The sequence below is a fragment of the Haemorhous mexicanus genome, chromosome Z, assembly GCF_027477595.1.
Source record: "Haemorhous mexicanus isolate bHaeMex1 chromosome Z, bHaeMex1.pri, whole genome shotgun sequence".
Taxonomy (NCBI): Eukaryota; Metazoa; Chordata; class Aves; order Passeriformes; family Fringillidae; genus Haemorhous; species Haemorhous mexicanus.
The window spans coordinates 42,577,254-42,647,103 of record NC_082381.1 but is presented as its reverse complement, the minus strand read 5'-3'; the positions used below and the strand labels follow the sequence as shown (position 1 = coordinate 42,647,103).

Here is a 69,850-nt window from a genome sequence, read left to right as displayed (position 1 = left end):
AACGCCGTGAAAGCTGCAGCACACACTCCCTCCATGGCTTGAGCAGCGCTGCTCAAGTCTGCACCAGACAACGCCTCTTGGGTGAAAACAGAAATACTCAGAGTCCTGCTGGCAGAGACCTCGTCGACGCGCAGGTTCCGCCTGCAGTGAGCGTGCCACAGAGCTGCTCTGCACACTGAGCCCTTCCGGGCCTCGGCACAGCAACTTTGCCTGACAACGCTGCCATGCGGCCGCTGACATCACAATAGCAGTGCCCTAGGCTGCTTTGTGAGCTCAGGCACAGAACCAGACCTTCTCTACAGCTAATGCCAACAAAAGCCTGCAGAGTTCTCCTCTACTGCAAAGCAACACAAGAAGCCCTCCTAGTCCATAACCTTGTACTCACGGCATCTAAGAGTAAAAGCACACTAAGCCCCCCTGGCCCACACTGAGAAGCTGAGCGCTGAGAAGGATCCAGGATGTGAGGAAGCACATGAGTGCTCTTTGGCCACTATTGCTTCTGAGCAAAAAGCAGAAGGCTTCTTCCAGCTGGATCTTCCTTTGTTTTAGAAAGCAGCAAACAGGGAGAAGCACTACTTCAATTACATGTTGAGCTTTCTCCTAGGTACAGTGTTGAGGTCGGTTTGAATAATGAAGGACACTTCAATTTGAGGCCATGGGAAAACCATTTGTACTTAGGGTGAGCCAGACCTCCCACCCATGGTCCTCTTGTTCAGTTATTCAAATTATTACTAGAAAATTCTGGTTTCTCTGCATTACCACTGGGTAATTGTTGCTGCATTAATTGTAATATTCCAAATCACTCTTTCCTGTTGGATCCATTCTTCAAACCCCACCCGGATGCCTCCCCTTTTGGGAATGTATAAGTATCCTTGGAGACCCTGGACTCCAGGCTTTTTCTGGTTCATTCTTCCTACTGTGCACGCTGTTTAGTTTGTTATTTTGCTATTACATTAAAGTTGCTTTTCCAAACAACTGGATCAAGCAGTCTCTCTCATCAAAGTCAACAGGGCCAGTTCTCCAGGAAGCCACCGGCCAGGTGTCTGAGCTTGGACCAGAGCGCTTCCCCTCTTGTTATGAATATGAACGAGGCCAAACTTCCTCTGGAGAAAGAGGTTCTCCTTTATTAAAATAGCTGCAAGGAATGGCGTACCCAGGATAAGCCCGAGCACCCACACAGCGAGCCAAAAACACAACAGTGCGCTATCCCCAAGTGCACGGGCTTGCCCCCAGTAAACAAGTTTCTAAAAAGAAGTACCTCGAACCAACCAAACTACCCCCATTTATAGCTGCCTTCAAGTCCAGGATTGGTCCATTTTGGATCTGCATGGTCATTGGTCCATTTCCAGGCTTCCCATTGGTCTTTAACGCCATTCATTCTGGACCAATCGTTTCTGCAGGGCTTCGAATGATTGGTCAGATCTTCTATCCAATCCCTCTTTGACCTTGCCGTGCCCCGCCGGACTGCCCTTCCACCAAACCCTGGACCCTTCTCCTAGAACATTCTAATAACCCCACCCCCCTTAACATAATACAATTAATGTAACGTAATTAATACAATATAATTGAACTATACCCTAACTTAACATAACTTAACTTTTACTTATAACGTCTCTCACCCGAACAGGGACCCCTGACATTCAGGGGACCTGCTGAGAACCCACCCTGCCTCCAAGAGGGGGTTGTAAGCTTTTCCCTTCTGGACGGAGTAATGCCTGGCAGAATTTTGCTGGATAAGGAGCAAGGAGGACACTGCGTTACCATCAGCCCTCTGAAGATGGTAGGAGTAGGGCTACATCTGCCCCATTTTCTGATTTCCCCTTTGTTAGTGTTTCTAAAGCTGCTCTAAAATGGGAGCACGGATGTCTGTAGTGGAGAGAGACACTTACAAATCATTCAAGTTGAGACTAGAGAACCGAGGAAAAAAAATTGAAAAAAAGGAGCTTCAAGAATTTGTTTGATGGGTCTTCAAAGATGCCATAGAAATCACTGAATCTAAGTTAAATCCTACTCTCTACTAGGACTCAGTTGGAAAAGGCATTAACAGTTTGGCTGAAAATTGGAATTGCTCAGCACAAAATTAATTCCTATTTTTCAAAAAATGTATGATGTATTCCAGTTGGAGGAAGAGGAGAGAAAGATGAAAATATAATTGCTTGGAGAAGAGAAAAAATTACTAGCGCCTCTCCTGACTGCCAGCATCAATCCATCCCTTCAGTGGGAAGCAGAATCAACCCTAGAGGACTAAACAGCTTACAAACCTGGCAGTCAGATGTAACACAATATCCATCCTTTCCTGGATTCAAATATATACATTTTTCTGTTGATACTTTTTCAGGAGCTCTCTTTGCTACTTCACACACCCTGGGAAAAAGCCCTAGACATTATCAAACACTTTTCACAACTTTTCTCTTTAGAGAGAAAGGAAATCCTCAGAATTCCTATAGGAATTCCTAAAGAATTCTTAAAGGAATTCTGAGGAAAAGATACATCTTTAGGAATTCCTCAGAAAATATATACAAATAATGGCCATGGGTACAATTCACACAAAGTACAACAATTTTTTAACTTATGGGGAGTAAGTTACAGGTATTCTCCATTCCTCCACAGGACAATCAGTAATTGAAAGGACACACATTCTTTGAAAGACCTTTTAGAAAAACAAAAATGGAGGCCTTATCAACAGTAGAAAGGCTGTCTAAGCCATGTATGTTTTTAACCTTCTTAAAAATTAATTTATGGAATCAATACTGCCAGTTTTTTGACATCTTAGCAATTGCACCCAAGCCAAGCTGAAGGAGAGACCACCAGTTCTGATCAAGGACCCTGAGACTTCACCAATCTCTGGCCCCTTTCTGTTAATTCCATGGGGTAGGGGTTATGCTTGTGTATCCACAGGTACAGGACCCAGGGGGATCCCCGCCAAGAACATTAAGCCACATCTACAGCCACCACCAGAAACAGCAACAAACCCCAACAACTGACACCAAGAAAAAGAAGGAGACAAGAGAAAGGGGAGCTCCCACAGCAGGTTGAAAACTTGGATCTCCTTCTTCCTCTGTTGCACCTTCCTTCTTCTTGGTGCTACTTGGATAGTGCCGCAACCAAAACAAAATATTAGCACATGGACATGGCTGTCAGGACTTATAAGGTTTGTGCTGTATGAACTTATCTGACCACAGTGATTCTGTTTAGCCCAGCAGAAGCTTTTTTGCATAAAGGGGTGGATAAACTTCAAATCAAAGAGGGAACCAATTGGATTAACAACCTTTTGAAAGGAAGGCATCTATCATCCAAATTGATCTCTATTATAAAGACTGGGCAAGTAATTTTGCTAGTAGTGATGTTGATAATGCTTATTTCTTCTTGTATTTTCAAGTTAATGTTTAAAACCCTAGAAAAAACAGTTTTCCTTTCTACCTTAGAAAAACAAAAAAAGGGAGATGTTGGGGGTAGTGTGAATAATGAAGGAGACTTCAATTTGAGGCCATGGGAAAACCCTCTTTAATTACGGTGAGCAAGAGCTCCCACCCATGAGCCTCTCCTTCAGTTATTCAAATTATTCCTAGAAAGTCCTGATTTCTCTGCATTACCGTTGGATAATTATTACTACATTACTTCTAAAATTCCTGATACTTCTTTCCTGTTGGATCCATTCCTCAAACCCTGCCGGAACCCCTCCCTTTTTGGGAATCTATAAGTACCCCTGCAGACCCTGGAACCCAGCTTTTTCTGGTTTGTTCTTTCTACTGTGCACGCTGTTTAGTTTGTTGTTTCGCTATTACACTAAAGTTGCTTTTCCGAACAATTGGATCAAGCAGTCTCTCTCCTCAAAGTCGCCAGGGCCATTTCTTGGATAAGCCACTTGCCAACGACCCAGGATAGAATCAGAGGGCTTCAGTACAGAGCCAAGGTCATGGATACACTTTTTATTCAAAACATATTACATCATGGCCATGGGTGTGATTTCAGCAGGGAAATGCCATGGCAGGAAATGAACGGAGGATCCTTCTGTCTGACTCACTCTAACAGAGAGGCCTTGGGAACAAAGCACCACCACCATTTTTTTCCCCCATTTTTGTCCCTCCACAGTAATTTTTAGGACACGGGCCTGAGATGGGTGGCGGGGAAGTGACAGCTCTGACACACAGCTGAAACCATCAGGGCCAGGGTGGCATGTGGCACTGTTTTTCCACACCAGCAGAACAAGGCAACCCAGAATGATGACACTGAAACCCAGTGAGTTCAGCCAAGCCAAAAGGGAGTCCAGCCAAGCCAAGTGCAGCCCAGCAGGGTGGTAGGAAGAGGCAGTGAAGCGGCAGATCCCATTCCCACACACATGCCCAGCGTGGCGGGCTGATGGCAGCGGCAGTGCCAAACAGAGCTCCGCAGGGAGACAGAGACACCCATCGCCATTGCCACTGCCACCATCACTGCCGCACAGAGGGAGGAGAAACTGCCACTGCAGGTCCACAGCTGCTCCAGGCAGCACCAGCAGCCCCCATCTACCATCAGAACCATTCCGTAAGCCCTCGCCATCCTGTCTTTGCTCCGGCGCCCTATGTGACACTCTACCTTTCTTGGCTACGCCATTGCATTCTTCGCACAATTTTCTTCTTATTCTTTCATACTGCTTTATTTTTTACCTTCACTACATTGTAACTCTAACATCTTTAGCTTCTCATAAATTGTTTTTTCCATTGTCCCGCTCCATTGTGGTGGAGAAGGAGAGAGAGGAGAGACTTTACAAGGTTTATATCAAGAAGAGGTCACGGAAAGGAGGGAAGGCCTTAGAAAGGAAAAACACACCTCATGCTGCCTCATTTGGAACAAATAAATGTGTAATTTTCTTAAAATCCAGCCACAAAGACTCTTTGGAATCTTGAGAGCCAAGCAGTACAGGAACCTGGAAACCTTGTTGTGAGATGTCGCAAGTTCGGGCTTGCTAGGGCCCTGTGGATGGAAGAGGCTTTAAATGCCAAGTCACAGTGAAATAGCAAAATAAGCCCCTTCTTCTGCCTTTGGGACCCCAGCTTCTCTCTCTTTAACCCCACAGGTTACTTCTCCTTAACCCCTGCTATTGGACAATTTCTGATCCCCTCTCGCCCTCTTTAGTGGGCTGTTTTAGCCCATTCTAGTTAGCAGAGCCGTGGCTGGAACCCTTCACAGACCCCAATAAAGCCATCGCTGTGGAACTCCAGAGCTGCCTTCTCCTCTCTCCTGTCTGTCTTTCGGTGGGATTGCATGGTTCCTAGGCAAGCCAAAGAGCTGGAAATCATAAAAGAGCTGATATTCACTAAAGACCTCATATCCCTTAAGCTTGCGAAGGTTGCCTGTGGCTAAGAGTGGCTTGGGCACTCGCACAGTCTGTCCCCAAAGGACTAAGCTATCAATCCTGTGCTGCCTGCTCAGGGGCAAACCTGCCCAGCAGGAAGCCGGAAGAGTGGGACAGTAGAGGACATTGCTGGCTCAGAACCTTTCAGGAGCATGTCTGTGGGGAAAGGGGCAGATCAAGCCTTGCCCTGCTGAGGCGATGCCCTACTCTGCACGCCCCACTCCCCCAGGCCTGCATCCCAGCCCAGCAGTGGCCGCTGGTCCCTGGCACACCAGAGGCAATGCTCCACACCTGTGTCTGGAGCCCCTATCCTAGCACCTAAATGGCCAGGCAAGTGGGAGCCCCATGTGGGGGAAGGCCCCAGGAAAGCCAGAGGGTACTTCTCACCTCGGGATATGTGGCCACCACATGTCTTGACCCTGCCTCCTCTTAGAATTTCTACCAGCTGAACACCACTGGAAGCAGGAGTGGTAGAGTTTATTCACAGGGTGAGAACAAAGGGAAGCTTCCAGCACAGTGAAAGTTTTATTTATTCTAGTATTTATTTTGACTATCAGGCTAAACAAACTACAAACTATGAGCCATAAAATAGAAACAACAAACTATGAGCTATATACTAGAAACTTCAAACTACAAACTACAAACTAGAAACTGCAAACTACAAAAACATCAGTGGCCTCTTCCAGGGCTAGTATCTCCTGTCGGCCATAAACTGCTGCGTTGCCACGATCAGAGGCGTCAGGTCGGAGGTCGGCTTGGCTGATGTTACAAATGGATGCTGCCCAAAGAGAAAAAGAAAACATGAACTTCTACTTTCCTCACAGGCTGAAACAGGCTTTCTCTGGCTACCAGAAAGGTACAGAAAGCAGAAGGGGGGGCATTCTGGGCACCTCTGCCTCCACCTCCAGGATCTTACTACAAGAGGCAAACATGGCTCCCAATCCCACAAATCCATTATTCCAGATGTCTTCAGCTTAAGGAGATCTGGTCGAGGTGACCTTGAAAGGCTCCTCCCAAGGCATCCTAGGCCAGGATTCTCCCCTGTTTTCCTTTGAAAAGCCCCCAGACTGGAGATCTTAGCAGCGGGGCCCAGCAGACGCCTTGGAATTGAGCAGGTGAGGAGCCCCTGGCAGCGGGCAGCTGGCGCAGCCTGCAGCCGCTTTGCCTTTTACCTGCAGGAGTTCCTGGGCAGACCAGCGCCTGTCCTCCTCCCTCTCCAGGCAGCAGTGCAGGAAGTCTCGCAACCACGCGGACTGTTGCCTGGGCTTCTGCAGCTTTGGCCTGCCCCCGCTGCTGATCAGCTGTTGAACCTAGAGAAGAAGGAAATGTCACTCTCTGCCTGTCTCCTTCACATCCCAGCTGCTCACACAGACCCCACTGGACAGGCTCCACTCTCCAGTGGCACTTTCCTCCCTGCCAGAGCCAGGGACATACCTTTCCTACTCCTACTGAAAGAACCCAAAGCCAGAGGCAGCCATAGCCAGTCCAATATGCAAAGGCTCTTGCCTTCACCCTGATTTCACTGGCTGATGGAATTAGGAGCAACTCCATCAGCAAAAGCACACTTGGCTTCTCTCAGCACTGACACCAGCTCTACAGGCCATTTGGAAGACGGACTTTCGCCTAACTCTACTGTTTCCAAGGATCACTCCATAAAATGCAGCTCAGCACTGCTCACTGCTCTCTTGAGCAGAGCTCCTACCAAGCAAAATGCATCACGATTTTTTCTGCTGTTCCTGCACTGAAATGACAAGGGGATAATCTGGACAAGGAGCACGAGAGACTGTGCAGCCTGGAACCTATCATTTTCAGGTGTTCGCAAGCTTCCCAGGCAGAAGAATGGGAGCAGATTTTGTTTGAGTGACAGCAGTATCTGAGAGCAGTTGCAGCGCACCGTGCGGGAGGTTTTCATCCGGTAAGGAGGCGCTCCTTCCACCATCTCGATGCCCACAATGCCAAAGGACCAGATGTCCACTTTGGGGCCATAGAGCTTCCTGGTGAAGATTTCTGGCGCCATCCAGTAAGTGGTCCCAACAGCTGATCTCCGTTTGCTCTGCTCAGCGGTGAGCTGAGCAGCGAGGCCAAAATCAGCTGAGGAGCAAAAACAAGCCGGCGTGAATGAGGAAAGCAAACAAAAGAAATCCCCACTGTTCCAATGTCCAAGAAGGCAGCGTGGTACCCAGCTGCCATAAAGGGGCCATGCTGCCATTCCTCGGGCCTGCAGCTGAGGAAATACGGAATTGGCTACTTAGCAAAAGCCTCCAGTTCCAGTCAGTGCCTTTTAGTCCCCTGAAGCTATTAGACTGTAAGCGCCTTGCTTGGGAAGGGACACACACACAACCCAAAGGCACTCCTGAGCCCTTGTTTCCAGCAACACCTCCCTGCCCCTTGAGGCTGTGCTCTGTGCTTGCAGCAGGGCAGCCTGCACTGCCACAGGCAGCACTGCAGGGAACCAGCAGCCACCCAAAGGCAGCCCCACAGCGCAGCCTGCCACGGCTGAGACTGGCCAACAACACCCACCCAACTTGACAGATCCGTCCAGACTCAGGAGAATGTTGTGGCTTTTGATGTCTCGGTGGATCACTTGCTTGGAGTGAAGGAAATCCAGGCCTTGCAGGCACTGAGAGAGGAAAAGGAAACACCAGCCTAAGTGGATTTCATTCCACAAGCAGGGAAGTGACACTTCTGCAGCGCTGCAACATTCCTGGGGGATGCTGAGCCATGGCAGGACAGGCTGCTGGCAAGGGCAAGAGCTTGCTGCTCCAACGCAAGGACAGCAGGGCCTTTCTAAGTGAGGCTGTGTTTGCTTCTGAAAGAGAAAGGGCAATTCTTCCTCTGGCCAGTGCCCTGCAAACCCAGACTGAAGGAGCACTGCTGCAGTGGCTGTGCTCTCTCCAGTCAGACAACAGTGGATGCTTTTGCAAACACCACTTTGAGTGCAAGGCTCTCCTCTTTTGGCTGAACTCTCTGAGAGTCCTGTGAGGATCTCCTTGTCTTTGCCACTTGTTTGACATTGCACCGTGAGCACCTTTGCCCTTCCGGGGAAGGAACGCAGCATACACAGGCTCCAGGCAAGTGTTTAGAGAGGCAAACACAAACACTCTAGAAGAAGGGCAGGCACACTGGCAGGCACTTCAGATACTCTTGCTACTGCCAGTCATTAGAGAAAGGCAGAAAGGAAGCTTGGAAGATGAAATCTTTCCTCTCCTTTTCACCCATGTGGAAGGACCATCCTGGCCAAGGCATGGGAAGCACAAGCACCATCCCTTACCTCCCGAGAGACAGCTGCTATCTCTCCTTCTGCCATACGAGTCTCCCTGATGACATCGTGTAAGGAGCCTCCATCCATGTATTCCATCACGAGCCAGAGTTCCTCGTCCACCAGGTAGCTGAAAGGAGGAAACAACAGCCTGGAGGTGAATGTGCGCACTTACACGACCTGATGGATTCTTGTTTCTGTGTCTCTCTCCGAGGAAGACAGGAGGAAGTGAGGAGTCATTCACTACGCTCTACAGGCCTTGAACTCTGGGCAGTCTAAAAGACTGCTTGCTATCCACACCAACGCAACAGGTCGAGGGAAACATAACCTACAGTGCTTTGTCAGCACTTCAGACCCCTGGGGAAACAATCAAACTCCCAACCAAACATAACTATGGGGAGAGAGGACAGGAACTTTGAGGCTGGTGGCTCAGTAAGATGGGGCCCAGTCTTGTCTTTGAAAGCGCCCTTCAAACTCGGTATGCCAGGAAAGATTAACGCAGCCCCAATGCAATCTCCTCCCAAGATGCCGTAGATCAGCCCAGAAACAGGAATTATCAGCTCCATCCTCTACCAGCGGCCAAAGCAGTGGTTGTTGAACCTCTGGCTTGCAGGATGTGAATGAACTTTCCTGGCAGAACAGCAGAACCACTCACCTGTCTAGATAGTTCACAAGGTTGGCATGCTTATTGCCACGCATCACCTGGATTTCATTCAGGCACAGCTCGCTGCCGCTCTCTTGCGCAAGACTAATTTTCTTTATGGCCACCTAAAACGACACAGAAAACCATGAACCAAAGAAGTCTGTGGCACAGGACCACAAGGGCAACACAGAGACAGTGATTATGGGGTGATAGTGCTGGGCTGGGCCAAGCTGCCTTGGGACTGGACATCAGACCACGTGCTTGGGCACCTCCCAGGACACAGAGCCACACACCCTTTGCCTTGTAAACCTGGGAGAAACACGGTCTAAGCTCTCCACCTCAAAGCTCTAACAACACTCACTGAGCCCTGGGCCAGTCTTCCCCCAGGTCTTCCCCATGGTCTCATTCCCATTTTCATTCACACACCTCTTGCAAGCAGGAACCCATTTGGTGCCAGTAAAAATGAAGCAAAACTGCTGGGAAACCTTTGGCACTTCTAGGGGCTTGATCATTACTCCAGCAACCACTGGCATTCTCCAGTGCACAACTACAAAGCAAACTCTTACAGGCATGGCAGATAAAATGCTGTCCTAAAAACATCCTGAGGGCTCTTCCCCCTAAGAATTACAGCCCTTCATACTTCAAGGAAAAATTGCCGGGACGGTGAAAACATCCTTAGTGACACCTCCAAATAACGCAGCCCTGGAATTTCCTCACTTTCAGGAATTTTCATTTCACTCCACAGAAATACTTTCCTTCACACCACTGACATTTGCAATTACTGCCTGACTTCAAAAAGAAAAAACCCCGGCCTTGATCTTCTAGGGATATACACCGGGCTGTAAACACGGCTTAGGCCCTTGAGAGACTCCTTGCAGACCTCGCTCTCATAGCACAGTTCCAAGGGCAGCACTGCAGGTGGCTACAGAATACCAGCACAATTCCCATGTATCTGCTACCAGCCAGAAATGAGAATTCAGGAAGCCTGCAGCCCCAAAGAGCAGTGCCATGCTCTGAGACACCACCTGGGCACTCAGACCCAGCCAGCGTGTCCTGCTGTGACAGACACCGCCTGGCCTCCCTGCATTCCCCGGGGCAGCTGAGGAGCACAAAATCTGTCCCCACTGTATTTGGCAGGCGGACACTGCTCTGCACTTCATTGGCCTGTGCAGCAAAGCTCTACTGGTGAGCCAAAGCTCAGCCACAGCTCACAGCAGAGGGGAGGCCACTCGACAGCTGCAGAAGCTGCGGCGCTGCTTGACGCTTACCTCTTCTCCTGTGGCAGTCTCCACTGCCATGCACACCGTGCCAAAACCCCTGGAAACAAAACAGCAGCCATGTAACAGCCATTGGAGGAAAGCCTCTGGACACGGATCCCTTCTCCAGATTGCAAGGAAATTAGTGTCTAATCACAGCTGCAGCCACAGCCAGAGCAGGGAAAGGCTTCCATTGCTCCACACACAAATGGAGAAGGCCTCAAAACACAGGATCCTTAGACAGCTGTGTTCTGAGTCCAGAGCCGTTGGCAGCTGCTTCTCTTCAGTGCACCAGACACGGGGAGGACTCTGCTTTTCTGGGGGCTTCTTGTACATTTGGCTTCTCACAGAGAAAATGGTGCAAATCAGTCCCATTTCCAGTCAGCAGAGCCGGCTTTCGAAGGGAACAGCTTGGTGGATTCTTTGCAGGAAAGGCCTAGACCCCACAGGATCCACGAGGGCTCTGCCATCAGGCAGATGATGCCTTTTCCTCTGGAGTGCATTGGCCCCAGGCATTGCCCTGAAGCTTTGCGATTTGCCATCTCAGCTACAAAAGAGAGCTGCTTCTTTCATTTCTGCTCTTGGCTTCTAGACTAGGTGCTGGTCATCCTGACCACTGCACCTTCTTTTCAGCAAAATACTGGAAAGAAATGTTAGCCAGAGCTGCTCCCTGACAGCTGTCAGCTGCTAACTTGACCTTTGAGGCAAGGAAGTTTCACCTCCTTTCATTCCCAAGCATTCTGTATTCTTTTGAGACATGCAGAAACAATTTCTCCTAGGAAAAGCGGCAAACAGGTGCAACACACTCGAGGGACAGGAGAGCAGCCAGGTGCTGCTCTTTGCCGCAGAAAAGACACTGCCAGCATCCAAGCTGTCTTTGCTAAGCTGCTTTCGAACCACAGCTAAAGATGCTGCCCAGTACTGAGAGATCATCAGGTATCATCTTAACGCAGTGTCTGAGCAGCTTTGGAGCTTGCCTGACGTCGTTCTGGGGAGATGTGACACCAGCAAAATGCACAGGCCCTCCCTTGGAAGAAGGAACTGTGGCTGCACTCACCCTTTGCCAATTGTTTCCAGTTCCGTGTATTCAGCCTCAGGATCTCCCTGGCTCACCAGCATCTCTGTGAAAATCCCAAGGAAAGATGCTCACTTCAAAAGAGATCCCACCCTGCAGCAGATCAGAAAGGCAGCCCCACTCTCTGGGACACTGGGCCCTTTCAACTCAGGCACTCGGGAAACAACACCACCACCCAACCAGCACCAAACCTCAAAAACAACAGCAGCAAGACAAGCAGCCCCGCAGCACAGATGGCCTGCACAAAACTAAAAGTCTAAACTAAAATCTAAGCACGTACAGAAACAGTCAGAGGAGACAGGGACCTGAAAACTGGAACCAAGATTCTTGTCTAGCAACGTTAAGGGCAGCAGGAAAAGCAAAACTTTTCTGTTCTTGGCAATGAAAACTGTGACTTTCAAGAAATGACTTAATCTTTGCAAATATCAGAGGCGTCTTGGCTTCTGGAATCAATTGTTATCAACAGCTGCCCTTTCCAGAACAGGAAGAATATTGCAAAGTGCTTCCAGCAGTAGCACAATCTCCAGCTCTCTGCAGGACTTTGCCTAAACAATGCCCTTCTGCCTTTCAGGAGCAGCAGCTCGTGTTCCAACCTACTGTGATGGGCCTTAGGAATGAGGTCCCTCAGCCTTCAGGACAGGCTGAGTTCTGAAGATGACCTTGGCCGTGCCCCACAGGAGCTCCTTGAGGCCTCCTCATTGCCTGGGTCACGGCCTCCTGCTCAGCCAGAAACAAGCTCTGCTTTGCCTTTTGCCTCCAGGGAAGCTCAGGCAAAGTCAAACCAGGCTGAGCTGCTCTCAGAGGCAGAAGCAACAGCCTGCTGAGCCCTCACCACCTCACAGCACAACACCAGGTCCTGTGTGGAGGCCTCAGGACCCGGCACTCAGCTGAGGAGGAACAGGAGGCGGGACAGCTCACACCCACACACGCACACACAGGCACTGCTCCAGCAGACAAGGATCACAGAGGACGTACTCAGCGTGGCCAGGCACTCGTCCTCTGTCCCCTCTCCCAGCCGCTCTCTGCTGCCAGAGGAGCTGGTCGTGCTCCAGATGCACGAGCTGCTCCTGCTTGACTTGCCAGCCTGGGGACTGGAGGCTCCTTCAGAGCCTTCCGCTGCAGCTCGTGCAGGTGCCAGGACACAGGAGGTGGAGCTCTGGGACAAGAAATGAAGGAGGGTCACAAATGTGCCTGGCAGAGATGCCCCTCCCATCCCATTTCAAATGCAAGCCCCTAGCAAGATGCTGCTGGCCACAGCCAGGGCTCTTCACCCCTCAGCTTTTGCAGCCCGCTTCTCCGGCTCAAGGCCCAAAATCCAAAGGCTGCTTTTACACCACGGACAAAATGACACCACAGACACTGCTAACCAAAGCTGGCACTTACTGATGTTGTTTGCTCTGGCCCAGGGCTGACAGCAGGGGCAGCTTCATCAGCACCTTCCTCCTCTTCAGCCTCTTCCTCAGGTACTGCGGCAGCCAGAGCAGGTGCTGACGCTGCCCTTCTGCTCTGTGGACACACAGCAGCATGAGGGACACAAAAGAACCTGTCATTCAGAACCTCACGTATATTCAGCTACAGGCCCTGCTGCATCTCAGCTGTTCCTTTAGCTACTGACAGCTGCTCTCTGCCGAGGGCCAGCTCCCTCCTGGGGACAGTGTCTCCTCATATCCTGCAAGCTTCTGAACTGCACCTTTGCACCGCTCTCTTCACTGGGGATGGGGAGCCTGCACAGCCACTGGGCACCAAGGGCCTCCCTTGTAGCCCAGGAGCATCCAAGGACATCCTAATGCTCCCTCTTGTCTCTTGCTAAGACAAATTCACAGCCCCTTTCACAACAGTAGGAAGGTGATGCCTAAACATCCAGCTTCCAAGTTCCATACTCGTTTTCCAGGCCTAAGGGCCTTGGGCAAGGGCTGGAAAGATTCCAGCCCTCAGCATCTTCAGCCAGGCACAGGAGGTGCTGTCTGATCTGAAACTTGCAGCTATGCTTTGCTCCAGCCACAGGACTTCCCAGAGCTGCCACTTACTGATGCTGGATGCTCAGGCCCTGCAGTGGCAGCAGGTGCAGTTTGGTGGGCATCTTCCTCCCCTTTGGCCTCTTCTCCAGGAAGACACGCAGCCACAGGAGGCTCCGAGGTTGGTTTTGGGCTCTGCAGACAGACGCAGCGTGAGGGACACGTAACCTTCTTTATATTCAGCTCTAGAGCCAGGTGCACTAAGGAGAAATCATCTGCAGAGAAATGGGATTCCAAGGTGCTCAAACTCAAGTAAAATGAGCCAGTGAGACGGGACTGCACTCTCTCGTACAGGAGAGATTCCATCGTGGCTTCAAGTACCCAGCAGCCCCACTTCCAGCTGCTTAAAAGCTCTGGAAAGGAACTGGAGAAAACAGCCCGGGATCCTCCTGCTGCTGCTGCTGTGGCTGCAAAGAGCCCGGACTGTACTTTCATTCATCCAGCCAGGCTGGCACTGGACTGCAACAGGCCACAGCTCACAGCTTGCTCCACAATGGTCTAATGCTACCAACGCCAGAGGCTCCTTTGCCACTCACCCAAAGACCAGATTCTCTCCAGGCACAGGTGATGTGACCTGCAACACACAAGGGAAGAACATCCAGATGCTGTAAGAAAACTGCCTGGGCTGGGCAAGCCCACGAAAATGTCAACCCAAAGACAGAGCATTCTGCTTTCACTACTTCGGCACTCCAGCAGCAACCCATGCTCTGCTGTGCCACACAGCAAGCAAGACAACAGCACAAAATACTGCCTGGTGTCTACCTTCTGTCCTCTCTGTCCACTCAACCCATAGAAACTTGAGACTGCAAGTCCCAGTGGTTCAGTCATTGCTTCTGCCCCAGCCCACCCAGCAGCAGCCACAGCTCCTCTCTTTCCTGTACTTCAGTTTTCTCAAGACATTGCTTGCAGCAATTGCCATGAACTTACTGAAAGCCTTTCCCCAGAGAGGTTTCCCCCAAGTTCCCCTTAGCCATGGTGGCAGTTCTATCGTGAAACAGCACAGGAACAGCTCCTGTGTTCAGGAGCATACAAGATCTCCTCTGAAATGTCTCTCCCAGAGGCCTTTTCCAAGCGGGTTCTGTGATTTCATCACAGAACGAATGGTTCTTGCAGCGCTCAGGAAGTGTCAAGTTCCACAGGCACATGCTGGGATGAGGGAATGCAGACAAGAAGACCTGATCTGAGGCACTTTCCCTCAGTCCTGGAGAGCAGTGCACAGCTTTTACAAGGACTCCTGCCAAGCTCTCCCAGTCTTCCCATCCTGGAAGTTCTCTTGCTTGAGCCAGAAAACCGAGGAGACTCCAGACCCCATTGCCAAAGGCTATGGCACGGCAGGAGTGGAAACCCTGCGGGCTACATTACAAAGGCTGCCCACGCCCCCCTGGCTAGAGACACCCCCTTCTTAGCTGCAGCTGTGGGCAGTGGCTTCACCCAACTAAAGGCCTCTTTGTGGCATTTGGGTTTCCATATGCTGCACTGAACAAAGACATCTACTTACGTGCCAGGTGGGTGAAAAAGTACCCAGAATAAGCCACGGAGAACGCCGTGAAAGCTGCAGCACACACTCCCTCCATGGCTTGAGCAGCGCTGCTCAAGTCTGCACCAGAAAACGCCTCTTGGGTGAAAACAGAAATACTCAGAGTCCTGCTGGCAGAGACCTCGTCGACGCGCAGGTTCCGCCTGCAGTGAGCGTGCCACAGAGCTGCTCTGCACACTGAGCCCTTCCGGGCCTCGGCACAGCAACTTTGCCTGACAACGCTGCCATGCGGCCGCTGACATCACAATAGCAGCGCCCTGGGCTGCTTTGTGAGCTCAGGCACAGAACCAGACCTTCTCTACAGCTAATGCCAACAAAAGCCTGCAGAGTTCTCCTCTACTGCAAAGCAACACAAGAAGCCCTCCTAGTCCATAACCTTGTACTCACGGCATCTAAGAGTAAAAGCACACTAAGCCCCCCTGGCCCACACTGAGAAGCTGAGCGCTGAGAAGGGTCCAGGATGTGAGGAAGCACATGAGTGCTCTTTGGCCACTATTGCTTCTGAGCAAAAAGCAGAAGGCTTCTTCCAGCTGGATCTTCCTTTGTTTTAGAAAGCAGCAAACAGGGAGAAGCACTACTTCAATTACATTTTGAGCTTTCTCCTGGGTACAGTGTTGAGGTCGGTTTGAATAATGAAGGACACTTCAATTTGAGGCCATGGGAAAACCATTTGTACTTAGGGTGAGCCAGACCTCCCACCCATGGTCCTCTTGTTCAGTTATTCAAATTATTACTAGAAAATTCTGGTTTCTCTGCATTACCACTGGGTAATTGTTGCTGCATTAATTGTAATATTCCAAATCACTCTTTCCTGTTGGATCCATTCTTCAAACCCCACCCGGATGCCTCCCCTTTTGGGAATGTATAAGTATCCTTGGAGACCCTGGACTCCAGGCTTTTTCTGGTTCATTCTTCCTACTGTGCACGCTGTTTAGTTTGTTATTTTGCTATTACATTAAAGTTGCTTTTCCAAACAACTGGATCAAGCAGTCTCTCTCATCAAAGTCAACAGGGCCAGTTCTCCAGGAAGCCACCGGCCAGGTGTCTGAGCTTGGACCAGAGCGCTTCCCCTCTTGTTATGAATATGAACGAGGCCAAACTTCCTCTGGAGAAAGAGGTTCTCCTTTATTAAAATAGCTGCAAGGAATGGCGTACCCAGGATAAGCCCGAGCACCCACACAGCGAGCCAAAAACACAACAGTGCGCTATCCCCAAGTGCACGGGCTTGCCCCCAGAAAACAAGTTTCTAAAAAGAAGTACCTCGAACCAACCAAACTACCCCCATTTATAGCTGCCTTCAAGTCCAGGATTGGTCCATTTTGGATCTGCATGGTCATTGGTCCATTTCCAGGCTTCCCATTGGTCTTTAACGCCATTCATTCTGGACCAATCGTTTCTGCAGGGCTTCGAATGATTGGTCAGATCTTCTATCCGATCCCTCTTCGACCTTGCCGTGCCCCGCCGGACTGCCCTTCCACCAAACCCTGGACCCTTCTCCTAGAACATTCTAATAACCCCACCCCCCTTAACATAATACAATTAATGTAACGTAATTAATACAATATAATTGAACTATACCCTAACTTAACATAACTTAACTTTTACTTATAACATCTCTCACCCGAACAGGGACCCCTGACATTCAGGGGACCTGCTGAGAACCCACCCTGCCTCCAAGAGGGGGTTGTAAGCTTTTCCCTTCTGGACGGAGTAATGCCTGGCAGAATTTTGCTGGATAAGGAGCAAGGAGGACACTGCGTTACCATCAGCCCTCTGAAGATGGTAGGAGTAGGGCTACATCTGCCCCATTTTCTGATTTCCCCTTTGTTAGTGTTTCCAAAGCTGCTCTAAAATGGGAGCACGGATGTCTGTAGTGGAGAGAGACACTTACAAATCATTCAAGTTGAGACTAGAGAACCGAGGAAAAAAAATTGAAAAAAAGGAGCTTCAAGAATTTGTTTGATGGGTCTTCAAAGATGCCATAGAAATCACTGAATCTAAGTTAAATCCTACTCTCTACTAGGACTCAGTTGGAAAAGGCATTAACAGTTTGGCTGAAAATTGGAATTGCTCAGCACAAAATTCCTATTTTTCAAAAAATGTATGATGTATTCCAGTTGGAGGAAGAGGAGAGAAAGATGAAAATATAATTGCTTGGAGAAGAGAAAAAATTACTAGCGCCTCTCCTGACTGCCAGCATCAATCCGTCCTTTCAGTGGGAAGCAGAATCAACCCTAGAGGACTAAACAGTTTACAAACCTGGCAGTCAGATGTAACACAATAGCCATCCTTTCCTGGATTCAAATATATACATTTTTCTGTTGATACTTTTTCAGGAGCTGTCTTTGCTACTTCACACACCCTGGGAAAAAGCCCTAGACATTATCAAACACTTTTCACAACTTTTCTCTTTAGAGATAAAGGAAATCCTCAGAATTCCTATAGGAATTCCTAAAGAATTCTTAAAGGAATTCTGAGGAAAATATACATCTTTAGGAATTCCTCAGAAAATATATACAAATAATGGCCATGGGTACAATTCACACAAAGTACAACAATTTTTTAACTTATGGGGAGTAAGTTACAGGTATTCTCCATTCCTCCACAGGACAATCAGTAATTGAAAGGACACACATTCTTTGAAAGACCTTTTAGAAAAACAAAAATGGAGGCCTTATCAACAGTAGAAAGGCTGTCTAAGCCATGTATGTTTTTAACCTTCTTAAAAATTAATTTATGGAATCAATACTGCCAGTTTTTTGACATCTTAGCAATTGCACCCAAGCCAAGCTGAAGGAGAGACCACCAGTTCTGATCAAGGACCCTGAGATTTCACCAATCTCTGGCCCCTTTCTGTTAATTCCATGGGGTAGGGGTTATGCTTGTGTATCCACAGGTACAGGACCCAGGGGGATCCCCGCCAAGAACATTAAGCCACATCTACAGCCACCACCAGAAACAGCAACAAACCCCAACAACTGACACCAAGAAAAAGAAGGAGACAAGAGAAAGGGGAGCTCCCACAGCAGGTTGAAAACTTGGATCTCCTTCTTCCTCTGTTGCACCTTCCTTCTTCTTGGTGCTACTTGGATAGTGCCGCAACCAAAACAAAATATTAGCACATGGACATGGCTGTCAGGACTTATAAGGTTTGTGCTGTATGAACTTATCTGACCACAGTGATTCTGTTTAGCCCAGCAGAAGCTTTTTTGCATAAAGGGGTGGATAAACTTCAAATCAAAGAGGGAACCAATTGGATTAACAACCTTTTGAAAGGAAGGCATCTATCATCCAAATTGATCTCTATTATAAAGACTGGGCAAGTAATTTTGCTAGTAGTGATGTAGATAATACTTATTTCTTCTTGTATTTTCAAGTTAATGTTTAAAACCCTAGAAAAAACAGTTTTCCTTTCTACCTTAGAAAAACAAAAAAAGGGAGATGTTGGGGGTAGTGTGAATAATGAAGGAGACTTCAATTTGAGGCCATGGGAAAACCCTCTTTAATTACGGTGAGCAAGAGCTCCCACCCATGAGCCTCTCCTTCAGTTATTCAAATTATTCCTAGAAAGTCCTGATTTCTCTGCATTACCGTTGGATAATTATTACTACATTACTTCTAAAATTCCTAATACTTCTTTCCTGTTGGATCCATTCCTCAAACCCTGCCGGAACCCCTCCCTTTTTGGGAATCTATAAGTACCCCTGCAGACCCTGGAACCCAGCTTTTTCTGGTTTGTTCTTCCTACTGTGCACGCTGTTTAGTTTGTTGTTTCGCTATTACACCAAAGTTGCTTTTCCGAACAATTGGATCAAGCAGTCTCTCTCCTCAAAGTCGCCAGGGCCATTTCTTGGATAAGCCACTTGCCAACGACCCAGGATAGAATCAGAGCGCTTCAGTACAGAGCCAAGGTCATGGATACACTTTTTATTCAAAACATATTACATCATGGCCATGGGTGTGATTTCAGCAGGGAAATGCCATGACAGGAAATGAAAGGAGGATCCTTCTGTCTGACTCACTCTAACAGAGAGGCCTTGGGAACAAAGCACCACCACCATTTTTTTCCCCCATTTTTGTCCCTCCACAGTAATTTTTAGGACACGGGCCTGAGATGGGTGGCGGGGAAGTGACAGCTCTGACACACAGCTGAAACCATCAGGGCCAGGGTGGCATGTGGCACTGTTTTTCCACACCAGCAGAACAAGGCAACCCAGAATGATGACACTGAAACCAAGTGAGTTCAGCCAAAAGGGAGTCCAGCCAAGCCAAGTGCAGCCCAGCAGGGTGGTAGGAAGAGGCAGTGAAGCGGCAGATCCCATTCCCACACACATGCCCAGCGTGGCGGGCTGATGGCAGCGGCAGTGCCAAACAGAGCTCCGCAGGGAGACAGAGACACCCATCGCCATTGCCACTGCCACCATCACTGCCGCACAGAGGGAGGAGAAACTGCCACTGCAGGTCCACAGCTGCTCCAGGCAGCACCAGCAGCCCCCATCTACCATCAGAACCATTCCGTAAGCCCTCGCCATCCTGTCTTTGCTCCGGCGCCCTATGTGACACTCTACCTTTCTTGGCTACGCCATTGCATTCTTCGCACAATTTTCTTCTTATTCTTTCATACTGCTTTATTTTTTACCTTCACTACATTGTAACTCTAACATCTTTAGCTTCTCATAAATTGTTTTTTCCATTGTCCCGCTCCATTGTGGTGGAGAAGGAGAGAGAGGAGAGACTTTACAAGGTTTATATCAAGAAGAGGACACAAAAAGGAGGGAAGGCCTTAGAAAGGAAAAACACACCTCATGCTGCCTCATTTGGAACAAATAAATGTGTAATTTTCTTAAAATCCAGCCACAAAGACTCTTTGGAATCTTGAGAGCCAAGCAGCACAGGAACCTGGAAACCTTGTTGTGAGATGTCGCAAGTTCGGGCTTGCTAGGGCCCTGTGGATGGAAGAGGCTTTAAATGCCAAGTCACAGTGAAATAGCAAAATAAGCCCCTTCTTCTCCCTTTGGGACCCCAGCTTCTCTCTCTTTAACCCCACAGGTTACTTCTCCTTAACCCCTGCTATTGGACAATTTCTGATCCCCTCTCGCCCTCTTTAGTGGGCTGTTTTAGCCCATTCTAGTTAGCAGAGCCGTGGCTGGAACCCTTCACAGACCCCAATAAAGCCATCGCTGTGGAACTCCAGAGCTGCCTTCTCCTCTCTCCTGTCTGTCTTTCGGTGGGATTGCATGGTTCCTAGGCAAGCCAAAGAGCTGGAAATCATAAAAGAGCTGATATTCACTAAAGACCTCATATCCCTTAAGCTTGCGAAGGTTGCCTGTGGCTAAGAGTGGCTTGGGCACTCGCACAGTCTGTCCCCAAAGGACTAAGCTATCAATCCTGTGCTGCCTGCTCAGGGGCAAACCTGCCCAGCAGGAAGCCGGAAGAGTGGGACAGTAGAGGACATTGCTGGCTCAGAACCTTTCAGGAGCATGTCTGTGGGGAAAGGGGCAGATCAAGCCTTGCCCTGCTGAGGCGATGCCCTACTCTGCACGCCCCACTCCCCCAGGCCTGCATCCCAGCCCAGCAGTGGCTGCTGGTCCCTGGCACACCAGAGGCAATGCTCCACACCTGTGTCTGGAGCCCCTATCCTAGCACCTAAATGGCCAGGCAAGTGGGAGCCCCATGTGGGGGAAGGCCCCAGGAAAGCCAGAGGGTACTTCTCACCTCGGGATATGTGGCCACCACATGTCTTGACCCTGCCTCCTCTTAGAATTTCTACCAGCTGAACACCACTGGAAGCAGGAGTGGTAGAGTTTATTCACAGGGTGAGAACAAAGGGAAGCTTCCAGCACAGTGAAAGTTTTATTTATTCTAGTATTTATTTTGACTATCAGGCTAAACAAACTACAAACTATGAGCCATAAAATAGAAACAACAAACTATGAGCTATATACTAGAAACTTCAAACTACAAACTACAAACTAGAAACTGCAAACTACAAAAACATCAGTGGCCTCTTCCAGGGCTAGTATCTCCTGTCGGCCATAAACTGCTGCGTTGCCACGATCAGAGGCGTCAGGTCGGAGGTCGGCTTGGCTGATGTTACAAATGGATGCTGCCCAAAGAGAAAAAGAAAACATGAACTTCTACTTTCCTCACAGGCTGAAACAGGCTTTCTCTGGCTACCAGAAAGGTACAGAAAGCAGAAGGGAGGGCATTCTGGGCACCTCTGCCTCCACCTCCAGGATCTTACTACAAGAGGCAAACATGGCTCCCAATCCCACAAATCCATTATTCCAGATGTCTTCAGCTTAAGGAGATCTGGTCGAGGTGACCTTGAAAGGCTCCTCCCAAGGCATCCTAGGCCAGGATTCTCCCCTGTTTTCCTTTGAAAAGCCCCCAGACTGGAGATCTTAGCAGCGGGGCCCAGCAGACGCCTTGGAATTGAGCAGGTGAGGAGCCCCTGGCAGCGGGCAGCTGGCGCAGCCTGCAGCCGCTTTGCCTTTTACCTGCAGGAGTTCCTGGGCAGACCAGCGCCTGTCCTCCTCCCTCTCCAGGCAGCAGTGCAGGAAGTCTCGCAACCACGCGGACTGTTGCCTGGGCTTCTGCAGCTTTGGCCTGCCCCCGCTGCTGATCAGCTGTTGAACCTAGAGAAGAAGGAAATGTCACTCTCTGCCTGTCTCCTTCACATCCCAGCTGCTCACACAGACCCCACTGGACAGGCTCCACTCTCCAGTGGCACTTTCCTCCCTGCCAGAGCCAGGGACATACCTTTCCTACTCCTACTGAAAGAACCCAAAGCCAGAGGCAGCCATAGCCAGTCCAATATGCAAAGGCTCTTGCCTTCACCCTGATTTCACTGGCTGATGGAATTAGGAGCAACTCCATCAGCAAAAGCACACTTGGCTTCTCTCAGCACTGACACCAGCTCTACAGGCCATTTGGAAGACGGACTTTCGCCTAACTCTACTGTTTCCAAGGATCACTCCATAAAATGCAGCTCAGCACTGCTCACTGCTCTCTTGAACAGAGCTCCTACCAAGCAAAATGCATCACGATTTTTTCTGCTGTTCCTGCACTGAAATGACAAGGGGATAATCTGGACAAGGAGCACGAGAGACTGTGCAGCCTGGAACCTATCATTTTCAGGTGTTCGCAAGCTTCCCAGGCAGAAGAATGGGAGCAGATTTTGTTTGAGTGACAGCAGTATCTGAGAGCAGTTGCAGCGCACCGTGCGGGAGGTTTTCATCCGGTAAGGAGGCGCTCCTTCCACCATCTCGATGCCCACAATGCCAAAGGACCAGATGTCCACTTTGGGGCCATAGAGCTTCCTGGTGAAGATTTCTGGCGCCATCCAGTAAGTGGTCCCAACAGCTGATCTCCGTTTGCTCTGCTCAGCGGTGAGCTGAGCAGCGAGGCCAAAATCAGCTGAGGAGCAAAAACAAGCCGGCGTGAATGAGGAAAGCAAACAAAAGAAATCCCCACTGTTCCAATGTCCAAGAAGGCAGCGTGGTACCCAGCTGCCATAAAGGGGCCATGCTGCCATTCCTCGGGCCTGCAGCTGAGGAAATACGGAATTGGCTACTTAGCAAAAGCCTCCAGTTCCAGTCAGTGCCTTTTAGTCCCCTGAAGCTATTAGACTGTAAGCACCTTGCTTGGGAAGGGACACACACACAACCCAAAGGCACTCCTGAGCTCTTGTTTCCAGCAACACCTCCCTGCCCCTTGAGGCTGTGCTCTGTGCTTGCAGCAGGGCAGCCTGCACTGCCACAGGCAGCACTGCAGGGAACCAGCAGCCACCCAAAGGCAGCCCCACAGCGCAGCCTGCCACGGCTGAGACTGGCCAACAACACCCACCCAACTTGACAGATCCGTCCAGACTCAGGAGAATGTTGTGGCTTTTGATGTCTCGGTGGATCACTTGCTTGGAGTGAAGGAAATCCAGGCCTTGCAGGCACTGAGAGAGGAAAAGGAAACACCAGCCTAAGTGGATTTCATTCCACAAGCAGGGAAGTGACACTTCTGCAGCGCTGCAACATTCCTGGGGGATGCTGTGCCATGGCAGGACAGGCTGCTGGCAAGGGCAAGAGCTTGCTGCTCCAACACAAGGACAGCAGGGCCTTTCTAAGTGAGGCTGTGTTTGCTTCTGAAAGAGAAAGGGCAATTCTTCCTCTGGCCAGTGCCCTGCAAACCCAGACTGAAGGAGCACTGCTGCAGTGGCTGTGCTCTCTCCAGTCAGACAACAGTGGATGCTTTTGCAAACACCACTTTGAGTGCAAGGCTCTCCTCTTTTGGCTGAACTCTCTGAGAGTCCTGTGAGGATCTCCTTGTCTTTGCCACTTGTTTGACATTGCACCGTGAGCACCTTTGCCCTTCCGGGGAAGGAACGCAGCATACACAGGCTCCAGGCAAGTGTTTAGAGAGGCAAACACAAACACTCTAGAAGAAGGGCAGGCACACTGGCAGGCACTTCAGATACTCTTGCTACTGCCAGTCATTAGAGAAAGGCAGAAAGGAAGCTTGGAAGATGAAATCTTTCCTCTCCTTTTCACCCATGTGGAAGGACCATCCTGGCCAAGGCATGGGAAGCACAAGCACCATCCCTTACCTCCCGAGAGACAGCTGCTATCTCTCCTTCTGCCATACGAGTCTCCCTGATGACATCGTGTAAGGAGCCTCCATCCATGTATTCCATCACGAGCCAGAGTTCCTCGTCCACCAGGTAGCTGAAAGGAGGAAACAACAGCCTGGAGGTGAATGTGCGCACTTACACGACCTGATGGATTCTTGTTTCTGTGTCTCTCTCCGAGGAAGACAGGAGGAAGTGAGGAGTCATTCACTACGCTCTACAGGCCTTGAACTCTGGGCAGTCTAAAAGACTGCTTGCTATCCACACCAACGCAACAGGTCGAGGGAAACATAACCTACAGTGCTTTGTCAGCACTTCAGACCCCTGGGGAAACAATCAAACCCCCAACCCAACATAACTATGGGGAGAGAGGACAGGAACTTTGAGGCTGGTGGCTCAGTAAGATGGGGCCCAGTCTTGTCTTTGAAAGCGCCCTTCAAACTCGGTATGCCAGGAAAGATTAACGCAGCCCCAATGCAATCTCCTCCCAAGATGCCGTAGATCAGCCCAGAAACAGGAATTATCAGCTCCATCCTCTACCAGCGGCCAAAGCAGTGGTTGTTGAACCTCTGGCTTGCAGGATGTGAATGAACTTTCCTGGCAGAACAGCAGAACCACTCACCTGTCTAGATAGTTCACAAGGTTGGCATGCTTATTGCCACGCATCACCTGGATTTCATTCAGGCACAGCTCGCTGCCGCTCTCTTGCGCAAGACTAATTTTCTTTATGGCCACCTAAAACGACACAGAAAACCATGAACCAAAGAAGTCTGTGGCACAGGACCACAAGGGCAACACAGAGACAGTGATTATGGGGTGATAGTGCTGGGCTGGGCCAAGCTGCCTTGGGACTGGACATCAGACCACGTGCTTGGGCACCTCCCAGGACACAGAGCCACACACCCTTTGCCTTGTAAACCTGGGAGAAACACGGTCTAAGCTCTCCACCTCAAAGCTCTAACAACACTCACTGAGCCCTGGGCCAGTCTTCCCCCAGGTCTTCCCCATGGTCTCATTCCCATTTTCATTCACACACCTCTTGCAAGCAGGAACCCATTTGGTGCCAGTAAAAATGAAGCAAAACTGCTGGGAAACCTTTGGCACTTCTAGGGGCTTGATCATTACTCCAGCAACCACTGGCATTCTCCAGTGCACAACTACAAAGCAAACTCTTACAGGCATGGCAGATAAAATGCTGTCCTAAAAACATCCTGAGGGCTCTTCCCCCTAAGAATTACAGCCCTTCATACTTCAAGGAAAAATTGCCGGGACGGTGAAAACATCCTTAGTGACACCTCCAAATAACGCAGCCCTGGAATTTCCTCACTTTCAGGAATTTTCATTTCACTCCACAGAAATACTTTCCTTCACACCACTGACATTTGCAATTACTGCCTGACTTCAAAAAGAAAAAACCCAGGCCTTGATCTTCTAGGGATATACACCAGGCTGTAAACAGGGCTTAGGCCCTTGAGAGACTCCTTGCAGACCTCGCTCTCATAGCACAGTTCCAAGGGCAGCACTGCAGGTGGCTACAGAATACCAGCACAATTCCCATGTATCTGCTACCAGCCAGAAATGAGAATTCAGGAAGCCTGCAGCCCCAAAGAGCAGTGCCATGCTCTGAGACACCACCTGGGCACTCAGACCCAGCCAGCGTGTCCTGCTGTGACAGACACCGCCTGGCCTCCCTGCATTCCCCGGGGCAGCTGAGGAGCACAAAATCTGTCCCCACTGTATTTGGCAGGCGGACACTGCTCTGCACTTCATTGGCCTGTGCAGCAAAGCTCTACTGGCGAGCCAAAGCTCAGCCACAGCTCACAGCAGAGGGGAGGCCACTCGACAGCTGCAGAAGCTGCGGCGCTGCTTGACGCTTACCTCTTCTCCTGTGGCAGTCTCCACTGCCATGCACACCGTGCCAAAACCCCTGGAAACAAAACAGCAGCCATGTAACAGCCATTGGAGGAAAGCCTCTGGACACGGATCCCTTCTCCAGATTGCAAGGAAATTAGTGTCTAATCACAGCTGCAGCCACAGCCAGAGCAGGGAAAGGCTTCCATTGCTCCACACACAAATGGAGAAGGCCTCAAAACACAGGATCCTTAGACAGCTGTGTTCTGAGTCCAGAGCCGTTGGCAGCTGCTTCTCTTCAGTGCACCAGACACGGGGAGGACTCTGCTTTTCTGGGGGCTTCTTGTACATTTGGCTTCTCACAGAGAAAATGGTGCAAATCAGTCCCATTTCCAGTCAGCAGAGCCGGCTTTCGAAGGGAACAGCTTGGTGGATTCTTTGCAGGAAAGGCCTAGACCCCACAGGATCCACGAGGGCTCTGCCATCAGGCAGATGATGCCTTTTCCTCTGGAGTGCATTGGCCCCAGGCATTGCCCTGAAGCTTTGCGATTTGCCATCTCAGCTACAAAAGAGAGCTGCTTCTTTCATTTCTGCTCTTGGCTTCTAGACTAGGTGCTGGTCATCCTGACCACTGCACCTTCTTTTCAGCAAAATACTGGAAAGAAATGTTAGCCAGAGCTGCTCCCTGACAGCTGTCAGCTGCTAACTTGACCTTAGAGGCAAGGAAGTTTCTCCTCCTTTCATTCCCAAGCATTCTGTATTCTTTTGTGACATGCAGAAACTATTTCTCCTAGGAAAAGCGGCAAACAGGTGCAACACACTCGAGGGACAGGAGAGCAGCCAGGTGCTGCTCTTTGCCGCAGAAAAGACACTGCCAGCATCCAAGCTGTCTTTGCCAAGCTGCTTTCGAACCACAGCTAAAGATGCTGCCCAGTACTGAGAGATCACCAGGTATCATCTTAACGCAGTGTCTGAGCAGCTTTGGAGCTTGCCTGACGTCGTTCTGGGGAGATGTGACACCAGCAAAATGCACAGGCCCTCCCTTGGAAGAAGGAACTGTGGCTGCACTCACCCTTTGCCAATTGTTTCCAGTTCCGTGTATTCAGCCTCAGGATCTCCCTGGCTCACCAGCATCTCTGTGAAAATCCCAAGGAAAGATGCTCACTTCAAAAGAGATCCCACCCTGCAGCAGATCAGAAAGGCAGCCCCACTCTCTGGGACACTGGGCCCTTTCAACTCAGGCACTCGGGAAACAACACCACCACCCAACCAGCACCAAACCTCAAAAACAACAGCAGCAAGACAAGCAGCCCCGCAGCACAGATGGCCTGCACAAAACTAAAAGTCTAAACTAAAATCTAAGCACGTACAGAAACAGTCAGAAGAGACAGGGACCTGAAAACTGGAACCAAGATTCTTGTCTAGCAACGTTAAGGGCAGCAGGAAAAGCAAAACTTTTCTGTTCTTGGCAATGAAAACTGTGACTTTCAAGAAATTACTTAATCTTTGCAAATATCAGAGGCGTCTTGGCTTCTGGAATCAATTGTTATCAACAGCTGCCCTTTCCAGAACAGGAAGAATATTGCAAAGTGCTTCCAGCAGTAGCACAATCTCCAGCTCTCTGCAGGACTTTGCCTAAACAATGCCCTTCTGCCTTTCAGGAGCAGCAGCTCGTGTTCCAACCTACTGTGATGGGCCTTAGGAATGAGGTCCCTCAGCCTTCAGGACAGGCTGAGTTCTGAAGATGACCTTGGCCGTGCCCCACAGGAGCTCCTTGAGGCCTCCTCATTGCCTGGGTCACGGCCTCCTGCTCAGCCAGAAACAAGCTCACCTTTGCCTTTTGCCTCCAGGGAAGCTCAGGCAAAGCCAAACCAGGCTGAGCTGCTCTCAGAGGCAGGAGCAACAGCCCGCTGAGCCCTCACCACCTCACAGCACAACACCAGGTCCTGTGTGGAGGCCGCAGGACCCGGCACTCAGCTGAGGAGGAACAGGAGGCGGGACAGCTCACACCCACACACGCACACACAGGCACTGCTCCAGCAGACAAGGATCACAGAGGACGTACTCAGCGTGGCCAGGCACTCGTCCTCTGTCCCCTCTCCCAGCCGCTCTCTGCTGCCAGAGGAGCTGGTCGTGCTCCAGATGCACGAGCTGCTCCTGCTTGACTTGCCAGCCTGGGGACTGGAGGCTCCTTCAGAGCCTTCCGCTGCAGCTCGTGCAGGTGCCAGGACACAGGAGGTGGAGCTCTGGGACAAGAAATGAAGGAGGGTCACAAATGTGCCTGGCAGAGATGCCCCTCCCATCCCATTTCAAATGCAAGCCCCTAGCAAGATGCTGCTGGCCACAGCCAGGGCTCTTCACCCCTCAGCTTTTGCAGCCCGCTTCTCCGGCTCAAGGCCCAAAATCCAAAGGCTGCTTTTACACCACGGACAAAATGACACCACAGACACTGCTAACCAAAGCTGGCACTTACTGATGTTGTTTGCTCTGGCCCAGGGCTGACAGCAGGGGCAGCTTCATCAGCACCTTCCTCCTCTTCAGCCTCTTCCTCAGGTACTGCGGCAGCCAGAGCAGGTGCTGACGCTGCCCTTCTGCTCTGTGGACACACAGCAGCATGAGGGACACAAAAGAACCTGTCATTCAGAACCTCACCTATATTCAGCTACAGGCCCTGCTGCATCTCAGCTGTTCCTTTAGCTACTGACAGCTGCTCTCTGCCGAGGGCCAGCTCCCTCCTGGGGACAGTGTCTCCTCATATCCTGCAAGCTTCTGAACTGCACCTTTGCACCGCTCTCTTCACTGGGGATGGGGAGCCTGCACAGCCACTGGGCACCAAGGGCCTCTCCTGTAGCCCAGGATCATCCAAGGACATCCTAATGCTCCCTCTTGTCTCTTGCTAAGACAAATTCACAGCCCCTTTCACAACAGTAGGAAGGTGATGCCTAAACATCCAACTTCCAAGCTCCACACCGCTTTTCAAGGCTTCACTGCCTTGGGCAAGGGCTGGAAAGATTCCAGCCCTCAGCATTTTCAGCCAGGTACAGGAGGTGCTGTCTGATCTGAAACTTGCAGCTATGCTTTGCTCCAGCCACAGGACTTCCCAGAGCTGCCACTTACTGATGCTGGATGCTCAGGCCCTGCAGTGGCAGCAGGTGCAGTTTGGTGGGCATCTTCCTCCCCTTTGGCCTCTTCTCCAGGAAGACACGCAGCCACAGGAGGCTCCGAGGTTGGTTTTGGGCTCTGCAGACAGACGCGGCGTGAGGGACACGTAACCTTCTTTATATTCAGCTCTAGAGCCAGGTGCACTAAGGAGAAATCATCTGCAGAGAAATGGGATTCCAAGGTGCTCAAACTCAAGTAAAATGGGCCAATGAGACAGAACTGCACTCTCTGGTACAGGAGAAATTCCATCGTGGCTTCAAGCACCCAGCAGCCCCACTTCCAGCTGCTTAAAAGCTCTGGAAAGGAACTGGAGAAAACAGCCCGGGATCCTCCTGCTGCTGCTGCTGTGGCTGCAAAGAGCCCGGATTGTACTTTCATTCATCCAGCCAGGCTGGCACTGGACTGCAACAGGCCACAGCTCACAGCTTGCTCCACAATGGTCTAATGCTACCAACGCCAGAGGCTCCTTTGCCACTCACCCAAAGACCAGATTCTCTCCAGGCACGGGTGATGTGACCTGCAACACACAGGGGAAGAACAACCAGATGCTGTAAGAAAACTGCCTGTGCTGGGCAAGCCCACGAAAATGTCAACCCAAAGACAGAGCATTCTGCTTTCACTACATCGGCACTCCAGCAGCAACCCATGCTCTGCTGTGTCCCACAGCAAGCAAGACAACAGCACAAAATACTGCCTGCTGTCTACCTTCTGTCCTCTCTGTCCACTCAACCCATAGAAACTTGAGACTGAGCAAGTCCCAGTGGTTCAGTCATTGCTTCTGCCCCAGCCCACCCAGCAGCAGCCACAGCTCCTCTCTTTCCTGTACTTCAGTTTTCTCAAGGCATTGCTTGCAGCAATTGCCATGAACTTACTGAAAGCCTTTCCCCAGAGAGGTTTCCCCCAAGTTCCCCTTAGCCATGGTGCCAGTTCTATCGTGACACAGCACAGGAACAGCTCCTGTGTTCAGGAGCATACAAGATCTCCTCTGAAATGTCTCTCCCAGAGGCCTTTTCCAAGCGGGTTCTGTGATTTCATCACAGAACGAATGGTTCTTGCAGCACTCAGAAAGTGTCAAGTTCCACAGGCACATGCTGGGATGAGGGAATGCAGACAAGAAGACCTGATCTGAGGCACTTTCCCTCAGTCCTGGAGAGCAGTGCACAGCTTTTACAAGGACTCCTGCCAAGCTCTCCCAGTCTTCCCATCCTGGAAGTTCTCTTGCTTGAGCCAGCAAACCGAGGAGACTCCAGACCCCATTGCCAAAGGCTATGGCACGGCAGGAGTGGAAACCCTGCGGGCTACATTACAAAGGCTGCCCACGCCCCCCTGGCTAGAGACACCCCCTTCTTAGCTGCAGCTGTGGGCAGTGGCTTCACCCAACTAAAGGCCTCTTTGTGGCATTTGGGTTTCCATATGCTGCACTGAACAAAGACATCTACTTACGTGCCAGGTGGGTGAAAAAGTACCCAGAATAAGCCACGGAGAACGCCGTGAAAGCTGCAGCACACACTCCCTCCATGGCTTGAGCAGCGCTGCTCAAGTCTGTACCAGACAACGCCTCTTGGGTGAAAACAGAAATACTCAGCGTCCTGCTGGCAGAGACCTCGTCGACGCGCAGGTTCCGCCTGCAGTGAGCGTGCCACAGAGCTGCTCTGCACACTGAGCCCTTCCGGGCCTCGGCACAGCAACTTTGCCTGACAACGCTGCCATGCGGCCGCTGACATCACAATAGCAGCGCCCTGGGCTGCTTTGTGAGCTCAGGCACAGAACCAGACCTTCTCTACAGCTAATGCCAACAAAAGCCTGCAGAGTTCTCCTCTACTGCAAAGCAACACAAGAAGCCCTCCTAGTCCATAACCTTGTACTCACGGCATCTAAGAGTAAAAGCACACTAAGCCCCCCTGGCCCACACTGAGAAGCTGAGCGCTGAGAAGGGTCCAGGATGTGAGGAAGCACATGAGTGCTCTTTGGCCACTATTGCTTCTGAGCAAAAAGCAGAAGGCTTCTTCCAGCTGGATCTTCCTTTGTTTTAGAAAGCAGCAAACAGGGAGAAGCACTACTTCAATTACATGTTGAGCTTTCTCCTAGGTACAGTGTTGAGGTCGGTTTGAATAATGAAGGACACTTCAATTTGAGGCCATGGGAAAACCATTTGTACTTAGGGTGAGCCAGACCTCCCACCCATGGTCCTCTTGTTCAGTTATTCAAATTATTACTAGAAAATTCTGGTTTCTCTGCATTACCACTGGGTAATTGTTGCTGCATTAATTGTAATATTCCAAATCACTCTTTCCTGTTGGATCCATTCTTCAAACCCCACCCGGATGCCTCCCCTTTTGGGAATGTATAAGTATCCTTGGAGACCCTGGACTCCAGGCTTTTTCTGGTTCATTCTTCCTACTGTGCACGCTGTTTAGTTTGTTATTTTGCTATTACATTAAAGTTGCTTTTCCAAACAACTGGATCAAGCAGTCTCTCTCATCAAAGTCAACAGGGCCAGTTCTCCAGGAAGCCACCGGCCAGGTGTCTGAGCTTGGACCAGAGCGCTTCCCCTCTTGTTATGAATATGAACGAGGCCAAACTTCCTCTGGAGAAAGAGGTTCTCCTTTATTAAAACAGCTGCAAGGAATGGCGTACCCAGGATAAGCCCGAGCACCCACACAGCGAGCCAAAAACACAACAGTGCGCTATCCCCAAGTGCACCGGCTTGCCCCCAGTAAACAAGTTTCTAAAAAGAAGTACCTCGAACCAACCAAACTACCCCCATTTATAGCTGCCTTCAAGTCCAGGATTGGTCCATTTTGGATCTGCATGGCCATTGTTCCATTTCCAGGCTTCCCATTGGTCTTTAACGCCATTCATTCTGGACCAATCGTTTCTGCAGGGCTTCGAATGATTGGTCAGATCTTCTATCCAATCCCTCTTCGACCTTGCCGTGCCCTGCCAGACTGCCCTTCCACCAAACCCTGGACCCTTGTCCTAGAACATTCTAATAACCCCACCCCCCTTAACATAATACAATTAATGTAACGTAATTAATACAATATAATTGAACTATACCCTAACTTAACATAACTTAACTTTTACTTATAACATCTCTCACCCGAACAGGGACCCCTGACATTCAGGGGTCCTGCTGAGAACCCACCCTGCCTCCAAGAGGGGGTTGTAAGCTTTTCCCTTCTGGACGGAGTAATGCCTGGCAGAATTTTGCTGGATAAGGAGCAAGGAGGACACTGCATTACCATCAGCCCTCTGAAGATGGTAGGAGTAGGGCTACATCTGCCCCATTTTCTGATTTCCCCTTTGTTAGTGTTTCTAAAGCTGCTGTAAAATGGGAGCACGGATGTCTGTAGTGGAGAGAGACACTTACAAATCATTCAAGTTGAGACTAGAGAACCGAGGAAAAAAAATTGAAAAAAAGGAGCTTCAAGAATTTGTTTGATGGGTCTTCAAAGATGCCATAGAAATCACTGAATCTAAGTTAAATCCTACTCTCTACTAGGACTCAGTTGGAAAAGGCATTAACAGTTTGGCTGAAAATTGGAATTGCTCAGCACAAAATTAATTCCTATTTTTCAAAAAATGTATGATGTATTCCAGTTGGAGGAAGAGGAGAGAAAGATGAAAATATAATTGCTTGGAGAAGAGAAAAAATTACTAGCGCCTCTCCTGACTGTCAGCATCAATCCATCCCTTCAGTGGGAAGCAGAATCAACCCTGGAGGACTAAACAGTTTACAAACCTGGCAGTCAGATGTAACACAATAGCCATCCTTTCCTGGATTCAAATATATACATTTTTCTGTTGATACTTTTTCAGGAGCTGTCTTTGCTACTTCACACACCCTGGGAAAAAGCCCTAGACATTATCAAACACTTTTCACAACTTTTCTCTTTAGAGATAAAGGAAATCCTCAGAATTCCTATAGGAATTCCTAAAGAATTCTTAAAGGAATTCTGAGGAAAATATACATCTTTAGGAATTCCTCAGAAAATATATACAAATAATGGCCATGGGTACAATTCACACAAAGTACAACAATTTTTTAACTTATGGGGAGTAAGTTACAGGTATTCTCCATTCCTCCACAGGACAATCAGTAATTGAAAGGACACACATTCTTTGAAAGACCTTTTAGAAAAACAAAAATGGAGGCCTTATCAACAGTAGAAAGGCTGTCTAAGCCATGTATGTTTTTAACCTTCTTAAAAATTAATTTATGGAATCAATACTGCCAGTTTTTTGACATCTTAGCAATTGCACCCAAGCCAAGCTGAAGGAGAGACCACCAGTTCTGATCAAGGACCCTGAGACTTCACCAATCTCTGGCCCCTTTCTGTTAATTCCATGGGGTAGGGGTTATGCTTGTGTATCCACAGGTACAGGACCCAGGGGGATCCCCACCAAGAACATTAAGCCACATCTACAGCCACCACCAGAAACAGCAACAAACCCCAACAACTGACACCAAGAAAAAGAAGGAGACAAGAGAAAGGGGAGCTCCCACAGCAGGTTGAAAACTTGGATCTCCTTCTTCCTCTGTTGCACCTTCCTTCTTCTTGGTGCTACTTGGATAGTGCCGCAACCAAAACAAAATATTAGCACATGGACATGGCTGTCAGGACTTATAAGGTTTGTGCTGTATGAACTTATCTGACCACAGTGATTCTGTTTAGCCCAGCAGAAGCTTTTTTGCATAAAGGGGTGGATAAACTTCAAATCAAAGAGGGAACCAATTGGATTAACAACCTTTTGAAAGGAAGGCATCTATCATCCAAATTGATCTCTATTATAAAGACTGGGCAAGTAATTTTGCTAGTAGTGATGTAGATAATACTTATTTCTTCTTGTATTTTCAAGTTAATGTTTAAAACCCTAGAAAAAACAGTTTTCCTTTCTACCTTAGAAAAACAAAAAAAGGGAGATGTTGGGGGTAGTGTGAATAATGAAGGAGACTTCAATTTGAGGCCATGGGAAAACCCTCTTTAATTACGGTGAGCAAGAGCTCCCACCCATGAGCCTCTCCTTCAGTTATTCAAATTATTCCTAGAAAGTCCTGATTTCTCTGCATTACCGTTGGATAATTATTACTACATTACTTCTAAAATTCCTAATACTTCTTTCCTGTTGGATCCATTCCTCAAACCCTGCCGGAACCCCTCCCTTTTTGGGAATCTATAAGTACCCCTGCAAACCCTGGAACCCAGCTTTTTCTGGTTTGTTCTTCCTACTGTGCACGCTGCTTAGTTTGTTGTTTCGCTATTACACTAAAGTTGCTTTTCCGAACAATTGGATCAAGCAGTCTCTCTCCTCAAAGTCGCCAGGGCCATTTCTTGGATAAGCCACTTGCCAACGACCCAGGATAGAATCAGAGGGCTTCAGTACAGAGCCAAGGTCATGGATACACTTTTTATTCAAAACATATTACATCATGGCCATGGGTGTGATTTCAGCAGGGAAATGCCATGACAGGAAATGAACGGAGGATCCTTCTGTCTGACTCACTCTAACAGAGAGGCCTTGGGAACAAAGCACCACCACCATTTTTTCCCCCCATTTTTGTCCTTCCACAGTAATTTTTAGGACACGGGACTGAGATGGGTGGCGGGGAAGTGACAGCTCTGACACACAGCTGAAACCATCAGGGCCAGGGTGGCATGTGGCACTGTTTTTCCACACCAGCAGAACAAGGCAACCCAGAATGATGACACTGAAACCAAGTGAGTTCAGCCAAGCCAAAAGGGAGTCCAGCCAAGCCAAGTGCAGCCCAGCAGGGTGGTAGGAAGAGGCAGTGAAGCGGCAGATCCCATTCCCACACACATGCCCAGCGTGGCGGGCTGATGGCAGCGGCAGTGCCAAACAGAGCTCCGCAGGGAGACAGAGACACCCATCGCCATTGCCACTGCCACCATCACTGCCGCACAGAGGGAGGAGAAACTGCCACTGCAGGTCCACAGCTGCTCCAGGCAGCACCAGCAGCCCCCATCTACCATCAGAACCATTCCGTAAGCCCTCGCCATCCTGTCTTTGCTCCGGCGCCCCATGTGACACTCTACCTTTCTTGGCTACGCCATTGCATTCTTCGCACAATTTTCTTCTTATTCTTTCATACTGCTTTATTTTTTACCTTCACTACATTGTAACTCTAACATCTTTAGCTTCTCATAAATTGTTTTTTCCATTGTCCCCCTCCATTGTGGTGGAGAAGGGGAGAGAGGAGAGACTTTACAAGGTTTATATCAAGAAGAGGACACAAAAAGGAGGGAAGGCCTTAGAAAGGAAAAACACACCTCATGCTGCCTCATTTGGAACAAATAAATGTGTAATTTTCTTAAAATCCAGCCACAAAGACTCTTTGGAATCTTGAGAGCCAAGCAGCACAGGAACCTGGAAACCTTGTTGTGAGATGTCGCAAGTTCGGGCTTGCTAGGGCCCTGTGGATGGAAGAGGCTTTAAATGCCAAGTCACGGTGAAATAGCAAAATAAGCCCCTTCTTCTCCCTTTGGGACCCCAGCTTCTCTCTCTTTAACCACACAGGTTACTTCTCCTTAACCCCTGCTATTGGACAATTTCTGATCCCCTCTCGCCCTCTTTAGTGGGCTGTTTTAGCCCATTCTAGTTAGCAGAGCCGTCGCTGGAACCCTTCACAGACCCCAATAAAGCCATCGCTGTGGAACTCCAGAGCTGCCTTCTCCTCTCTCCTGTCTGTCTTTCGGTGGGCCTGCGTGGTGCCAAAGCAAGCCAAAGAGCTGGAAATCATAAAAGAGCTGATATTCACTAAAGACCTCATATCCCTTAAGCTTGCGAAGGTTGCCTGTGGCTAAGAGTGGCTTGGGCACTCGCACAGTCTGTCCCCAAAGGACTAAGCTATCAATCCTGTGCTGCCTGCTCAGGGGCAAACCTGCCCAGCAGGAAGCCGGAAGAGTGGGACAGTAGAGGACATTGCTGGCTCAGAACCTTTCAGGAGCATGTCTGTGGGGAAAGGGGCAGATCAAGCCTTGCCCTGCTGAGGCGATGCCCTACTCTGCATGCCCCACTCCCCCAGGCCTGCATCCCAGCCCAGCAGTGGCCGCTGGTCCCTGGCACACCAGAGGCAATGCTCCACACCTGTGTCTGGGGCCCCAATCCTAGCACCTAAATGGCCAGGCAAGTGGGAGCCCCATGTGGGGGAAGGCCCCAGGAAAGCCAGAGGGTACTTCTCACCTCGGGATATGTGGCCACCACATGTCTTGACCCTGCCTCCTCTTAGAATTTCTACCAGCTGAACACCACTGGAAGCAGGAGTGGTAGCGATGTTGGTTCTTTTCTCTCATTCTCTCCTTCTCTTTATTCTCCAAATTCCATTCTCTCCGATTTTGCAGTAACTTTCAATCTAACAGGCTTGAAGGTTCAGAAGTTGAATGGGCTAAGTTAATGCTTCAGGGAATGTTTTGCGTTGATTGAATCCTGCTCGGAATTTTTTTTGCTTTTCAAGTTCTTTAATTTTCAAAAGTTTCCAGGGCTGGTTTTTTTGTTGTTCCAACCTCTTGAGAACATCGTGTCAGTATTTCTCCCACTTTTCTAACTCAGAGTTAAGACATGACCAACTGAACAAGTTCTTTTAAAGTGTCTCAAAGAGCAGCCTTCTTGGCGCCACAATTTTAATTGGCACTGCAAGCAGGGTACTCTTGAGGTGATGTGGGCCTCTTATACAACAGTAACTGCTCGTGACATAGGAATGGAGAAATAAATTGTCAGTCAAAGCTGCTACTTTCTGGCAGACAAGTAATGGAATCCCACACAGAAACGGATCTGAACTGCTCTCCACTGACAGACTTGCCAAAAGATTCTATAGAAAGCTTATCCAGCCCCAAAGACAGTCGGGGACTAAGGGAAACTGGCCCCATCCACAGTTACTTGGGGAGATATTATGATTTTGGTAGAAGAAAATGAAACATTCCCAGTAAAGGACCATGCCTGCTATCCATATGCATGGAGGTTTGACTCAGAGAGCTGAATGTTGCCCAACAGCTGGAAAAGGAGCTGAATCGGTTGCAAATTGCCTTCCCGCTGAACACCCACCTGCGCCTCAGCCTGTGGAGAAGCCCGGCTCCCTCCCCCTCTGCCCACAGCAACACAGACACTCCCAAACTTTCCCCACAACCACAGCCACAGCAGCATTTCCAGCGGGGACACCACTGCTCTGCTCCTTTTTGCCCTACTCTGCTCATCTAGTCACAGCTGCAAGCCTGTATCTCCACAAGAGGTTGTGGCCTGGAGGCAACGAAGGAAGAAGAACTTTGCACGCTTCCAAAGAGTGCCACAAACCCCATCCATGGGTCTTTCCACATAGAAGAAACACCTGACCATACAGAAGTAAATTTAGAGCTGTTTCACAGGGTGAGAACAAAGGGAAGCTTCCAGCACAGTGAAGGTTTTATTTATTCTAGTATTTATTTTGACTATCAGGCTAAACAAACTACAAACTCTGAGCCATAAAATAGAAACAACAAACTATGAGCTATATACTAGAAACTTCAAACTACGAGCTATAAACTACAAACTAGAAACTGCAAACTACAAAAACATCAGTGGCCTCTTCCAGGGCTAGTATCTCCTGTCGGCCATAAACTGCTGCGTTGCCACGATCAGAGGCGTCAGGTCGGAGGTCGGCTTGGCTGATGTTACAAATGGATGCTGCCCAAAGAGAAAAAGAAAACATGAACTTCTACTTTCCTCACAGGCTGAAACAGGCTTTCTCTGGCTACCAGAAAGGTACAGAAAGCAGAAGGGAGGGCATTCTGGGCACCTCTGCCTCCACCTCCAGGATCTTACTACAAGAGGCAAACATGGCTCCCAATCCCACAAATCCATTATTCCAGATGTCTTCAGATTAAGGAGATCTGGTCGAGGTGACCTTGAAAGGCTCCTCCCAAGGCATCCTAGGCCAGGATTCTCCCCTGTTTTCCTTTGAAAAGCCCCAGACTGGAGATCTTAGCAGCGGGGCCCAGCAGACACCTTGGAATTGAGCAGGTGAGGAGCCCCTGGCAGCAGGCAGCTGGTGCAGCCTGCAGCCATTTTGCCTTTTACCTGCAGGAGTTCCTGGGCAGACCAGCGCCTGTCCTCCTCCCTCTCCAGGCAGCAGTGCAGGAAGTCTCGCAACCACGCGGACTGTTGCCTGGGCTTCTGCAGCTTTGGCCTGCCCCCGCTGCTGATCAGCTGTTGAACCTAGAGAAGAAGGAAATGTCACTCTCTGCCTGTCTCCTTCACATCCCAGCTGCTCACACAGACCCCACTGGACAGGCTCCACTCTCCGGTGGCACTTTCCTCCCTGCCCGAGCCAGGGAGATACCTTTCCTTCTCCTACTGAAAGAACCCAAAGCCAGAGGCAGCCATAGCCAGTCCAATATGCAAAGGCTCTTGCCTTCACCCTGATTTCACTGGCTGATGGAATTAGGAGCAACTCCATCAGCAAAAGCACACTTGGCTTCTCTCAGCACTGACACCAGCTCTACAGGCCATTTGGAAGACGGACTTTCGCCTAACTCTACTGTTTCCAAGGATCACTCCATAAAATGCAGCTCAGCACTGCTCACTGCTCTCTTGAGCAGAGCTCCTACCAAGCAAAATGCATCACGATTTTTTCTGCTGTTCCTGCACTGAAATGACAAGGGGATGATCTGGACAAGGAGCACGAGAGACTGTGCAGCCTGGAACCTGTCATTTTCAGGTGTTCGCAAGCTTCCCAGGCAGAAGAATGGGAGCAGATTTTGTTTGAGTGACAGCAGTATCTGAGAGCAGTTGCAGCGCACCGTGCGGGAGGTTTTCATCCGGTAAGGAGGCGCTCCTTCCACCATCTCGATGCCCACAATGCCAAAGGACCAGATGTCCACTTTGGGGCCATAGAGCTTCCTGGTGAAGATTTCTGGTGCCATCCAGTAAGTAGTCCCAACAGCTGATCTCCGTTTGCTCTGCTCAGCGGTGAGCTGAGCAGCGAGGCCAAAATCAGCTGAGGAGCAAAAACAAGCCAGCGTGAATGAGGAAAGCAAACAAAAGAAATCCCCACTGTTCCAATGTCCAAGAAGGCAGCGTGGTACCCAGCTGCCATAAAGGGGCCATGCTGCCATTCCTCGGGCCTGCAGCTGAGGAAATACGGAATTGGCTACTTAGCAGAAGCCTCCAGTTCCAGTCAGTGCCTTTTAGTCCCCTGAAGCTATTAGACTGTAAGTGCCTTGCTTGGGAAGGGACACACACACAACCCAAAGGCACTCCTGAGCCCTTGTTCCCAGCAACACCTCCCTGCCCCTTGAGGCTGTGCTCTGTGCTTGCAGCAGGGCAGCCCGCACTGCCACAGGCAGCACTGCAGGGAACCAGCAGTCACCCAAAGGCAGCCCCACAGCGCAGCCTGCCACGGCTGAGACTGGCCAACAACACCCACCCAACTTGACAGATCCGTCCAGACCCAGGAGAATGTTGTGGCTTTTGATGTCTCGGTGGATCACTTGCTTGGAGTGAAGGAAATCCAGGCCTTGCAGGCACTGAGAGAGGAAAAGGAAACACCAGCCTAAGTGGATTTCATTCCACAAGCAGGGAAGTGACACTTCTGCAGCGCTGCAACATTCCTGGGGGATGCAGAGCCACGGCAGGACAGGCTGCTGGCAAGGGCAAGAGCTTGCTGCTCCAACACAAGGACAGCAGGGCCTTTCTAAGTGAGGCTGTGTTTGCTTCTGAAAGAGAAAGGGCAATTCTTCCTCTGGCCAGTGCCCTGCAAACCCAGACTGAAGGAGCACTGCTGCAGTGGCTGTGCTCTCTCCAGTCAGACAACAGTAGATGCTTTTGCAAACACCACTTTGAGTGCAAGGCTCTCCTTTGAGGCTGAACTCTCTGAGAGTCCTTTGAGGATCTCCTTGTCTTTGCCACTTGTTTGACATTGCGCCGTGAGCACCTTTGCCCTTCCGGGGAAGGAACGCAGCATACACAGGCTCCAGGCAAGTGTTTAGAGAGGCAAACACAAACACTCTAGAAGAAGGGCAGGCACACTGGCAGGCACTTCAGATACTCTTGCTACTGCCAGTCATTAGAGAAAGGCAGAAAGGAAGCTTGGAAGATGAAATCTTTCCTCTCCTTGTCACCCATGTGGAAGGACCATCCTGGCCAAGGCATGGGAAGCACAAGCGCCATCCCTTACCTCCCGAGAGACAGCTGCTATCTCTCCTTCTGCCATACGAGTCTCCCTGATGACATCGTGTAAGGAGCCTCCATCCATGTATTCCATCACGAGCCAGAGTTCCTCATCCACCAGGTAGCTGAAAGGAGGAAACAACAGCCTGGAGGTGAATGTGCGCACTTACACGACCTGATGGATTCTTGTTTCTGTGTCTCTCTCCGAGGAAGACAGGAGGAAGTGAGGAGTCATTCACTATGCTCTACAGGCCTTGAACTCTGGGCAGTCTAAAAGACTGCTTGCTATCCACACCAACGCAACAGGTCGAGGGAAACATAACCTACAGTGCTTTGTCAGCACTTCAGACCCCTGGGGAAACAATCAAACCCCCAACCCAACATAACTATGGGGAGAGAGGACAGGAACTTTGAGGCTGATGGCTCAGTAAGATGGGGCCCAGTCTTGTCTTTGAAAGCGCCCTTCAAACTCGGTATGCCAGAAAAGATTAACGCAGCCCCAATGCAATCTCCTCCCAAGATGCCGTAGATCAGCCCAGAAACAGGAATTATCAGCTCCATCCTCTACCAGCGGCCAAAGCAGTGGTTGTTGAACCTCTGGCTTGCAGGATGTGAATGACCTTTCCTGGCAGAACAGCAGAACCACTCACCTGTCTAGATAGTTCACAAGGTTGGCATGCTTATTGCCACGCATCACCTGGATTTCATTCAGGCACAGCTTGCTGCCGCTCTCTTGCGCGAGACTAATTTTCTTTATGGCCACCTAAAACGACACAGAAAACCATGAACCAAAGAAGTCTGTGGCACAGGACCACAAGGGCAACACAGAGACAGTGATTATGGGGTGATAGTGCTGGGCTGGGCCAAGCTGCCTTGGGACTGGACATCAGACCACGTGCTTGGGCACCTCCCAGGACACAGAGCCACACACACTTTGCCTTGTAAACCTGGGAGAAACACGGTCTAAGCTCTCCACCTCAAAGCTCTAACAACACTCACTGAGCCCTGGGCCAGTCTTCCCCTAGGTCTTCGCCATGGTCTCATTCCCATTTTCATTCACACACCTCTTGCAAGCAGGAACCCATTTGGTGCCAGTAAAAATGAAGCAAAACTGCTGGGAAACCTTTGGCACTTCTAGGGGCTTGATCATTACTCCAGCAACCACTGGCATTCTCCAGTGCACAACTACAAAGCAAACTCTTACAGGCATGGCAGATAAAATGCTGTCCTAAAAACATCCTGAGGGCTCTTCCCCCTAAGAATTACAGCCCTTCATACTTCAAGGAAAAATTGCCGGGACGGTGAAAACATCCTTAGTGACACCTCCAAATAACGCAGCCCTGGAATTTCCTCACTTTCAGGAATTTTCATTTCACTCCACCGAAATACTTTCCTTCACACCACTGACATTTGCAATTACTGCCTGACTTCAAAAAGAAAAAACCCCAGCCTTGATCTTCTAGGGATATACACCGGGCTGTAAACAGGGCTTAGGCCCTTGAGAGACTCCTTGCAGACCTCGCTCTCATAGCACAGTTCCAAGGGCAGCACTGCAGACGGCTACAGAACTACCAGCACAATTCCCATGTATCTGCTAACAGCCAGAAATGAGAATTCAGGAAGCCTGCAGTCCCAAAGAGCAGTGCCATGCTCTGAGACACCACCTGGGCACTCAGACCCAGCCAGCGCGTCCTGCTGTGACAGACACCGCCTGGCCTCCCTGCATTCCCTGGGGCAGCTGAGAAGCACAAAATCTGTCCCCACTGTATTTGGCAGGCGGACACTGCTCTGCACTTCATTGGCCTGTGCAACAAAGCTCTACTGGCGAGCCAAAGCTCAGCCACAGCTCACAGCAGAGGGGAGGCCACTCGACAGCTGCAGAAGCTGCGGCGCTGCTTGACGCTTACCTCTTCTCCTGTGGCAGTCTCCACTGCCATGCACACCGTGCCAAAACCCCTGGAAACAAAACAGCAGCCATGTAACAGCCATTGGAGGAAAGCCTCTGGACACGGATCCCTTCTCCAGATTGCAAGGAAATTAGTGTCTAATCACAGCTGCAGCCACAGCCAGAGCAGGGAAAGGCTTCCATTGCTCCACACACAAATGGAGAAGGCCTCAAAACACAGGATCCTTAGACAGCTGTGTTCTGAGTCCAGAGCCGTTGGCAGCTGCTTCTCTTCAGTGCACCAGACACGGGGAGGACTCTGCTTTTCTGGGGGCTTCTTGTACATTTGGCTTCTCACAGAGAAAATGGTGCAAATCAGTCCCATTTCCAGTCAGCAGAGCCGGCTTTCTAAGGGAACAGCTTGGTGGATTCTTTGCAGGAAAGGCCTAGACCCCACAGGATCCACGAGGGCTCTGCCCTCATCATCAGGCAGATGATGCCTTTTCCTCTGGAGTGCATTGGCCCCAGGCATTGCCCTGAAGCTTTGCGATTTGCCATCTCAGCTACAAAAGAGAGCTGCTTCTTTCATTTCTGCTCTTGGCTTCTAGACTAGGTGCTGGTCATCCTGACCACTGCACCTTCTTTTCAGCAAAATACTGGAAAGAAATGTTAGCCAGAGCTGCTCCCTGACAGCTGTCAGCTGCTAACTTGACCTTTGAGGCAAGGAAGTTTCTCCTCCTTTCATTCCCAAGCATTCTGTATTCTTTTGAGACATGCAGAAATTATTTCTCCTAGGAAAAGCGGCAAACAGGTGCAACACACTCGAGGGACAGGAGAGCAGCCAGGTGCTGCTCTTTGCTGCAGAAAAGACACTGCCAGCATCCAAGCTGTCTTTGCCAAGCTGCTTTCGAACCACAGCTAAAGATGCTGCCCAGTACTGAGAGATCACCAGGTATCATCTTAACGCAGTGTCTGAGCAGCTTTGGAGCTTGCCTGACGTCGTTCTGGGGAGATGTGACACCAGCAAAATGCACAGGCCCTCCCTTGGAAGAAGGAACTGTGGCTGCACTCACCCTTTGCCAATTGTTTCCAGTTCCGTGTATTCAGCCTCAGGATCTCCCTGGCTCACCAGCATCTCTGTGAAAATCCCAAGGAAAGATGCTCACTTCAAAAGAGATCCCACCCTGCAGCAGATCAGAAAGGCAGCCCCACTCTCTGGGACACTGGGCCCTTTCAACTCAGCACTCGGGAAACCACACCACCACCCAACCAGCACCAAACCTCAAAAACAACAGCAGCAAGACAAGCAGCCCTGCAGCACAGATGGCCTGCACAAAACTAAAAGTCTAAACTAAAATCTAAGCATGTGCAGAAACAGTCAGAGGAGACAGGGACCTGAAAACGGGAACCAAGATTCTTGTCCAGCAACGTTAAGGGCAGCAGGAAAAACAAAACTTTTCTGTTCTTGGCAATGAAAACTGTGACTTTCAAGAAATGACTTAATCTTTGCAAATATCAGAGGCGTCTTGGCTTCTGGAATCAATTGTTATCAACAGCTGCCCTTTCCAGAACAGGAAGAAAATTGCAAAGTGCTTCCAGCAGTAGCACAATCTCCAGCTCTCTGCAGGACAATGCCCTTCTGCCTTTCAGGAGCAGCAGCTCGTGTTCCAACCTACTGTGATGGGCCTTAGGAATGAGGTCCCTCAGCCTTTAGGACAGGCTGAGTTCTGAAGATGACCTTGGCCGTGCCCCACAGGAGCTCCTTGAGGCCTCCTCATTGCCTGGGTCACGGCCTCCTGCTCAGCCAGAAACAAGCTCTGCTTTGCCTTTTGCCTCCAGGGAAGCTCAGGCAAAGCCAAACCAGGCTGAGCTGCTCTCAGAGGCAGGAGCAACAGCCCGCTGAGCCCTCACCACCTCACAGCACAACACCAGGTCCTGTGTGGAGGCCTCAGGACCCGGCACTCAGCTGAGGAGGAACAGGAGGCGGGACAGCTCACACCCACACAAGCACACACAGGCACTGCTCCAGCAGACAAGGATCACAGAGGACGTACTCAGCGTGGCCAGGCACTCGTCCTCTGTCCCCTCTCCCAGCCGCTCTCTGCTGCCAGAGGAGCTGGTCGTGCTCCAGATGCACGAGCTGCTCCTGCTTGACTTGCCAGCCTGGGGACTGGAGGCTCCTTCAGAGCCTTCCGCTGCAGCTCGTGCAGGTGCCAGGACACAGGAGGTGGAGCTCTGGGACAAGAAATGAAGGAGGGTCACAAATGTGCCTGGCAGAGATGCCCCTCCCATCCCATTTCAAATGCAAGCCCCTAGCAAGATGCTGCTGGCCACAGCCAGGGCTCTTCACCCCTCAGCTTTTGCAGCCCGCTTCTCCGGCTCAAGGCCCAAAATCCAAAGGCTGCTTTTACACCACGGACAAAATGACACCACAGACACTGCTAACCAAAGTTGGCACTTACTGATGTTGTTTGCTCTGGCCCAGGGCTGACAGCAGGGGCAGCTTCATCAGCACCTTCCTCCTCTTCACCCTCTTCCTCAGGTACAGCGGCAGCCAGAGCAGGTGCTGACGCTGCCCTTCTGCTCTGTGGACACACAGCAGCATGAGGGACACAAAAGAACCTGTCATTCAGAACCTCACCTATATTCAGCTACAGGCCCTGCTGCATCTCAGCTGTTCCTTTAGCTACTGACAGCTGCTCTCTGCCGAGGGCCAGCTCCCTCCTGGGGACAGTGTCTCCTCATATCCTGCAAGCTTCTGAACTGCACCTTTGCACCGCTCTCTTCACTGGGGATGGGGAGCCTGCACAGCCACTGGGCACCAAGGGCCTCCCTTGTAGCCCAGGAGCATCCAAGGACATCCTAATGCTCCCTCTTGTCTCTTGCTAAGACAAATTCACAGCCCCTTTCACAACAGTAGGAAGGTGATGCCTAAACATCCAGCTTCCAAGTTCCATACTCGTTTTCCAGGCCTAAGTGCCTTGGGGAAGGGCTGGAAAGATTCCAGCCCTCAGCATCTTCAGCCAGGTACAGGAGGTGCTGTCTGATCTGAAACTTGCAGCTATGCTTTGCTCCAGCCACAGGACTTCCCAGAGCTGCCACTTACTGATGCTGGATGCTCAGGCCCTGCAGTGGCAGCAGGTGCAGTTTGGTGGGCATCTTCCTCCCCTTTGGCCTCTTCTCCAGGAGGACACGCAGCCACAGGAGGCTCCGAGGTTGGTTTTGGGCTCTGCAGACAGACGCAGCGTGAGGGACACGTAACCTTCTTTATATTCAGCTCTAGAGCCAGGTGCACTAAGGAGAAATCATCTGCAGAGAAATGGGATTCCAAGGTGCTCAAACTCAAGTAAAATGAGCCAGTGAGACGGGACTGCACTCTCTCGTACAGGAGAGATTCCATCGTGGCTTCAAGTACCCAGCAGCCCCACTTCCAGCTGCTTAAAAGCTCTGGAAAGGAACTGGAGAAAACCGCCCGCGATCCTCCTGCTGCTGCTGCTGTGGCTGCAAAGAGCCCGGACTGTACTTTCATTCATCCAGCCAGGCTGGCACTGGACTGCAACAGGCCACAGCTCACAGCTTGCTCCACAATGGTCTAATGCTACCAACGCCAGAGGCTCCTTTGCCACTCACCCAAAGACCAGATTCTCTCCAGGCACGGGTGATGTGACCTGCAACACACAAGGGAAGAACATCCAGATGCTGTAAGAAAACTGCCTGGGCTGGGCAAGCCCACGAAAATGTCAACCCAAAGACAGAGCATTCTTCTTTCACTACATCGGCACTCCAGCAGCAACCCATGCTCTGCTGTGTCCCACAGCAAGCAAGACAACAGCACAAAATACTGCCTGCTGTCTACCTTCTGTCCTCTCTGTCCACTCAACCCATAGAAACTTGAGACTGAGCAAGTCCCAGTGGTTCAGTCATTGCTTCTGCCCCAGCCCACCCAGCAGCAGCCACAGCTCCTCTCTTTCCTGTACTTCAGTTTTCTCAAGGCATTGCTTGCAGCAATTGCCATGAACTTACTGAAAGCCTTTCCCCAGAGAGGTTTCGCCCAAGTTCCCCTTAGCCATGGTGCCAGTTCTATCGTGACACAGCACAGGAACAGCTGCTGTGTTCAGGAGCATACAAGATCTCCTCTGAAATGTCTCTCCCAGAGGCCTTTTCCAAGCGGGTTCTGTGATTTCATCACAGAACGAATGGTTCTTGCAGCGCTCAGAAAGTGTCAAGTTCCACAGGCACATGCTGGGATGAGGGAATGCAGACAAGAAGACCTGATCTGAGGCACTTTCCCTCAGTCCTGGAGAGCAGTGCACAGCTTTTACAAGGACTCCTGCCAAGCTCTCCCAGTCTTCCCATCCTGGAAGTTCTCTTGCTTGAGCCAGCAAACCGAGGAGACTCCAGACCCCATTGCCAAAGGCTATGGCACGGCAGGAGTGGAAACCCTGCGGGCTACATTACAAAGGCTGCCCACGCCCCCCTGGCTAGAGACACCCCCTTCTTAGCTGCAGCTGTGGGCAGTGGCTTCACCCAACTAAAGGCCTCTTTGTGGCATTTGGGTTTCCATATGCTGCACTGAACAAAGACATCTACTTACGTGCCAGGTGGGTGAAAAAGTACCCAGAATAAGCCACGGAGAACGCCGTGAAAGCTGCAGCACACACTCCCTCCATGGCTTGAGCAGCGCTGCTCAAGTCTGCACCAGACAACGCCTCTTGGGTGAAAACAGAAATACTCAGAGTCCTGCTGGCAGAGACCTCGTCGACGCGCAGGTTCCGCCTGCAGTGAGCGTGCCACAGAGCTGCTCTGCACACTGAGCCCTTCCGGGCCTCGGCACAGCAACTTTGCCTGACAACGCTGCCATGCGGCCGCTGACATCACAATAGCAGCGCCCTGGGCTGCTTTGTGAGCTCAGGCACAGAACCAGACCTTCTCTACAGCTAATGCCAACAAAAGCCTGCAGAGTTCTCCTCTACTGCAAAGCAACACAAGAAGCCCTCCTAGTCCATAACCTTGTACTCATCTAAGAGTAAAAGCACACTAAGCCCCCCTGGCCCAGACTGAGAAGCTGAGCGCTGAGAAGGGTCCAGGATGTGAGGAAGCACATGAGTGCTCTTTGGCCACTATTGCTTCTGAGCAAAAAGCAGAAGGCTTCTTCCAGCTGGATCTTCCTTTGTTTTAGAAAGCAGCAAACAGGGAGAAGCACTACTTCAATTACATGTTGAGCTTTCTCCTAGGTACAGTGTTGAGGTCGGTTTGAATAATGAAGGACACTTCAATTTGAGGCCATGGGAAAACCATTTGTACTTAGGGTGAGCCAGACCTCCCACCCATGGTCCTCTTGTTCAGTTATTCAAATTATTACTAGAAAATTCTGGTTTCTCTGCATTACCACTGGGTAATTGTTGCTGCATTAATTGTAATATTCCAAATCACTCTTTCCTGTTGGATCCATTCTTCAAACCCCACCCGGATGCCTCCCCTTTTGGGAATGTATAAGTATCCTTGGAGACCCTGGACTCCAGGCTTTTTCTGGTTCATTCTTCCTACTGTGCACGCTGTTTAGTTGGTTATTTTGCTATTACATTAAAGTTGCTTTTCCAAACAACTGGATCAAGCAGTCTCTCTCATCAAAGTCAACAGGGCCAGTTCTCCAGGAAGCCACCGGCCAGGTGTCTGAGCTTGGACCAGAGCGCTTCCCCTCTTGTTATGAATATGAACGAGGCCAAACTTCCTCTGGAGAAAGAGGTTCTCCTTTATTAAAATAGCTGCAAGGAATGGCGTACCCAGGATAAGCCCGAGCACCCACACAGCGAGCCAAGAACACAACAGTGCGCTATCCCCAAGTGCACTGGCTTGCCCCCAGAAAACAAGTTTCTAAAAAGAAGTACCTCGAACCAACCAAACTACCCCCATTTATAGCTGCCTTCAAGTCCAGGATTGGTCCATTTTGGATCTGCATGGTCATTGGTCCATTTCCAGGCTTCCCATTGGTCTTTAACGCCATTCATTCTGGACCAATCGTTTCTGCAGGGCTTCGAATGATTGGTCAGATCTTCTATCCGATCCCTCTTTGACCTTGCCGTGCCCCGCCAGACTGCCCTTCCACCAAACCCTGGACCCTTCTCCTAGAACATTCTAATAACCCCACCCCCCTTAACATAATACAATTAATGTAACGTAATTAATACAATATAATTGAACTATACCCTAACTTAACATAACTTAACTTTTACTTATAACATCTCTCACCCGAACAGGGACCCCTGACATTCCGGGGACCTGCTGAGAACCCACCCTGCCTCCAAGAGGGGGTTGTAAGCTTTTCCCTTCTGGACGGAGTAATGCCTGGCAGAATTTTGCTGGATAAGGAGCAAGGAGGACACTGCGTTACCATCAGCCCTCTGAAGATGGTAGGAGTAGGGCAACATCTACCCCATTTTCTGATTTCCCCTTTGTTAGTGTTTCTAAAGCTGCTCTAAAATGGGAGCACGGATGTCTGTAGTGGAGAGAGACACTTACAAATCATTCAAGTTGAGACTAAAGAACCGAGGAAAAAAAAATTGAAAAAAAGGAGCTTCAAGAATTTGTTTGATGGGTCTTCAAAGATGCCATAGAAATCACTGAATCTAAGTTAAATCCTACTCTCTACTAGGACTCAGTTGGAAAAGGCATTAAAAGTTTGGCTGAAAATTGGAATTGCTCAGCACAAAATTAATTCCTAGTTTTCAAAAAATGTATGATGTATTCCAGTTGGAGGAAGAGGAGAGAAAGATGAAAATATAATTGCTTGGAGAAGAGAAAAAATTACTAGCGCCTCTCCTGACTGTCAGCATCAATCCATCCCTTCAGTGGGAAGCAGAATCAACCCTAGAGGACTAAACAGTTTACAAACCTGGCAGTCAGATGTAACACAATAGCCATCCTTTCCTGGATTCAAATATATACATTTTTCTGTTGATACTTTTTCAGGAGCTGTCTTTGCTACTTCACACACCCTGGGAAAAAGCCCTAGACATTATCAAACACTTTTCACAACTTTTCTCTTTAGAGATAAAGGAAATCCTCAGAATTCCTATAGGAATTCCTAAAGAATTCTTAAAGGAATTCTGAGGAAAATATACATCTTTAGGAATTCCTCAGAAAATATATACAAATAATGGCCATGGGTACAATTCACACAAAGTACAACAATTTTTTAACTTATGGGGAGTAAGTTACAGGTATTCTCCATTCCTCCACAGGACAATCAGTAATTGAAAGGACACACATTCTTTGAAAGACCTTTTAGAAAAACAAAAATGGAGGCCTTATCAACAGTAGAAAGGCTGTCTAAGCCATGTATGTTTTTAACCTTCTTAAAAATTAATTTATGGAATCAATACTGCCAGTTTTTTGACATCTTAGCAATTGCACCCAAGCCAAGCTGAAGGAGAGACCACCAGTTCTGATCAAGGACCCTGAGACTTCACCAATCTCTGGCCCCTTTCTGTTAATTCCATGGGGTAGGGGTTATGCTTGTGTATCCACAGGTACAGGACCCAGGGGGATCCCCACCAAGAACATTAAGCCACATCTACAGCCACCACCAGAAACAGCAACAAACCCCAACAACTGACACCAAGAAAAAGAAGGAGACAAGAGAAAGGGGAGCTCCCACAGCAGGTTGAAAACTTGGATCTCCTTCTTCCTCTGTTGCACCTTCCTTCTTCTTGGTGCTACTTGGATAGTGCCGCAACCAAAACAAAATATTAGCACATGGACATGGCTGTCAGGACTTATAAGGTTTGTGCTGTATGAACTTATCTGACCACAGTGATTCTGTTTAGCCCAGCAGAAGCTTTTTTGCAGAAAGGGGTGGATAAACTTCAAATCAAAGAGGGAACCAATTGGATTAACAACCTTTTGAAAGGAAGGCATCTATCATCCAAATTGATCTCTATTATAAAGACTGGGCAAGTAATTTTGCTAGTAGTGATGTAGATAATACTTATTTCTTCTTGTATTTTCAAGTTAATGTTTAAAACCCTAGAAAAAACAGTTTTCCTTTCTACCTTAGAAAAACAAAAAAAGGGAGATGTTGGGGGTAGTGTGAATAATGAAGGAGACTTCAATTTGAGGCCATGGGAAAACCCTCTTTAATTACGGTGAGCAAGAGCTCCCACCCATGAGCCTCTCCTTCAGTTATTCAAATTATTCCTAGAAAGTCCTGATTTCTCTGCATTACCGTTGGATAATTATTACTACATTACTTCTAAAATTCCTAATACTTCTTTCCTGTTGGATCCATTCCTCAAACCCTGCTGGAACCCCTCCCTTTTTGGGAATCTATAAGTACCCCTGCAGACCCTGGAACCCAGCTTTTTCTGGTTTGTTCTTCCTACTGTGCACGCTGTTTAGTTTGTTGTTTCGCTATTACACTAAAGTTGCTTTTCCGAACAATTGGATCAAGCAGTCTCTCTCCTCAAAGTCGCCAGGGCCATTTCTTGGATAAGCCACTTGCCAACGACCCAGGATAGAATCAGAGGGCTTCAGTACAGAGCCAAGGTCATGGATACACTTTTTATTCAAAACATATTACATCATGGCCATGGGTGTGATTTCAGCAGGGAAATGCCATGGCAGGAAATGAACAGAGGATCCTTCTGTCTGACTCACTCTAACAGAGAGGCCTTGGGAACAAAGCACCACCACCATTTTTTTCCCCCATTTTTGTCCCTCGACAGTAATTTTTAGGACACGGGACTGAGATGGGTGGCGGGGAAGTGACAGCTCTGACACACAGCTGAAACCATCAGGGCCAGGGTGGCATGTGGCACTGTTTTTCCACACCAGCAGAACAAGGCAACCCAGAATGATGACACTGAAACCAAGTGAGTTCAGCCAAGCCAAAAGGGAGTCCAGCCAAGCCAAGTGCAGCCCAGCAGGGTGGTAGGAAGAGGCAGTGAAGCGGCAGATCCCATTCCCACACACATGCCCAGCGTGGCGGGCTGATGGCAGCGGCAGTGCCAAACAGAGCTCCCCAGGGAGACAGAGACACCCATCGCCATTGCCACTGCCACCATCACTGCAGCACAGAGGGAGGAGAAACTGCCACTGCAGGTCCACAGCTGCTCCAGGCAGCACCAGCAGCCCCCATCTACCATCAGAACCATTCCGTAAGCCCTCGCCATCCTTTCTTTGCTCCGGCGCCCCATGTGACACTCCACCTTTCTTGGCTACCCCATTGCATTCTTCGCACAATTTTCTTCTTATTCTTTCATACTGCTTTATTTTTTACCTTCACTACATTGTAACTCTAACATCTTTAGCTTCTCATAAATTGTTTTTTCCATTGTCCCCCTCCATTGTGGTGGAGAAGGAGAGAGAGGAGAGACTTTACAAGGTTTATATCAAGAAGAGGACACAAAAAGGAGGGAAGGCCTTAGAAAGGAAAAACACACCTCATGCTGCCTCATTTGGAACAAATAAATGTGTAATTTTCTTAAAATCCAGCCACAAAGACTCTTTGGGATCTTGAGAGCCAAGCAGCACAGGAACCTGGAAACCTTGTTGTGAGATGTCGCAAGTTCGGGCTTGCTAGGGCCCTGTGGATGGAAGAGGCTTTAAATGCCAAGTCACGGTGAAATAGCAAAATAAGCCCCTTCTTCTGCCTTTGGGACCCCAGCTTCTCACTCTTTAACCCCACAGGTTACTTCTCCTTAACCCCTGCTATTGGACAATTTCTGATCCCCTCTCGCCCTATTTAGTGGGCTGTTTTAGCCCATTCTAGTTAGCAGAGCCGTCGCTGGAACCCTTCACAGACCCCAAGAAAGCCATCGCTGTGGAACTCCAGAGCTGCCTTCTCCTCTCTCCTGTCTGTCTTTCGGTGGGATTGCATGGTTCCTAGGCAAGCCAAAGAGCTGGAAATCATAAAAGAGCTGATATTCACTAAAGACCTCATATCCCTTAAGCTTGCGAAGGTTGCCTGTGGCTAAGAGTGGCTTGGGCACTCGCACAGTCTGTCCCCAAAGGACTAAGCTATCAATCCTGTGCTGCCTGCTCAGGGGCAAACCTGCCCAGCAGGAAGCCGGAAGAGTGGGACAGTAGAGGACATTGCTGGCTCAGAACCTTTCAGGAGCATGTCTGTGGGGAAAGGGGCAGATCAAGCCTTGCCCTGCTGAGGCGATGCCCTACTCTGCATGCCCCACTCCCCCAGGCCTGCATCCCAGCCCAGCAGTGGCCGCTGGTCCCTGGCACACCAGAGGCAATGCTCCACACCTGTGTCTGGAGCCCCTATCCTAGCACCTAAATGGCCAGGCAAGTGGGAGCCCCATGTGGGGGAAGGCCCCAGGAAAGCCAGAGGGTACTTCTCACCTCGGGATATGTGCCCACCACATGTCTTGGCCCTGCCTCCTCTTGGAATTTCTATCAGCTGAACACCACTGGAAACAGGAGTGGTAGCGATGTTGGTTCTTTTCTCTCATTCTCTCCTTCTCTTTATTCTCCAAATTCCATTCTCTCCGATTTTGCAGTACCTTTAAATCTAACAGGCTTGAAGGTTGGGAAGTTGAATGGGCTAAGTTAATGCTTCAGGGAATGTTTTGTGTTGATTGAATCCTGCTCGGAATTTTTTTTGCTTTTCATGTTCTTAAATTTTCAAAAGTTTCCAGGGATGGTTTTTTTGTTGTTCTGACCTCTTGAGAACATCGTGTCAGTATTTCTCCCACTTTTCTAACTCAGAGTTAAGACATGACCAACTGAACAAGTTCTTTTAAAGTGTCTCAAAGAGCAGTCTTCTTGGCCTTCCATTTTAATTGGTACAGCAAGCAGGGTACTCTTGAGGTGATGTGGGCCTCTTATACAACAGTAACTGCTCGTGACATAGGAATGGAGAAATAGATTGTCAGTCAAAGCTGCTACTTTCTGGCAGACAAGTAATGAAATCCCACACAGAAACGGATCTGAACTGCTCTCCACTGACAGACTTGCCAAAAGATTCTATAGAAAGCTTATCCAGCCCCAAAGACAGTCGGGGACTAAGGGAAACTGGCCCCATCCACAGTTACTTGGGGAGATATTATGATTTTGGTAGAAGAAAATGAAACATTCCCAGTAAAGGACTATGCCTGCTATCCATATGCATGGAGGTTTGACTCAGAGAGCTGAATGTTGCCCAACAGCTGGAAAAGGAGCTGAATCGGTTGCAAATTGCCTTCCCGCTGAACACCCACCTGCGCCTCAGCCTGTGGAGAAGCCCGGCTCCCTCCCCCTCTGCCCACAGCAACACAGACACTCCCAAACTTTCCCCACAACCACAGCCACAGCAGCATTTCCAGCGGGGACACCACTGCTCTGCTCCATTTTGCCCTACTCTGCTCCTCTAGTCACAGCTGCAAGCCTGTATCTCCACAAGAGGTTGTGGCCTGGAGGCAACGAAGGAAGAAGAACTTTGCATGCTTCCAAACAGTGCCACAAACCCCATCCATGGGTCTTTCCACACAGAAGAAACACCTGACCATACAGAATTAAAGTTAGAGCTTCTTCACTGGGTGAGAACAAAGGGAAGCTTCCAGCACAGTGAAGGTTTTATTTATTCTAGTATTTATTTTGACTATCAGTCTAAACAAACTACAAACTATGAGCTATAAAATAGAAACAACAAACTATGAGCTATATACTAGAAACTTCAAACTACGAGCTATAAACTAGAAACTAGAAACTGCAAACTCCAAAAACAACAGTGGCCTCTTCCAGGGCTAGTATCTCCTGTCGGCCATAAACTGCTGTGTTGCCACGATCAGAGGCGTCAGGTCGGAGGTCGGCTTGGCTGATGTTACAAATGGATGCTGCCCAAAGAGAAAAAGAAAACATGAACTTCTACTTTCCTCACAGGCTGAAACAGGCTTTCTCTGGCTACCAGAAAGGTACAGAAAGCAGAAGGGAGGGCATTCTGGGCACCTCTGCCTCCACCTCCAGGATCTTACTACAAGAGGCAAACATGGCTCCCAATCCCACAAATCCATTATTCCAGATGTCTTCAGCTTAAGGAGATCTGGTCGAGGTGACCTTGAAAGGCTCCTCCCAAGGCATCCTAGGCCAGGATTCTCCCCTGTTTTCCTTTGAAAAGCCCCCAGACTGGAGATCTTAGCAGCGGGGCCCAGCAGACGCCTTGGAATTGAGCAGGTGAGGAGCCCCTGGCAGCGGGCAGCTGGCGCAGCCTGCAGCCGCTTTGCCTTTTACCTGCAGGAGTTCCTGGGCAGACCAGCGCCTGTCCTCCTCCCTCTCCAGGCAGCAGTGCAGGAAGTCTCGCAACCACGCGGACTGTTGCCTGGGCTTCTGCAGCTTTGGCCTGCCCCCGCTGCTGATCAGCTGTTGAACCTAGAGAAGAAGGAAATGTCACTCTCTGCCTGTCTCCTTCACATCTCAGCTGCTCACACAGACCCCACCGGACAGGCTCCACTCTCCGGTGGCACTTTCCTCCCTGCCAGAGCCAGGGACATACCTTTCCTACTCCTACTGAAAGAACCCAAAGCCAGAGGCAGCCATAGCCAGTCCAATATGCAAAGGCTCTTGCCTTCACCCTGATTTCACTGGCTGATGGAATTAAGAGCAACTCCATCAGCAAAAGCACACTTGGCTTCTCTCAGCACTGACACCAGCTCTACAGGCCATTTGGAAGACAGACTTTCGTCTAACTCTACTGTTTCCAAGGATTACTCCATAAAATGCAGCTCAGCACTGCTCACTGCTCTCTTGGGCAGAGCTCCTACCAAGCAAAATGCATCACGATTTTTTCTGCTGTTCCTGCACTGAAATGACAAGGGGATGATCTGGACAAGGAGCACGAGAGACTGTGCAGCCTGGAACCTATCATTTTCAGGTGTTCGTCAGCTTCCCAGGCAGAAGAATGGGAGCAGATTTTGTTTGAGTGACAGCAGTATCTGAGAGCAGTTGCAGCGCACCGTGCGGGAGGTTTTCATCCGGTAAGGAGGCGCTCCTTCCACCATCTCGATGCCCACAATGCCAAAGGACCAGATGTCCACTTTGGGGCCATAGAGCTTCCTGGTGAAGATTTCTGGCGCCATCCAGTAAGTGGTCCCAACAGCTGATCTCTGTTTGCTCTGCTCAGCGGTGAGCTGAGCAGCGAGGCCAAAATCAGCTGAGGAGCAAAAACAAGCCGGCGTGAATGAGGAAAGCAAACAAAAGAAATCCCCACTGTTCCAATGTCCAAGAAGGCAGCGTGGTTCCCAGCTGCCATAAAGGGGCCATGCTGCCATTCTACGGGCCTGCAGCCGAGGAAATATGGAATTGGCTACTTAGCAAAAGCCCCCAGTTCCAGTCAGTGCCTTTTAGTCCCCTGAAGCTATTAGACTGTAAGCGCCTTGCTTGGGAAGGGACACACACACAACCCAAAGGCACTCCTTAGCTCTTGTTCCCAGCAACACCTCCCTGCCCCTTGAGGCTGTGCTCTGTGCTTGCAGCAGGGCAGCCTGCACTGCCACAGGCAGCACTGCAGGGAACCAGCAGCCACCCAAAGGCAGCCCCACAGCGCAGCCTGCCACGGCTGAGACTGGCCAACAACACCCACCCAACTTGACAGATCCGTCCAGACCCAGGAGAATGTTGTGGCTTTTGATGTCTCGGTGGATCACTTGCTTGGAGTGAAGGAAATCCAGGCCTTGCAGGCACTGAGAGAGGAAAAGGAAACACCAGCCTAAGTGGATTTCATTCCACAAGGAGGGAAGTGACACTTCTGCAGCACTGCAACATTCCTGGGGGATGCAGAGCCATGGCAGGACAGGCTGCTGGCAAGGGCAAGAGCTTGCTGCTCCAACGCAAGGACAGCAGGGCCTTTCTAAGTGAGGCTGTGTTTGCTTCTGAAAGAGAAAGGGCAATTCTTCCTCTGGCCAGTGCCCTGCAAACACAGACTGAAGGAGCACTGCTGCAGTGGCTGTGCTCTCTCCAGTCAGACAACAGTGGATGCTTTTGCAAACACCACTTTGAGTGCAAGGCTCTCCTCTGAGGCTGAACTCTCTGAGAGTCCTGTGAGGATCTCCTTGTCTTTGCCACTTGTTTGGCATTGCGCCCTGAGCACCTTTGCCCTTCCGGGGAAGGAATGCAGCATACAGAAGCTCCAGGCAAGTGTTTAGAGAGGCAAACACAAATACTCTAGAAGAAGGGCAGGGACACTGGCAGGCACTTCAGATACTCTTGCTACTGCCAGTCATAAGAGAAAGGCAGAAAGGAAGCTTGGAAGATGAAATCTTTCCTCTCCTTGTCACCCATGTGGAAGGACCATCCTGGCCAAGGCATGGGAAGCACAAGCGCCATCCCTTACCTCCCGAGAGACAGCTGCTATCTCTCCTTCTGCCATACGAGTCTCCCTGATGACATCGTGTAAGGAGCCTCCATCCATGTATTCCATCACGAGCCAGAGTTCCTCGTCCACCAGGTAGCTGAAGGGAGGAAACAACAGCCTGGAGATGAATGTGTGCACTTACACGGCCTGATGGATTCTTGTTTCTGTGTCTCTCTCCGAGGAAGACAGGAGGAAGTGAGGAGTCATTCACTACGCTCTACAGGCCTTGAACTCTGGGCAGTCTAAAAGACTGCTTGCTATCCACACCAACGCAACAGGCCGAGGGAAACACAAACTATAGTGCTTTGTCAGCACTTCAGACCCCTGGGGAAACAATCAAACCCCCAACCCAAACATAACTATGGGGAGAGAGGACAGGAACTTTGAGGCTGGTGGCTCAGTACGATGGGGCCCAGTCCGGTCTTTGAAAGCGCCCTTCAAACTCGGTATGCCAGGAAAGATTAACACAGTCCCAATGCAATCTCCTCCCAAGATGCCGTAGATCAGCCCAGAAACAGGAATTATCAGCTCCATCCTCTACCAGCGGCCAAAGCAGTGGTTGTTGAACCTCTGGCTTGCAGGATGTGAATGAACTTTCCTGGCAGAACAGCAGAACCACTCACCTGTCTAGATAGTTCACAAGGTTGGCATGCTTATTGCCACGCATCACCTGGATTTCATTCAGGCACAGCTCGCTGCCGCTCTCTTGCGCGAGACTAATTTTCTTTATGGCCACCTAAAACGACACAGAAAACCATGAACCAAAGAAGTCTGTGGCACAGGACCACAAGGGCAACACAGAGACAGTGATTATGGGGTGATAGTGCTGGGCTGGGCCAAGCTGCCTTGGGACTGGACATCAGACCACGTGCTTGGGCACCTCCCAGGACACAGAGCCACACACCCTTTGCCTTGTAAACCTGGGAGAAACACGGTCTAAGCTCTCCACCTCAAAGCTCTAACAACACTCACTGAGCCCTGGGCCAGTCTTCCCCCAGGTCTTCCCCATGGTCTCATTCCCATTTTCATTCACACACCTCTTGCAAGCAGGAACCCATTTGGTGCCAGTAAAATTGGAGCAAAACTGCTGGGAAACCTTTGGCACTTCTAGGGGCTTGATCATTACTCCAGCAACCACTGGCATTCTCCAGTGCACAACTACAAAGCAATCTCTTACAGGCATGGCAGATAAAATGCTGTTCTAAAAACATCCTGAGGGCTCTTCCCCCTAAGAATTACAGCCCTTCATACTTCAAGGAAAAATTGCCGGGACAATGAAAACATCATTAGTGACACCTCCAAATAACGCAACCCTGGAATTTCCTCACTTTCAGGAATTTTCATTTCACTCCACAGAAATACTTTCCTTCACACCACTGACATTTGCAATTACTGCCTGACTTCAAAAAGAAAAAACCCTGGCCTTGATCTTCTAGGGATATACACCGGGCTGTAAACACGGCTTAGGCCCTTGAGAGACTCCTTGCAGACCTCGCTCTCATAGCACTGTTCCAAGGGCAGCACTGCAGGCGGCTACAGAACTACCAGCACAATTCCCATGTATCTGCTAACAGCCAGAAATGAGAATTCAGGAAGCCTGCAGCCCCAGAGAGCAGTGCCATGCTCTGAGACACCACCTGGGCACTCAGACCCAGCCAGCGTGTCCTCCTGTGACAGACACCGCCTGGCCTCCCTGCATTCCCCGGGGCAGCTGAGGAGCACAAAATCTGTCCCCACTGTATTTGGCAGGCGGACACTGCTCTGCACTTCATTGGCCTGTGCAGCAAAGCTCTACTGGTGAGCCAAAGCTCAGCCACAGCTCACAGCAGAGGGAAGGCCACTCGACAGCTGCAGAAGCTGCGGCGCTGCTTGACGCTTACCTCTTCTCCTGTGGCAGTCTCCACTGCCATGCACACCGTGCCAAAACCCCTGGAAACAAAACAGCAGCGGAGAGAGAAGAAGTCATTTAGTCCCTGCAAGTGCAAGACACTACAGTCCAATGAGAAAAAAGTCCTTGGGGCAAACAGTAAATGGAACATGACTGATTTCCGTTTGGGTCTTTCCACCCTTTTCTCTTTCTGGATCTGTGCATGGGTGGGATTTTTCCAGGCACTTGCCGGTTGGGCCTTCTCACACCTCTCCTTGAAGTCTCTCTGCCAAACTCAAGCACCACCACTCAGGCCTTCTGAGAAGCCAGAGGCCATGTAACAGCCATTGGAGGAAAGCCTCTGGACACGGATCCCTTCTCCAGCTTACAAGGAAATTAGTGTCCAACCACAGCTGCACCCACAGCCAGAGCAGGGAAAGGCTTCCATTGCTTCACACACAAATGGAGAAGGCCTCAAAACACAGGATCCTTAGACTGCTGTGTTCTGAGTCCAGTGCCATTGGCACTGCCTTTGCAGTGCACCAGACACGGGGAGGACTCTGCTTTTCTGGGGGCTTCTTGTACATTTGGCTTCTCTCAGAGAAAATGGTGCAAATCAGTGCATTTCCAGTCAGCAGAGCCGGCTTTCTAAGGGAACAGCTTGGTGGATTCTTTGCAGGAAAGGCCTAGACCCCACAGGATCCACGAGGGCTCTGCCCTCATCATCAGGCAGATGATGCCTTTTCCTCTGGAGTGCATTGGCCCCAGGCATTGCCCTGAAGCTTTGCGATTTGCCATCTCAGCTACAAAAGAGAGCTGCTTCTTTCATTTCTGCTCTTGGCTTCTAGACTAGGTGCTGGTCATCCTGACCACTGCACCTTCTTTTCAGCAAAATACTGGAAAGAAATGTTAGCCAGAGCTGCTCCCTGACAGCTGTCAGCTGCTAACTTGACCTTTGAGGCAAGGAAGTTTCTCCTCCTTTCATTCCCAAGCATTCTGTATTCTTTTGTGACATGCAGAAATGATTTCTCCTAGGAAAAGCGGCAAACAGGTGCAACACACTCGAGGGACAGGAGAGCAGCCAGGTGCTGCTCTTTGCCGCAGAAAAGACACTGCCAGCATCCAAGCTGTCTTTGCCAAGCTGCTTTCGAACCACAACTAAAGATGCTGCCCAGTACTGAGAGATCACCAGGTATCATCTTAACGCAGTGTCTGAGCAGCTTTGGAGCTTGCCTGACGTCGTTCTGGGGAGATGTGACACCAGCAAAATGCACAGGCCCTCCCTTGGAAGAAGGAACTGTGGCTGCACTCACCCTTTGCCAATTGTTTCCAGTTCCGTGTATTCAGCCTCAGGATCTCCCTGGCTCACCAGCATCTCTGTGAAAATCCCAAGGAAAGATGCTCACTTCAAAAGAGATCCCACCCTGCAGCAGATCAGAAAGGCAGCCCCACTCTCTGGGACACTGGGCCCTTTCAACTCAGGCACTCGGGAAACAACACCACCACCAAACCAGCACCAAACCTCAAAAACAACAGCAGCAAGACAAGCAGCCCCGCAGCACAGATGGCCTGCACAAAACTAAAAGTCTAAACTAAAATCTAAGCACGTACAGAAACAGTCAGAGGAGACAGGGATCTGAAAACGGGAACCAAGATTCTTGTCTAGCAACATTAAGGGCAGCAGGAAAAGCAAAACTTTTCTGTTCTTGGCAATGAAAACTGTGACTTTCAAGAAATGACTTAATCTTTGCAAATATCAGAGGCGTCTTGGCTTCTGGAATCAATTGTTACCAACAGCTGCCCTTTCCAGAACAGGAAGAATATTGCAAAGTGCTTCCAGCAGTAGCACAATCTCCAGCTCTCTGCAGGACTTTGCCTAAACAATGCCCTTCTGCCTTTCAGGAGCAGCAGCTCGTGTTCCAACCTACTGTGATGGGCCTTAGGAATGAGGTCCCTCAGCCTTTAGGACAGGCTGAGTTCTGAAGATGACCTTGGCCGTGCCCCACAGGAGCTCCTTGAGGCCTCCTCATTGCCTGGGTCACGGCCTCCTGCTCAGCCAGAAACAAGCTCTGCTTTGCCTTTTGCCTCCAGGGAAGCTCAGGCAAAGCCAAACCAGGCTGAGCTGCTCTCAGAGGCAGGAGCAACAGCCCGCTGAGCCCTCACCACCTCACAGCACAACACCAGGTCCTGTGTGGAGGCCTCAGGACCCGGCATTCAGCTGAGGAGGAACAGGAGGCGGGACGGCTCACACCCACACACGCACACACAGGCACTGCTCCAGCAGACAAGGATCACAGAGGACGTACTCAGCGTGGCCAGGCACTCGTCCTCTGTCCCATCTCCCAGCTGCTCTCTGCTGCCAGAGGAGCTGGTCGTGCTCCAGATGCACGAGCTGCTCCTGCTTGACTTGCCAGCCTGGGGACTGGAGGCTCCTTCAGAGCCTTCCGCTGCAGCTCGTGCAGGTGCCAGGACACAGGAGGTGGAGCTCTGGGACAAGAAATGAAGGAGGGTCACAAATGTGCCTGGCAGAGATGCCCCTCCCATCCCATTTCAAATGCAAGCCCCTAGCAAGATGCTGCTGGCCACAGACAGGGCTCTTCACCCCTCAGCTTTTGCAGCTCGCTTCTCCGGCTCAAGGCCCAAAATCCAAAGGCTGCTTTTACACCACAGACAAAACGACACCACAGACACTGCTAACCAAAGCTGGCACTTACTGATGTTGTTTGCTCTGGCCCAGGGCTGACAGCAGGGGCAGCTTCATCAGAAACTTCCTCCTCTTCAGCCTCTTCCTCAGGTACTGTGTCAGCCAGAGCAGGTGCTGACCCTGCCCTTCTGCTCTGTGGACACACAGCAGCATGAGGGACACAAAAGAACCTGTCATTCAGAACCTCACCTATATTCAGCTACAGGCCCTGCTGCATCTCAGCTGTTCCTTTAGCTACTGACAGCTGCTCTCTGCCGAGGGCCAGCTCCCTCCTGGGGACAGTGTCTCCTCATATCCTGCAAGCTTCTGAACTGCACCTTTGCACCGCTCTCTTCACTGGGGATGGGGAGCCTGCACAGCCACTGGGCACCAAGGGCCTCCCTTGTAGCCCAGGAGCATCCAAGGACATCCTAATGCTCCCTCTTGTCTCTTGCTAAGACAAATTCACAGCCCCTTTCACAACAGTAGGAAGGTGATGCCTAAACATCCAACTTCCCAGTTCCATCCTCGTTTTCAAGGCCTAAGGGCCTTGGGCAAGGGCTGGAAAGATTCCAGCCCTCAGCATTTTCAGCCAGGTACAGGAGGTGCTGTCTGATCTGAAACTTGCAGCTATGCTTTGCTCCAGCCACAGGACTTCCCAGAGCTGCCACTTACTGATGCTGGATGCTCAGGCCCTGCAGTGGCAGCAGGTGCAGTTTGGTGGGCATCTTCCTCCCCTTTGGCCTCTTCTCCAGGAAGACACGCAGCCACAGGAGGCTCCGAGGTTGGTTTTGGGCTCTGCAGACAGACGCAGCGTGAGGGACACGTAACCTTCTTTATATTCAGCTCTAGAGCCAGGTGCACTAAGGAGAAATCATCTGCAGAGAAATGGGATTCCAAGGTGCTCAAACTCAAGTAAAATGAGCCAGTGAGACGGGACTGCACTCTCTGGTACAGGAGAAATTCCATCGTGGCTTCAAGTACCCAGCAGCCCCACTTCCAGCTGCTTAAAAGCTCTGGAAAGGAACTGGAGAAAACAGCCCGCGATCCTCCTGCTGCTGCTGCTGTGGCTGCAAAGAGCCCGGACTGTACTTTCATTCATCCAGCCAGGCTGGCACTGGACTGCAACAGGCCACAGCTCACAGCTTGCTCCACAATGGTCTAATGCTACCAACGCCAGAGGCTCCTTTGCCACTCACCCAAAGACCAGATTCTCTCCAGGCGTGGGTGATGTGACCTGCAACACACAGGGGAAGAACATCCAGATGCAGTAAGAAAACTGCCTGGGCTGGGCAAGCCCACCAAAAAATCAACCCAAAGACAGAGCATTCTGCTTTGTTTACACCAGTGTTCCAGCAGCAACCCATGCTCTGCTGTGCCACACAGCAAGCAAGACAACAGCACAAAATACTGCCTGCTGTCTACCTTCTGTCCTCTCTGTCCACTTAACCCATAGAAACTTGAGACTGAGCAAGTCCCAGTGGTTCAGTCATTGCTTCTGCCCCAGCCCACCCAGCAGCAGCCACAGCTCCTCTTTTTCCTGTACTTCAGTTTTCTCAAGACATTGCTTGCAGCAATTGCCATGAGCTTGCTGAAATCCTTTCCCCAGAGAGGCTTCTCCCAAGTTCCCCTTAGCCATGGTGGCAGTTCTGTCGTGACACAGCACAGGAACAGCTCCTGTGTTCAGGAGCATACAAGAACTCCTCTGAAATGTCTCTCCCAGAGGCCTTTTCCAAGCAGGTTCTGTGATTTTATCACGGAACAAATGGTTCTTGCAGCGCTCAGGAAGTGTCAAGTTCCACAGGCACATGCTGGGATGAGGGAATGCAGACAAGAAGAAGACTTGATCTGAGGCACTTTCCCTCAGTCCTGGAGAGCAGTGCACAGCTTTTACAAGGACTCCTGCCAAGCTCTCCCAGTCTTCCCATCCTGGAAGTTCTCTTGCTTGAGCCAGCAAACCGAGGAGACTCCAGACCCCATTGCCAAAGGCTATGGCACGGCAGGAGTGGAAACCCTGCGGGCTACATTACAAAGGCTGCCCACGCCCCGCTGGCTAGAGACACCCCCTTCTTAGCTGCAGCCGTTGGCAGCGGCTTCACCCAACTAAAGGCCTCTTTGTGGCATTTGGGTTTCCATATGCTGCACTGAACAAAGACATCTACTTACGTGCCAGGTGGGTGAAAAAGTACCCAGAATAAGCCACAGAAAACGCCATGAAAGCTGCAGCACACACTCCCTCCATGGCTTGAGCAGCGCTGCTCAAGTCTGTACCAGACAACGCCTCTTGGGAGAAAACAGAAATACTCAGCGTCCTGCTGGCAGAGACCTCGTCGACGCGCAGGTTCCGCCTGCAGTGAGCGTGCCACAGAGCTGCTCTGCACCCTGAGCCCTTCCGGGCCTCGGCACAGCCACTTTGCCTTACAACGCTGCCATGCGGCCGCTGACATCACAATAGCAGCGCCCTGGGCTGCTTTGTGAGCTCAGGCACAGAACCAGACCTTCTCTACAGCTAATGCCAACAAAAGCCTGCAGAGTTCTCCTCTACTGCAAAGCAACACAAGAAGCCCTCCTTGTCCATAACCTTGAACTCACGGCATCTAAGAGTAAAAGCACACTAAGCCCCCCTGGCCCACACTGAGAAGCTGAGCGCTGAGAAGGGTCCAGGATGTGAGGAAGCACATGAGTGCTCTTTGGCCACTATTGCTTCGGAGCAAAAAGCAGAAGGCTTCTTCCAGCTGGATCTTCCTTTGTTTTAGAAAGCAGCAAACAGGGAGAAGCACTACTTCAATTACATTTTGAGCTTTCTCCTGGGTACAGTGTTGAGGTCACGAATCTTTCAGAACTATTTATTCAAAACATATTACATCATGGCCATGGGTGTGATTTCAGCAGGGAAATGCCATGACAGGAAATGAAAGGAGGATCCTTCTGTCTGACTCACTCTAACAGAGAGGCCTTGGGAACAAAGCACCACCACCATTTTTTTCCCCCATTTTTGTCGCTCCACAGTAATTTTTAAGACATGGGACTGAGATGAGATGCACGGAAGTTACAGCTCTGACACACAGCTGAAACCATCAGGGCAAGGGTGGCATGTGGCACTGTTTTTCCACTCCAGCAGAACGAGATCACCCAGAATGATGACACTGAAACCAAGTGAGTTCAGCCAAGCCAAAAGGGAGTCCAGCCAAGCCAAGTGCAGCCCAGCAGGGTGGTAGGAAGAGGCAGTGAAGCGGCAGATCCCATTCCCACACACATGCCCAGCGTGGCGGGCTGATGGCAGCGGCAGTGCCAAACAGAGCTCCGCAGGGAGACAGAGACACCCATCGCCATTGCCACTGCCACCATCACTGCCGCACAGAGGGAGGAGTAACTGCCACTGCAGGTCCACAGCTTCTCCAGGCAGCACCAGCAGCCCCCATCTACCATCAGAACCATTCCGTAAGCCCTCGCCATCCTGTCTTTGCTCCAGGGGCCCCATGTGACACTCCACCTTTCTTGGCTACGCCATTACCTCTTTCGCACAATTTTCTTCTTATTCTTTTATTCTTCTTTTTTTTTACCTTCACTACATTGTAACTCTAACATCTTTAGCTTCTCATAAATTGTTTTGTTCCATTGTCCCCCTCCATTGTGGTGGAGAAGGAGAGAGAGGAGAGGCTTTACAAGGTTTATATCAAGAAGAGGTCACGGAAAGGAGGGAAGGCCTTAGAAAGAAAAAGCACAACTCATGCTGCCTCATTTGGAACAAATAAATGTGTAATTTTCTTAAAATCCTGCAACAAATACTCTTTGGAGTCTTGACAGCCAAGCAGCACAGGAACCTGGAAACCTTGTTGTGAGATGTCCAAGCTCCGGGCTTGCTAGGGCCCTGTGGATGGAAGAGGCTTTAAATGCCAAGTCACGGTGAAATAGCAAAATAAGCCCCTTCTTCTGCCTTTGGGACCCCAGCTTATCTCTCTTTAACCACACAGGTCACTTCTCCTTAAACCCTGCTATTGGACAATTTCTGATCCCCTCTCGCCCTCTTTAGTGGGCTGTTTTAGCCCATTCTGGTTAGCAGAGCCGTCGCTGGAACCCTTCACAGACCCCAATAAAGCCATCGCTGTGGAACTCCAGAGCTGCCTTCTCTTCTCTCCTGTCTGTCTTTTGGTGGGCCTGCGTGGTGCCTAGGCAAGCCAAAAAGCTGGAAATCATAAAAGAGCTGATATTCACTAAAGACCTCATATCCCTTAAGCTTGCGAAGGTTGCCTGTGGCTAAGAGTGGCTTGGGCACTCGCACAGTCTGTCCCCAAAGGACTAAGCTATCAATCCTGTGCTGCCTGCTCAGGGGCAAACCTGCCCAGCAGGAAGCCGGAAGAGTGGGACAGTAGAGGACATTGCTGGCTCAGAACCTTTCAGGAGCATGTCTGTGGGGAAAGGGGCAGATCAAGCCTTGCCCTGCTGAGGCGATGCCCTACTCTGCACGCCCCACTCCCCCAGGCCTGCATCCCAGCCCAGCAGTGGCCGCTGGTCCCTGGCACACCAGAGGCAATGCTCTACACCTGTGTCTGGGGCCCCTATCCCAGCTCCTAAATGGCCAGGCAAGTGGGAGCCCCATGTGGGGGAAGGCCCCAGTAAAGCCAGAGGGTACTTCTCACCTCGGGATATGTGGCCACCACATGTCTTGACCCTGCCTCCTCTTAGAATTTCTATCAGCTGAACACCACTGGAAGCAGGAGTGGTAGCGATGTTGGTTCTTTTCTCTCATTCTCTCCTTCTCTTTATTCTCCAAATTCCATTCTCTCCGATTTTGCAGTACCTTTAAATCTAACAGGCTTGATGTTTGTGAATTTGAATGGGCTAAGTTAATGCTTCAGGGAATGTTTTGCGTTGATTGAATCCTGCTCGGAATTTTTTTTGCTTTTCAAGTTCTTTAATATTCAAAAGTTTCCAGGGCTGGTTTTTTTGTTGTTCTGACCTCTTGAGAACATCGTGTCAGTATTTCTCCCACTTTTCTAACTCAGAGTTAAGACATGAACAACTGAACAAGTTCTTTTAAAGTGTCTCAAAGAGCAGCCTTCTTGGCGCCTTCCATTTTAATTGGTACAGCAAGCAGGGTACTCTTGAGGTGATGTGGGCCTCTTATACAACAGTAACTGCTCGTGACATAGGAATGGAGAAATAAATTGTCAGTCAAAGCTGCTACTTTCTGGCAGACAAGTAATGAAATCCCACACAGAAACGGATCTGAACTGCTCTCCACTGACAGACTTGCCAAAAGATTCTATAGAAAGCTTATCCAGCCCCAAAGACAGTCGGGGACTAAGGGAAACTGGCCCCATCCACAGTTACTTGGGGAGATATTATGATTTTGGTAGAAGAAAATGAAACATTCCCAGTAAAGGACCATGCCTGCTATCCATATGCATGGAGGTTTGACTCAGAGAGCTGAATGTTGCCCAACAGCTGGAAAAGGAGCTGAATCGGTTGCAAATTGCCTTCCCGCTGAACACCCACCTGCGCCTCAGCCTGTGGAGTAGCCCGGCTCCCTCCCCCTCTGCCCACAGCAACACAGACACTCCCAAACTTTCCCCACAACCACAGCCACAGCAGCATTTCCAGCGGGGACACCACTGCTCTGCTCCATTTTGCCCTACTCTGCTCCTCTAGTCACAGCTGCAAGCCTGTATCTCCACAAGAGGTTGTGGCCTGGAGGCAACGAAGGAAGAAAAACTTTGCACGCTTCCAAAGAGTGCCACAAACCCCATCCATGGGTCTTTCCACACAGAAGAAACACCTGACCATTCAGAAATAAATTTAGAGCTTCTTCACAGGGTGAGAACAAAGGGAAGCTTCCAGCACAGTGAAAGTTTTATTTATTCTAGTATTTATTTTGACTATCAGGCTAAACAAACTACAAACTATGAGCCATAAAATAGAAACAACAAACTATGAGCTACATACTAGAAACTTCAAACTACGAGCTATAAACTAGAAACTAGAAACTGCAAACTCCAAAAACAACAGTGGCCTCTTCCAGGGCTAGTATCTCCTGTCGGCCATAAACTGCTGCGTTGCCACGATCAGAGGCGTCAGGTCGGAGGTCGGCTTGGCTGATGTTACAAATGGATGCTGCCCAAAGAGAAAAAGAAAACATGAACTTCTACTTTCCTCACAGGCTGAAACAGGCTTTCTCTGGCTACCAGAAAGGTACAGAAAGCAGAAAGGAGGGCATTCTGGGCACCTCTGCCTCCACCTCCAGGATCTTACTACAAGAGGCAAACATGGCTCCCAATCCCACAAATCCATTATTCCAGATGTCTTCAGCTTAAGGAGATCTGGTCGAGGTGACCTTGAAAGGCTCCTCCCAAGGCATCCTAGGCCAGGATTCTCCCCTGTTTTCCTTTGAAAAGCCCCCAGACTGGAGATCTTAGCAGCGGGGCCCAGCAGACGCCTTGGAATTGAGCAGGTGAGGAGCCCCTGGCAGCGGGCAGCTGGCGCAGCCTGCAGCCGCTTTGCCTTTTACCTGCAGGAGTTCCTGGGCAGACCAGCGCCTGTCCTCCTCCCTCTCCAGGCAGCAGTGCAGGAAGTCTCGCAACCACGCGGACTGTTGCCTGGGCTTCTGCAGCTTTGGCCTGCCCCCGCTGCTGATCAGCTGTTGAACCTAGAGAAGAAGGAAATGTCACTCTCTGCCTGTCTCCTTCACATCCCAGCTGCTCACACAGACCCCACTGGACAGGCTCCACTCTCCAGTGGCACTTTCCTCCCTGCCAGAGCCAGGGACATACCTTTCCTACTCCTACTGAAAGAACCCAAAGCCAGAGGCAGCCATAGCCAGTCCAATATGCAAAGGCTCTTGCCTTCACCCTGATTTCACTGGCTGATGGAATTAGGAGCAACTCCATCAGCAAAAGCACACTTGGCTTCTCTCAGCACTGACACCAGCTCTACAGGCCATTTGGAAGACGGACTTTCGCCTAACTCTACTGTTTCCAAGGATCACTCCATAAAATGCAGCTCAGCACTGCTCACTGCTCTCTTGGGCAGAGCTCCTACCAAGCAAAATGCATCACGATTTTTTCTGCTGTTCCTGCACTGAAATGACAAGGGGATGATCTGGACAAGGCTGCACGAGAGACTGTGCAGCCTGGAACCTATCATTTTCAGGTGTTCGCAAGCTTCCCAGGCAGAAGAATGGGAGCAGATTTTGTTTGAGTGACAGCAGTATCTGAGAGCAGTTGCAGCGCACCGTGCGGGAGGTTTTCATCCGGTAAGGAGGCGCTCCTTCCACCATCTCGATGCCCACAATGCCAAAGGACCAGATGTCCACTTTGGGGCCATAGAGCTTCCTGGTGAAGATTTCTGGCGCCATCCAGTAAGTGGTCCCAACAGCTGATCTCCGTTTGCTCTGCTCAGCGGTGAGCTGAGCAGCGAGGCCAAAATCAGCTGAGGAGCAAAAACAAGCCAGCGTGAATGAGGAAAGCAAACAAAAGAAATCCCCACTGTTCCAATGTCCAAGAAGGCAGCGTGGTACCCAGCTGCCATAAAGGGGCCATGCTGCCATTCCTCGGGCCTGCAGCTGAGGAAATACGGAATTGGCTACTTAGCAAAAGCCCCCAGTTCCAGTCAGTGCCTTTTAGTCCCCTGAAGCTATTAGACTGTAAGTGCCTTGCTTGAGAAGGGACACACACACAACCCAAAGGCACTCCTGAGCCCTTGTTCCCAGCAACACCTCCCTGCCCCTTGAGGCTGTGCTCTGTGCTTGCAGCAGGGCAGCCTGCACTGCCACAGGCAGCACTGCAGGGAACCAGCAGCCACCCAAAGGCAGCCCCACAGCGCAGCCTGCCACAGCTGAGACTGGCCAACAACACCCACCCAACTTGACAGATCCGTCCAGACTCAGGAGAATGTTGTGGCTTTTGATGTCTCGGTGGATCACTTGCTTGGAGTGAAGGAAATCCAGGCCTTGCAGGCACTGAGAGAGGAAAAAGAAACACCAGCCTAAGTGGATTTCATTCCACAAGCAGGGAAGTGACACTTCTGCAGCGCTGCAACATTCCTGGGGGATGCTGAGCCATGGCAGGACAGGCTGCTGGCAAGGGCAAGAGCTTGCTGCTCCAACGCAAGGACAGCAGGGCCTTTCTAAGTGAGGCTGTGTTTGCTTCTGAGAAAGGGCAATTCTTCCTCTGGCCAGTGCCCTGCAAACCCAGACTGAAGGAGCACTGCTGCAGTGGCTGTGCTCTCTCCAGTCAGACAACAGTGGATGCTTTTGCAAACACCACTTTGAGTGCAAGGCTCTCCTCTGAGGCTGAACTCTCTGAGAGTCCTGTGAGGATCTCCTTGTCTTTGCCACTTGTTTGACATTGCGCCGTGAGCACCTTTGCCCTTCCGGGGAAGGAACGCAGCATACACAGGCTCCAGGCAAGTGTTTAGAGAGGCAAACACAAACACACTAGAAGAAGGGCAGGCACACTGGCAGGCACTTCAGATACTCTTGCTACTGCCAGTCATTAGAGAAAGGCAGAAAGGAGGCTTGGAAGATGAAATCTTTCCTCTCCTTGTCACCCATGTGGAAGGACCATCCTGACCAAGGCATGGGAAGCACAAGCACCATCCCTTACCTCCCGAGAGACAGCTGCTATCTCTCCTTCTGCCATACGAGTCTCCCTGATGACATCGTGTAAGGAGCCTCCATCCATGTATTCCATCACGAGCCAGAGTTCCTCGTCCACCAGGTAGCTGAAAGGAGGAAACAACAGCCTGGAGGTGAATGTGCGCACTTACACGACCTGATGGATTCTTGTTTCTGTGTCTCTCTCCGAGGAAGACAGGAGGAAGTGAGGAGTCATTCACTATGCTCTACAGGCCTTGAACTCTGGGCAGTCTAAAAGACTGCTTGCTATCCACACCAATGCAACAGATCAAGAGAAACACAACCTACAGTGCTTTGTCAGCACTTCAGACCCCTGGGGAAACAATCAAACCCCCAACCAAACATAACTATGGGGAGAGAGGACAGGAACTTTGAGGCTGATGGCTCAGTAAGATGGGGCCCAGTCTTGTCTTTGGAAGCGCCCTTCAAACTCTGTATGCCAGGAAAGATTAACGCAGCCCCAATGCAATCTTCTCCCAAGATGCCGTAGATCAGCCCAGAAACAGGAATTATCAGCTCCATCCTC

General features: G+C 50.2%; 3 protein-coding genes across 3 annotated transcripts; all 3 read right to left on the bottom strand.

Moving 5' to 3' along the window:
* Positions 1-21,136: 21,136 nt before the first annotated feature.
* LOC132322496 (serine/threonine-protein kinase PAK 3-like) lies at positions 21,137-31,611 on the bottom strand. Its single transcript, XM_059836987.1, has 13 exons — positions 31,496-31,611; positions 30,197-30,378; positions 28,709-28,911; positions 28,065-28,187; positions 27,657-27,837; positions 26,664-26,727; positions 25,619-25,667; positions 24,363-24,475; positions 23,720-23,837; positions 22,969-23,068; positions 22,343-22,539; positions 21,621-21,758; positions 21,137-21,226 (listed from the first exon to the last, which is right to left on the bottom strand). Exons 1-13 carry the CDS (start codon positions 31,609-31,611, stop codon positions 21,137-21,139), a joined length of 1,674 nt encoding a protein of 557 aa, XP_059692970.1.
* Positions 31,612-37,342: 5,731 nt separating this feature from the next.
* Positions 37,343-47,805, bottom strand: LOC132322495 (serine/threonine-protein kinase PAK 3-like). The gene is made up of 13 exons (XM_059836986.1): positions 47,690-47,805; positions 46,419-46,577; positions 44,908-45,030; positions 44,264-44,386; positions 43,856-44,034; positions 42,875-42,938; positions 41,824-41,872; positions 40,567-40,679; positions 39,924-40,041; positions 39,174-39,273; positions 38,548-38,744; positions 37,826-37,963; positions 37,343-37,432 (listed from the first exon to the last, which is right to left on the bottom strand). Exons 1-13 carry the CDS (start codon positions 47,803-47,805, stop codon positions 37,343-37,345), a joined length of 1,569 nt encoding a protein of 522 aa, XP_059692969.1.
* Positions 47,806-53,536: 5,731 nt separating this feature from the next.
* Positions 53,537-63,122, bottom strand: LOC132322494 (serine/threonine-protein kinase PAK 3-like). Its single transcript, XM_059836985.1, has 13 exons — positions 63,112-63,122; positions 62,856-63,037; positions 61,889-61,926; positions 60,721-60,843; positions 60,313-60,493; positions 59,320-59,383; positions 58,020-58,068; positions 56,763-56,875; positions 56,119-56,236; positions 55,369-55,468; positions 54,743-54,939; positions 54,021-54,158; positions 53,537-53,626 (listed from the first exon to the last, which is right to left on the bottom strand). Exons 1-13 carry the CDS (start codon positions 63,120-63,122, stop codon positions 53,537-53,539), a joined length of 1,404 nt encoding a protein of 467 aa, XP_059692968.1.
* Between the last annotated feature and the right edge of the window lie 6,728 nt (positions 63,123-69,850).

What these genes read in the sequence shown, in the direction of transcription:
- LOC132322494 (XM_059836985.1), bottom strand. An exon ending in CGAGTGCCTGGCCACGCTGA is followed by an intron (nt 59,384 to 60,312) that starts GTACGTCCTCTG and finishes GGATTTTCACAG; the next exon opens with AGATGCTGGTGAGCCAGGGA. An exon ending in CTGCCCAGGAACTCCTGCAG is followed by an intron (nt 53,627 to 54,020) that starts GTAAAAGGCAAA and finishes CTCTTTGGGCAG; the next exon opens with CATCCATTTGTAACATCAGC.
- LOC132322495 (XM_059836986.1), bottom strand. Translation starts at nt 47,805, where the DNA reads ATGGCGTTAAAGACCAATGGGAAGCCTGGAAATGGACCAATGACCATG. An exon ending in CTTGTGAACTATCTAGACAG is followed by an intron (nt 40,042 to 40,566) that starts GTGAGTGGTTCT and finishes TCCTCCTTTCAG; the next exon opens with CTACCTGGTGGATGAGGAAC. An exon ending in CTGCCCAGGAACTCCTGCAG is followed by an intron (nt 37,433 to 37,825) that starts GTAAAAGGCAAA and finishes CTCTTTGGGCAG; the next exon opens with CATCCATTTGTAACATCAGC.
- LOC132322496 (XM_059836987.1), bottom strand. Translation starts at nt 31,611, where the DNA reads ATGGCGTTAAAGACCAATGGGAAGCCTGGAAATGGAACAATGGCCATG. An exon ending in GGTAGTTTGGTTGGTTCGAG is followed by an intron (nt 30,379 to 31,495) that starts GTACTTCTTTTT and finishes CGCTCACTGCAG; the next exon opens with GCGGAACCTGCGCGTCGACG. An exon ending in CTTTTTCACCCACCTGGCAC is followed by an intron (nt 28,912 to 30,196) that starts GTAAGTAGATGT and finishes ATTTCTCTGCAG; the next exon opens with ATGATTTCTCCTTAGTGCAC.